This window comes from Helianthus annuus, chromosome 7 (assembly GCF_002127325.2).
Source record: "Helianthus annuus cultivar XRQ/B chromosome 7, HanXRQr2.0-SUNRISE, whole genome shotgun sequence".
NCBI classification, from domain to species: domain Eukaryota; kingdom Viridiplantae; phylum Streptophyta; class Magnoliopsida; order Asterales; family Asteraceae; genus Helianthus; species Helianthus annuus.
Genome location: NC_035439.2, coordinates 79,320,801 through 79,392,889, shown reverse-complemented (window position 1 = coordinate 79,392,889; position 72,089 = coordinate 79,320,801). Strand labels below are relative to the sequence as shown.

The 72,089-nt window shown below is 39.1% G+C and overlaps 2 protein-coding genes across 5 annotated transcripts; both read right to left on the bottom strand.

Annotated features, from left to right (window-relative positions):
• Window positions 1–47,769: 47,769 nt before the first annotated feature.
• LOC110867824 (8-hydroxygeraniol dehydrogenase) lies at window positions 47,770–51,273 on the bottom strand. The gene is made up of 5 exons (XM_022116838.2): window positions 51,110–51,273; window positions 50,896–51,009; window positions 48,477–48,990; window positions 48,236–48,389; window positions 47,770–48,154 (listed from the first exon to the last, which is right to left on the bottom strand). The coding sequence occupies exons 1-5, from the start codon at window positions 51,205–51,207 to the stop codon at window positions 47,952–47,954; spliced, it is 1,083 nt and encodes a 360-aa protein (XP_021972530.1). The 5' UTR covers window positions 51,208–51,273; the 3' UTR covers window positions 47,770–47,951.
• A 1,244-nt stretch (window positions 51,274–52,517) lies between these two features.
• On the bottom strand, window positions 52,518–55,731 carry LOC110866485. Of its 4 annotated transcripts, none has more exons than XM_035975609.1 (8): window positions 54,890–55,731; window positions 54,757–54,822; window positions 54,509–54,667; window positions 54,249–54,398; window positions 54,046–54,136; window positions 53,670–53,934; window positions 53,076–53,404; window positions 52,518–52,983 (listed from the first exon to the last, which is right to left on the bottom strand). In XM_035975609.1, exons 6-8 carry the CDS (start codon window positions 53,782–53,784, stop codon window positions 52,870–52,872), a joined length of 558 nt encoding a protein of 185 aa, XP_035831502.1. In that variant the 5' UTR covers window positions 53,785–53,934; window positions 54,046–54,136; window positions 54,249–54,398; window positions 54,509–54,667; window positions 54,757–54,822; window positions 54,890–55,731; the 3' UTR covers window positions 52,518–52,869. The 4 variants fall into 4 exon arrangements, with proteins under 4 accessions (XP_035831502.1, XP_035831504.1, XP_035831503.1 ...); XM_035975611.1 differs by having other exon boundaries at window positions 54,509–54,698; window positions 54,784–54,822; XM_035975610.1 differs by having other exon boundaries at window positions 54,509–54,822; window positions 54,890–54,927; window positions 55,330–55,693.
• Between the last annotated feature and the right edge of the window lie 16,358 nt (window positions 55,732–72,089).

Sequence of the window (72,089 nt, the reverse complement as noted above, 5' to 3'; positions counted from 1 at the left end):
AACGTGCCATACCGTGCCAGATCTTTAATTCCCTGAAATACATGTAAGTTGAAAAATCAACAATAATGTTGAGCGAGTTCATGCGAAAGTGAGTAAATAAACCTTTGTAGTTATCAAAATCCTGGTATGTAGCAAATAAGGAAAAAAAAAAAAGAGATCACCAATGGCTTGCAAGGCCATTGATATGTGTGAAGTGCAAGTAGGAAGACTCAACCCTTGCGATTTTGCGTCGGGGCACAAAGTCACCCCGAGGTTCGTTATGCTGGACCTGGGGTTGGGCTCGCTACACACAGATAGATCTACCGCTTACGTCCCTCGGTCCTACAATGAGGATTAATGGCCTCCAGTTCCCGCCTACCCACTCACATGATCTAAGTAGCAACCCTCCTTACGCTAACCATACCATGTAATCATAGTAACATGTATTTCACCCCCGCAGTTTAGAAAACTGAAAACAGTTAAGAGAAAAGGGGGACATGAACTCACAGTCGGTGCGTCTCTACCAAGTACTCCAAATCCTGCAGCTGTGCAACGACCTACATGTGCTAAATCTATTATACGGACGGCCGTGCCTTAGCTTTATAGTTTAAGTTTTTGGGAAATAGTTAGACAACTATTCCGTGTTTACTTTTCGTATATACTTGGTAGTTAATCTCCTTCCCAAGGATGGGGGATTTAATACATGTGCGTTCGAATTAGAACATTAAGTCTCACTTAATATATTTTTACTTCTAATTCCAAAATATAAATATTTTTCTCAAAAATATTATATTTCCATTTCACATAATTTTCCCCAAAAATAATACGTCGATAAAATACGTGTTCATGAATATTTCCGTATAATGCGTAAGTTACGTTTTATCATTCGTGTGGTAATAGTAATTACCGGTGTAACTTATATAATTATCGTAGAGGCGTTCGTATTATTTTGGATCTGTTAACGTTCGTAAATATTATTTTTACTCTAAAAATAACATTTATGTATTTTTCACAAAATAATCATAAACAGTGTGGTGAAAATATATTTACTAAATATATTTATTTATCACGTTTAGTTTTTGTGAAAATCCCGCCTCCGAATATTTGTAAATAAAGTCGTGGCGAAATATATTTTGAAAACATGTCAAAAATAATTCTAACACTTGTAGTGTAAATAATTCTAAGTGTTAGGTTTTTAGAAAAATTTCGCCAGAGTTTCCTCTGTAACTGGAGGTGGCCACGCTTTCAAGCGTATCATTTTCTTTTACTAAATCAATTTCAACAACTTCTTTATTCAATCAAACAATTTCCGACACATCAAACTAGTCGACAAGTATGTAAATCGCATAATCACATGAACTTGTAGTTTTTCCGAAACTATAGTGTAAATCCCATTATATTTTGTGGATCTTTATATAAAGTAATTTGATCTTGTAAAAACCTCGTTTTTAGAGTAAATCCATCTTTACAACTTCTCGTCATTTTTACAAAGTTAGTTATTTTGTCGAAACCTTTCATTTCACAAGTGTTTACACACTTGTGGTTTATAAAAATCATGCTTGTTAATGTAAGATCTATTTTTAGAAAACATGATTTTCTTTGACGCTGGGTCCTTTGAAAATACCACTTGCAGATACGTAGATCTGCTAGTTTTAAACACTATTTTACAAGTAAAACATTTTTACACAAGTTCATGTTTCGCGTGTGGTAGAGTTTCACCTTTTAACCCTTGTACCATTCAAAACAAGCTTATGTCAAGATCCATGACCTTAACCAAACCGGGTTAAACGATGATCCGAGCTACCACAACATAGATCGGGTCTAGATAACCACACAAAATTAATACTACAACATTTACACAACTAGTGATCTTTTAACCAACATACTTGCATTTTTAGTAAACTTTAATGCATGATTTTGTAAGATTTCGAGTTTTAACCGTTACAACACATATTAACCACCTTAGATTAGTTCAAGAGAGTGTTTTAAGCATTATACCTCTAGCTCGAGGCTAGGGAAGAATCTATGCGAAAAATGCGTGGATAAAAGCTAGATAGAGAGGTCCTTCGTCTTCCGTTTGCTCCAAGGCTCCTCGTATGTGACCCGTAACACTTGTATATGCTTGGAACTTGAAGATCAAAATCGAAAGGTGGTGGTGGTGTTGCTTGTGTCTTCGGCCGAGAACCAAAGAGAGGGAGAGAGGAGTGTGAGTGGTGAGTGATGGAATGTGAATGATCTAATGTGTTAAGTTGGTTACTTATAGACTTAAGCAAGGTTATGGTCCAAAGGGTTTGATGTTCTCTAGATATGAGACATCAAGTAATATTATAATCAAAATTGGTACAAGTCTTGTTACAAGGGGGACCGAAATCGGTCATGGGGGGGGGGGGGTAAGCTAGTTCGATTCCAACTAGATTAGTTGGTGTTTAGTTAGGTTAACTAAGTTAGATTTAGGGATTAACTTGGTTAGTTGCTTGTAGTGTTTTAATGCGGGTGTTAGGGTGTTCAGGGACCCTAACTGGCTCAGAAAAAGATCAATATTGTTAATGTCAATATTTTTATGTTCCGGGTATAGTCCGGTTGTTCAGTTGGATAGTAATCCGTTAAAGCGCTTAACAAAGCTTTTAAGTGTCGTAAATACCATTTTTAGTGACACAACTTATCCCTGACACTTTGGAAAGTGTCTAGTAATATTTTTCTCATGTTTTGGCACTTTATTAGCTAGCCAGAAGCTGAAATGTTAATTAAAGTGCTGTGTTTTGTGCTCAGTGTATGTTTTAGGCACATCCAGTCATCGTAACTTATTCCTAGAGACGCAGTTCTACAACCGTTGTATCCCTACACTCACTATGGGTGTAGTAAAATATTTCTGGCTCATACAGGCCTTAGAGGCAGTATCTGCCTGATGCTGGCTTTGTCAGCATGTTCAATAGGTTATCCGTTCATAGTGCTACTGTGCTTTTGTGCATCATGTTTGTCACTAGAGTTCAGCATGTAAATAATGTAGTGACTGTATGTAAAGTATGATGCAGGAATATACAAGTATCAGAAATCAAGTAGTAGTTCATCAGTAATTTCAACTAAGCACAGTAATTAAGCAGCAATTAATTATTAATTAAACCGTACGGATACCTGGTTTAGTGAGGGTTGTTACATTCTCCCCCCGTTAGAAAAATTTCGTCCCGAAATTTAAGTTCTGCTTGTAGAAGCAGGGTTCTTGGGAAATAGATGGGGGTATTTTTCTTTCATCCGGTCCTCACGCTCCCAGGTGAATTCAGGACCATGGCGGGCATTCCAACGAACTTTGACGAGCTTGACACTGCTCCGGCGGGTCTTGTTCACTTTCCAATCCGTGACCTCAACGGGTTCTTCAATGAAGTGGAGCGTGTCGTCAACATGAATTTCGTCGGTAGGAATGACAACGGTATCTTGTGTTGGACTTTTCTTCAGATCGGATACATGAAATATATCGTGAACACCATTCAGTTCGTCAGGTAGGTACAACTTGTATGCTACGGTCCCAATTCTTTCCAAAATCCTAAACGGACCAATATATCGCGGATTCAACTTTCCACGCTTCCCAAAGCGTGCCACACCCTTCCAGGGTGATACCTTCAACAAAACCATATCACCAACCTCTAGAGGTTTCCTGCTTCGATCCGCGTAGGCTTTCTGCCGGTCACGAGCCGCACTGATGCGATCTCGTATCTGTGCAATCTTGTCGGTGGTTTCCTGGACTACATCAGGACCAACCAACTGTCTATCACCGGCGTCAGACCAACAGAGCAGTGATCTGCATTTGCGCCCATATAAAGCTTCGAATGGCGCGGCACCAATACTGGTATGGTAGCTGTTGTTGTATGAAAACTCAACCAGAGGCAAATGCTTATCCCAGCTACCGCCCAAATCCATAACACATGCTCTCAGCATGTCCTCCAACGTCTGAATCGTCCGCTCGCTTTGACCGTCGGTCTGCGGGTGAAACGCGGTGCTCATATTCAACTTCGAGCCAAAAGCTTCTTGGAAGGATTGCAATATCCTTGATACGAACCTTCCGTCTCTATCGGAAATGATTGTGAGAGGTACTCCATGGCGTGTAACAATTTCTCTCATGTAAATTTCGGCCAATTTGCTCGTATTATCCTTTTCTCGGATAGGCAAGAAGTGTGCTGATTTCGTCAATCGATCCACTATTACCCAAATAGTGTCATGGCCTTTTGGCGTTCTTGGCAATTTCGTAATAAAATCCATGGAGATTTGTTCCCACTTCCACTTGGGAATTTCCGGTTGTTGCAGAAGTCCTGAAGGCTTCTGGTATTCTGCTTTAACCTTAGCGCAAGTTAAACATTTGCTCACATAAACAGCCACATCGCCTTTCATCCTAGGCCACCAATAATAATCTTTAAGATCCTGGTACATCTTATCCGCTCCAGGGTGGATAGAGTACCGCGACTTGTGAGCTTCATCGAAAATAACCTTCCTTAAACCTCCAAACAAAGGAACCCAAATCCTCTTCTCAAAACACAACGTTCCTTCCTTGTTTGGTACCAATAACTTCTCCATCCCACGGAGATACTCTTCTTCAAGGTTTCTCTCCTTGAGAGCTTCTCTCTGTGCGGCACGAATGCGCAGAAGAAAATCGGTTCGTACAACCATCTCCAAAGCCCTAACCCTTATGGGCTTGATTCTCTCTTTTCGACTTAGGGCATCGACGACCACATTCACCTTCCCTGGATGATACTTAATCTCGCAGTCGTAGTCGTTCAACAGTTCAACCCATCGTCTTTGCCTCATATTCAGCTCCTTCTGGTTGAATATATGCTGCAGGCTCTTGTGATCTGTGAAGATTGTGCATTTCGTACCATAAAGGTAGTGCCTCCAGATCTTTAAAGCAAAAACCACTGCGCCTAACTCTAAATCGTGTGTGGTATAGTTCTTTTCATGTACCTTCAACTGGCGTGACGCGTAGGCAATAACCTTTTGGCGTTGCATCAACACACAACCCAATCCTTGACGCGATGCGTCGCAGTATACCACAAAATCATCTGTACCCTCCGGTAGGGCTAAGATTGGCGCGTTGCAAAGCTTATCTTTCAATACCTGAAACGCTTCTTCCTGTTTGATTCCCCAATCAAACTTCTTGTCTTTCTGCGTGAGGAGCGTCAATGGTTGAGCGATCTTTGAAAAGTTCTCGATGAATCTTTGGTAATAGCCAGCCAAACCCAAGAATTGCCGAATCTCGGTTGGCGTCTTTGGCGTTTCCCAATCTTTGATTGCCTCGTTCTTGGTGGGATCCACGTGGATTCCATCTCCATTTACCACGTGCCCAAGGAATTGCACTTCTCGTAGCCAAAACTCACACTTAGAGAATTTGGCGTACAACTGTTCCTTCTTTAACAGCTCCAAAATGGCTCTTAAATGCTGCTCGTGCTCAGCCTTCGTCTTTGAATAAATCAAAATATCATCGATGAATACAATCACGAACTTATCCAAGTACGGCTTACAAACTCGATTCATCAAATCCATGAACACTGCAGGTGCGTTTGTCAGACCAAACGGCATAACAAGAAACTCGTAGTGCCCATAACGGGTTCTGAAGGCTGTCTTCGGGATACTTTCCTCTTGTATCCTTAGCTTATGGTAACCAGATCGCAAATCGATCTTCGAATAGAAGCTTGAACCTTGAAGTTGGTTGAACAGATCATCAATCCTTGGCAGAGGATACCTATTCTTGATCGTCAGCTTGTTCAACTCTCTGTAGTCAATGCACATACGGAAACTACCGTCCTTTTTCTTGACAAACAAAACTGGAGCTCCCCAAGGCGAGAAGCTTGGTCGGATAAATCCCTTGTCTAACAACTCTTGAAGTTGTGTCGACAGTTCCTGCATCTCAGACGGAGCAAGTCTATATGGTGCCTTAGCCACAGGCGCGGCGCCTAGAACTAAGTCAATGTGAAACTCCACTTGCCTCTGAGGTGGTAATCCAGGCAAGTCCTCTGGGAAGACTTCTGGATATTCCCTCACAACAGGGATGTCTTCGATCTTCGGTTCTTCAGCTTTCTTATTCACAATATGTGCCAGAAAAGCAACACATCCCTTCTGCAAACACTTTCTTGCTTTCAGACAGCTAATAATCCTCAACGGCGTCACACGCTTCTCTCCGTGAACAACAATGGTCTCACCATCTTCGGTCGGGATACGAACGACCTTCTCATGACAAACTATCTCGGCCTTGTTACTCGATAACCGATCCATTCCTACTACCACGTCGAAGCTTCCCAACTGGACTGGTAGTAGATCTAGAGCGAACTCACGCTCTCCCAATTCGATTACGCAACCTCGAATCACCTCATTAGCTTCTACTAACTTCCCATTCACCAATTCGATCGAGTATGGAACATCTAATTTACTAGCGGCTAAACCAAGCATATTCTTAAATTCTAACGACACGAAGCTATAATCGGCGCCAGTATCAAATAAAACGGATGCATAGAGTTGGTTTACAGGGAACGTACCAGTGACAACATTGGGATCCTGGCGCGCTTCCCTTGCTTCTATGTTGAAAACCCTTCCGCGGGCTTGGTTTAATTCCGGGCAATTCCTCTTGTAGTCCCCAAGATCACCACAGTTGAAACATCCGGGTCTCTGCCCAATTCCACCACCGTTTCCAACTTGGTTTGCATTATTGACCCGATTCCCATCACCTCCATTGTTTCCTTGTGGGCGATTCCCAATACCACCACGATTATTTCTATTCCCGAATCCTCCTTGGCCTCCCCGGCCAGCACTAGCCCAACAGGAATCCTTCAAGTGACCAGTCTTTCCACAAGCCTCACATACTTTTGGCCCGCATCGACCAGAGTGATGGCGTTGGCAAGAGTTACACTTGAGATGTGCACCCATATATCCCTTACATTTCCTCCTACCACCAGCTGTACCTGAGCTGGCATACTTGATTCCCCTTTCTTAACCACCACCCCGGTGCCCTGCTTGAAGTTTGAAAACTTCCGCTTGTTCCCTCCAGATGACTCCACATGAGTCTCTTTCTTCTTTGGCTCAGCTTCATCAAACTTGTTCAAACGAATTGCCTCCTCTGTGAGAGCCACGCTCAAATCGATGGCTTCAGTGATAGTCGCAGGTTTGGAGGAGGTCACCATGCTTATGATTTGAGGAGCCAATCCCCAAATGAAACCTTCAATTCTCTTGAACTCAGGAGTGACCATGTAGGGTACCACATGCGATAAGTCATAGAATCTCTGAACATACTCTGCTATCTTTGGGCCTTCCATTTTCAAATGCTAGAACTCGGTCTCTAATCTCTGGATTTCAGCGCGGGAACAGTACTTTTTGCGCATAAGTTCCTTCAGTTCGATCCAGGTCAGCGCGTAGGCAGCAGCTTCACCAAGTGTCTGTACTTGCAAATTCCACCAGGATAGGGCTCCATCCAAAAATAGCCCAGAGATATAGGTGACTTGCTGATCTAGTGCGCATTTGCTCATGCGAAGAACAGATTCTGTTTTCTCAGCCCAACGGACAAAGGTGACAGCACCTCCTGTGCCATCAAAGTTTACGGGCTTACAGTCTAAGAACTGCTTGTAGGTGCACCCTGCACAAACATTATAACATATGATTGGCATTAGCATTCTTGCTAAGGAAATCCATTTAGGTCATGGTATGTCTTAATGACTTAGGGTTACCATGAGGTGGATTGTTGTTGTTGCCGCCGGTGTTGCCAGAGTTGCTTCCACTCATTCCTCCTTGAGAGGCAGCATATTGAGCAATGGCAGCAGCAATGACTTGCTGTAGTTCGGCCTGAGTTGTAGGCATTTGCTGTTGTTGACGTCTTGGCGGCATCTTCTAAAGATGTGTTTACGTCGGTCAGGCCATGGTAAAGCATACGTATATAGTAATAGTAATAGTACATAACATCTCATGTTATCAATATATCACAAATACTAATCACACAACATCCCATGTCACAAATATTATACACACAACATCCCATGTCATAAAAATATAAATAAGCAATCAAGCGAATCAAATATGATGAGAATACTTCGATTGCTATATATCGAGACCACGTAGTAAGTGTATCAGTACATCACTGTGTCATACAATCATCAATCAACTAGGGGCTACATCACCCCTGTCCAAAACTATATCAAGTCAGTGTCAAATACATCAAATACATCGCGGTCCTCTCACCAACGTCTACCCAAACAGTACTGATGAGCTTTATACAGATGGCGGTGGAGGAGGGGGAAAGTGAGTGTAAAACAAACGACGTAACTGGAGCCAGTCCTCCTCCATGGCTCTCTGAGTACGGATGAACGAAGCGACCTGCTGCTCTAAAGCAAAGAGGCGTGCAGCATAATCTGGGGGTACAGGTCGAAATGGCTGCAAAGGAGAGTGTGTCTGACCATGGCACGAACATGGTGGCAGCTGAGCTCTCTCAAGCTCCTGGATACGCTGCGTGTGTGACTCATGCTGAAAAACGAAAGACATCAAAACGTACTCTATAGTGTGTCCCACATGGAACGGATGGTAAGGATCAGTAGGTGGCATGACAGGCGGTGACGGCCAAAGGAATGGCGTACTGGTGGGATCAAAAGGTGCCACGTGAAACGGTGAAACAGATGGTGAAACAGGTGGAAACTGTGGCCTGAAAGGAACAGATGTCGGTATATGCCCAAAGGGATGGGCCGACGAACCCTCTTCAGGTCTCGCTGGAGGTACAAACTGAGGAACCTGAAAAGAGAAATCAACATGTCGTGTATCAGTGTGGTGTGGGGGAATAGGTGGAACATCCTCATTAGTAGGAATCTATCCGTGCTGTGCGTGCTCGTCCGGTGGATCCATGTGTGCCACGAACAGTGCATGCTCGGGCTCTAGTGGAACGCGATCAGGTGGGGGAGCAACAATAGGGTGAACGGGTGCAATGTGATCGACAGGATGGTCAACAGGTATATCAGCAATAAGAGGTGGATCGACATGATCGGCAGCAACAACATGATCACCCTCCAGATGATCATCGACAGGCGGGTCAGCTAGAACAGGCATGTACGGGGTCATGCTCAGGCATAGGGTCTAGAGCAGCTGCCTGCTCAGGAGCCAAGGCAGGCTCAGGGTCATCAAAAGCCATCTAGAAATTGAACTCGGGGTCAATAGGATCGACTGGGTCATCTGGATCCTCCATGGGCTGATCCATCGGTATGAACTCTATATCATGATCCGGGTCGAATCCCGGGAGGAAAGATGGGATCAGAATCCTCTATGTCATCATGGTCAAACGCAAAGCTGGGAATAGGAGCAACAGAGGATGCCTAGTTGGGGTCTGAACCATGCGAAAAGTGTTGTGCGCTCAAAGGGTGGGAAGGTGCGGATGCCACAGACTCAAAGGAGTCTGGGACCGGAGAATGCGCAGGCGAATCCTCGGCGGGAGCATCAGCGATCATCAGAAGATCGCCAGCAGGAAGTAGGGCCGCGTCCTGGATCTCATCCTCGAGAAGATCATCATCCTCTATGGGCTCATCGTCATACAGATCAACATCGCCGTCAGCCTCGGCGTCAAGAAGTAAGTCATACGCAGGATAAACGGCTAAGGGTATAGGTGCCGGAATCTCTACCAACGGTAGGTACTCAACGGGAGGGCCATCTGCAGGCTCATCAGCACCCTCAGGTAGTGCGAAGGGCTGAAAATCGTCCTCGTCAGTGCTGGTGTAGTCAGAAGTGTGCACCTCGTGCTCTGAGGATGGGAGGTCATAAGATACTACAGGTATAGGTCCGGTGGTGTCCGAATCGCATACGCATAAACATGTCGCATGGCACAGGCAATTCATGATGTCAGTAACATAAACACAAATATGCACAATTAATCAGTCATACAATCAAGTAATCACGTAAGTCACCAAGTAAGAAATCACATAATTCTCCTAGTCCCACTAGCCTCCCAGTCTCCTAGACTGACATTCCTAGTCCCACTAGCCAAATTCTTCCCAGTCTCTAAGACTGCTCTATCATCCACCTCGACCTCCTAGATCGAGCCTCGGCCTCCATGACCGAGCCTCAGCCTTCATGACTGAGCCTACTCTTCCTAGTCTCACTAGCCATCTACCTCGATCTCTAAGATCGAGCCTCGGCCTCCAAGACCGAGCCTCAGCCTTCATGACTGAGCCTAAAACAATAAACATCTACCTCGATCTCTAAGATCGAGCCTCGGCCTCCAAGACCGAGCCTTAGCCTCCAAGGCTGAGCCTAAAAATAATAAAATGTGCTCAACATTTGTTTATAAAAAGGTTTTGGATCTGGACTTAAGTGGTATGCAGTAAAAATGTTTTCGTCAGAGCCCTAGTGATCATAGTCTAGACTCGAGAAAGAATCCTAGTTCGCTATGATCAGAGCTCTGATACCAAGTTGTCACACCCTGGCTTTGCGGAAGCGTGGTTAATTTGGTGTGACTTCTTAATACCATAGCTTAATCATAACAAAGCTATATGAATTAAAAACATGCAAGATCATCCATTAAGTATTAAAAACCAAATACAATACCATTGTCTTAACGGGAAAACACCCTAGCAACCATAACATTGTTCAACAAACAAACAAAACATAAACATGGTTTAAGGACTGTGAGTTGTCCAGGAAAGAGTCACATTCCCTAAACCCCGGATGACCTCGGAAACTAGTGCAGCGGGAAAACGTGCCATACCGTGCCAGATCTTTAATTCCCTGAAATACATTTAAGTTGAAAAATCAACAATAATGTTGAGCGAGTTCATGCGAAAGTGAGTAAATAAACCTTTGTAGTTATCAAAATCCTGGTATGTAGCAAATAAGGAAAAAAAGAGATCACCAATGGTTTGCAAGGCCATTGATATGTGTGAAGTGCAAGTAGGAAGACTCAACCCTTGTGATTTTGCGTCGGGGCACAAAGTCACCCCGAGGTCCGTTATGCTGGACCTGGGGTTGGGCTCGCTACACCCAGATAGATCTACCGCTTACGTCCCTCGGTCCTACAATGAGGATTAATGGCCTCCAGTTCCCGCCTACCCACTCACATGATCTAAGTAGCAACCCTCCTTACGCTAACCATACCATGTAAAAAGTACTCGTAATCATAGTAACATGTATTTCACCCCCGCAGTTTAGAAAACTGAAAACAGTTAAGAGAAAAGGGGGACATGAACTCACAGTCGGTGCGTTTCTACCAAGTACTCCAAATCGGGCAGCTGTGCAACGACCTACATGTGCTAAATCTATTAGACGGACGACCGTGCCTTAGGTTTATAGTTTAAGTTTTTGGGAAATAGTTAGACAACTATTCCATGTTTACTTTTCGTATATACTTGGTAGTTAATCTCCTTCCCAAGGATGGGGGATTTAATACATGTGCGTTCGAATTATAACATTAAGTCTCACTTAATATATTTTTACTTCTAATTCCAAAATATAAATATTTTTCTCAAAAATATTATATTTCCATTTCACGTAATTTTCCCCAAAAATAATACGTCGATAAAATACGCGTTCATGAATATTTCCGTATAATTCGTAAGTTACGTTTTATCATTCGTGTGGTAATAGTAATTACCGGTGTAACTTATATAATTATCGTAGAGGCGTTCGTATTATTTTGGATCTGTTAACGTTCGTAAATATTATTTTTACTCTAAAAATAATATTTATGTATTTTTCACAAAATAATCATAAACAGTGTGGTGAAAATATATTTACTAAATATATTTATTTATCACGTTTAGTTTTTGTGAAAATCCCACCTCCGAATATTTGTAGATAAAGTCGTGGCGAAATATATTTTGAAAACATGTCAAAAATAATTCTAACACTTGTAGTGTAAATAATTCTAAGTGTTAGGTTTTTAGAAAAATTTCGCCAGAGTTTCCTCTGTAACTGGAAGTGGCCACGCTATCAAGAGTATCATTTTCTTTTACTAAATCAATTTTGTGACAACTCAAAACTTAGAACCTTTCGTTTTATCTTGATGTAACTTGCTTGAACGTTACGTGACTAGCTAACCTGTTAATTTAATGATATAAGTGAACATTCTATGTGATTAGGTGTTATGATTATGTGTTATGCTTGTATGTATGAGTGTGATTATGTGAACCAAGACACAAGGACATGACTCGAGACCATGCGGTCTCGAGTGAACAGTAACAGTTGGGCCAGTTGGGCCGTTTAATCACACCCGAAACCCATTAGGGTGCACCATGTAGAACTAGTATATATATTACACTCCTAGCCATCTTTGCCATTTTCTTGGGCAAACCATACACACTCTCCTACACACACACTCCCACATTCTCTCACTAAAACCCTAGAGATCAAACTTCACATTTCCTCTCCTTCTTCTCGGATTCGATCGGCATCAACAAGGACTCGGTCAAGCTCATCACCAACACTCGGACACTCCATTTTATTCATCTTCCTTACCATCTCGGTGCCTTTCACAATCGGTTAGTGTTTCTAGACGCTCACTAGGTGTTTATGTGACTAATGATGCTACTTGCCTTGATGAAATACCATGATGATGTTCTTAATGTGTATGATGATGATAATCGGTTAACATGTCTTGAATTCGGATATATTGCATGATGGGTTAATGATATCTTGTATCTAAATGTGATTTAAACCACTTATTGTTGATGTTCATGAAACCGGCTTGCATATGTATTAGATAATGTCATGAATCGGATTAGTGTAGAGCCGAGTTTGAGGTGTTATGTGATGATTGAAACCATTAGATGAGTATGTTTAAGTGTTTTGATTGTTGTTCATGTTATGACCATGATTAATGCTAAAAACCCTAAAATATGATGAACAAGTTTGATGATCAACATGAACATGACTTGAATATATGAAGAACTTGTTGAGTATGATATGAATGTGTTATGAATATTTGAAATCTGATTGTTTGATCCATTTTGATTAATTGTTAGACAACAAAACATGTTATAATGGATAGTACACACTGTTGCATGATATTGGAATTTCATTGGATAGTACAACTGTGCAGAATCAGCAGTTGCTGGGGGGTCGAGACCCCTGATTACGACTCGAGACCAATACATGCATGACCCGAAACCACCTCGGTTGCGACTCGAGACCTTGTAAGCTACACTCGAGACCGCACAGTCTCGACTAGAGACCGCACAGTCTCGACTCGAGACCATATGCATGTACACACTATTTGGACTTCCACACTGCTACGGGCTTGGGTAGTTGGGCCGGACTTATGGGCTTCTTGTGTTACTGTTGAATGCGTATTCTGGGCTTGCGTGCTATTACGGGACCAACTGTTTCGGTCACACTTAGACTTTGGTTATTACATGAATGTTACTGTGGAACTCGTTGCGAACTGTTGTTGAACTGCCATGCTAGATATGTATGCCATGATTGTTACTTGTGTACAATACGTGTAGAACATACGTGCACTACTTGGATACAAACCTGACTCGAATGGTATCTATGTTAGGACGTAGTTGACCACTTACAACTTGATTGACTTTTCTGTGTATCTTCCGAGCAAACCAAGGTGAGTTCACACCCTCTACAAAGCATGGGATTCCCTGGGTTGGGAATGGGGTTAAGGAACGTAGATTCCTCGTCCTCCTTGGGTAGGACAACAATGGTTCAGGAATGTAATTCCTCGTCCTCACAGACAGATAACTCGTACTAGACCAAAACTCTATCACGAAGTCCCTCCTTTTATATCGACTTAATCGTCGGGCCAATGGTGAGCGGGTCATTAGTTAGATAGCGCTATTTAGGTCTGACAAACCTCACACCGTGCCGCAGAGGACGGGCGTGAACTAATGGATCTGGGGCACGTCAATGATGATAGACATTGACAGTTTCAGGGCACATAAACATGACTACAGTCAGCAGTCGATATGGTAACGAGTCTAGTGTATACATGGGGTAGCCCCCACGGCCGAAACGCCAGATAACTAACACGGGGTAGCCCCCACGGCTGGAATGCCAGAGTAACCGGGATAAACAAGTCACGCTTTTAACTATGGGGTAACCCCCACGGCAGGATGCCAGATAAAGGAAACTGTTTTCGAAACAACTTAAAACGAACACCCAACCGTGAACTCACTCAACTTGTAGTTGACTCGTTACTACATGCTTTGCAGGACCATAGGTACTTAGCTGGAGCTTGCACGGGGGAGAGTCGTTGTGGGACATGGATAGCTGCGTGCCATGTTAAACTTGGAAACGATTGAACTTATGTTTTGGTTTTAAATCTTATGCTTCCGCTTGCAACTTAAACTATGTTTTATTTGAACACCAATTGTATTGGTTGGATTTTATAACTACTTATATGCCTGTTCAATATGATTGGTGGCTGGATCCTGGTCAGTCACTCCTCCAAGCGGTAGTACTCCGCAGGTGGATTTTGGGGGTGTGCCAAATTTCAACAACTTCTTTATTCAATCAAACAATTTCCGACACATCAAACTAGTCGACAAGTATGTAAATCGCATAATCACATGAACTTGTAGTTTTTCCGAAACTATAGTGTAAATCCCATTACATTTTGTGGATCTTTATATAAAGTAAGTTGATCTTGTAAAAACCTCGTTTTTAGAGTAAATCCATCTTTACAACTTCTCGTCATTTTTACAAAGTTAGTTATTTTGTCGAAACCTTTCATTTCACAAGTGTTTACACACTTGTGGTTTATAAAAATCATGCTTGTTAATGTAAGATCTATTTTTAGAAAACATGATTTTCTTTGACGCTGGGTCCTTTGAAAATACCACTTGCAGATACGTAGATCTGCTAGTTTTAAACACTATTTTACAAGTAAAACATTTTTACACAAGTTCATGTTTCGCGTGTGGTAGAGTTTCACCTTTTAACCCTTGTACCATTCAAAACAAGCTTATGTCAAGATCCATGACCTTAACCAAACCGGGTTAAACGATGATCCGAGCTACCACAACATAGATCGGGTCTAGATAACCACACAAAATTAATACTACAACATTAACACAACTAGTGATCTTTTAACCAACATACTTGCATTTTTAGTAAACTTTAATGCATGATTTTGTAAGATTTCGAGTTTTAACCGTTACAACACATATTAACCACCTTAGATTAGTTCAAGAGAGTGTTTTAAGCATTATACCTCTAGCTCGAGGCTAGGGAAGAATCTATGCGAAAAATGTGTGGATAAAAGCTAGATAGAGAGGTCCTTCGTCTTCCGTTTGCTCCAAGGCTCCTCGTATGTGACCCGTAACACTTGTATATGCTTGGAACTTGAAGATCAAAATCGAAAGGTGGTGGTGGTGTTGCTTGTGTCTTCGGCCGAGAACCAAAGAGAGGGAGAGAGGAGTGTGAGTGGTGAGTGATGGAATGTGAATGATCTAATGTGTTAAGTTGGTTACTTATAGACTTAAGCAAGGTTATGGTCCAAAGGGTTTGATGTTCTCTAGATATGAGACATCAAGTAATATTATAATCAAAATTCATACAAGTCTTGTTACAAGGGGGACCGAAATCGGTCATGGGGGGGGGGGGTAAGCTAGTTCGATTCCAACTAGATTAGTTGGTGTTTAGTTAGGTTAACTAAGTTAGATTTAGGGATTAACTTGGTTAGTTGCTTGTAGTGTTTTAATGCGGGTGTTAGGGTGTTCAGGGACCCTAACTGGCTCAGAAAAAGATCAATATTGTTAATGTCAATATTTTATGTTCCGGGTATAGTCCGGTTGTTCGGTTGGATAGTAATCCGTTAAAGCGCTTAACAAAGCTTTTAAGTGTCGTAAATACCATTTTTAGTGACACAACTTATCCCTGACACTTTGGAAAGTGTCTAGTAATATTTTTTCTCATGTTTTGGCACTTTATTAGCTAGCCAGAAGCTGAAATGTTAATTAAAGTGCTGTGTTTTGTGCTCAGTGTATGTTTTAGGCACATCCAGTCATCGTAACTTATTCCTAGAGACGCAGTTCTACAACCCTTGTATCCCTACACTCACTATGGGTGTAGTAAAATATTTCTGGCTCATACAGGCCTTAGAGGCAGTATCTGCCTGATGCTGGCTTTGTCAGCATGTTCAATAGGTTATCCGTTCATAGTGCTACTGTGCTTTTGTGCATCATGTTTGTCACTAGAGTTCAGCATGTAAATAATGTAGTGACTGTATGTAAAGTATGATGTAGGAATATACAAGTATCAGAAATCAAGTAGCAGTTCATTAGTAATTTCAAGTAAGCATAGTAATTAAGCAGCAATTAATTATTAATTAAACCGTACGGATACCTGGTTTAGTGAGGGTTGTCACACTTTTGGCTTTCATTATCTGTTCCTCTGGTAGGGTTCAATCCTAATGGGTTTCTTGGGAGAGATTTATTTTTTGATGAGTTTGGAGATGTTGGCCTTGAGAACACTTGCAGACTTTCAGACATTCTTTTGAAGGCCATTTCAATGACATTGTTTGCTGCAGCTATGTCTTCTGCAGTCTCTCTTTCAATTAGCTCTTGCCTCTCAATGTTTGTCATGCCTGTTGAAGTGTTTGGTGATGCAGGTTTAGTTAATACCTTCTTAAAAAGGTTCTGAAACTTTGTTGAGCTCTCTTCTTTTAGACCCATTTTCATGATGGTTTCAATGAAGTACTCAGCTTCCCTTTTCTTTACCTCTTATTCAGACAGTTGTTTTCCTTCTTCTTGGTTTGACACAAGGATAGGATTACCTACTGATTTGAATAGTTTTTGAAGGTTTTCAATCTGCTATTCAAGCTTCATCATTTGTTCATGCTTCTTTGAAGTGCCTGAAACAGTTATCTTCCTTTTCTTCAGCCTTTCATAGGCTTCATCAGTCTGCTGCTTTGACCATTTTGATATGGCTTTGACAGTATCCATTTTTGCATCCACCAGCTCCTGTTTCTTTCTTTTCTACTCAGTAGTTAGGTCAGCAATGAGCTTTCTGTATTTGCTCCAATTTGGAGCATTTTTCTTCTTTTTAGGATCATTCTTGATTCGGTCAATCCTGTCAGCCTCATGCTTTAGAGCAACTATTGGCCATTCTTCAAACTGTTTTTCTTCAGCAGGATAGAATTTCTCTTTCATGATATAGGCTAGATATTCTTTTCTTAACTTATTTCGTTGATCAGCCTTTTCTTTGTTCAGTTCTTGTGCAAACTCTTCCATTTGCTTCACTTTTGAGAGGAAAAATTCCAGTTTTTCAGCAATGGCCTCGTCACTTAGACCTTCACTTTCAACTTTAGCTCTTATTTTAGCTTGCCTTGCCTTGAGCTTGAGATAATCCTCCATATCTTCTAGTGCCATAAAGCCTATGAGCGAGGGGAATCTTCTTTTTGAAGGATCTTCCTCTGTGTAGAATTGTCTCATCTCATTTTTTACAGCTTCTAGTTCCAATGCATATTTTGCAGCATTAGGATCATGTATGTCCTCATCGGCAGAGATTGGTTTTCTTTTTCTGGTGAAGAGCTTTGGTTGTGATGTAGGAATGGTGAGAGCAGTGGTGGATGGTTGACTAACAGTGGTTGAAACAACTGGTGTTCCAACCGCTGTTGTCATTACAACTACTGATGTATCAGCAGATGTCTTCTGCTTTTGAGCAGGGGTTGTGATGGCAGGGGTTTGAGTGGTGATAAGTGACTGACTAACAATAGTTGAAATAACTGGTGTTTCAACCATTGTTGTCATTACAGCTGATGTTGTAACATCTGCTGTCTTCTACTTTTTGGCAGGAGGTGATGATGGGGTGGCTGTTTTTGGTGGTGAATTTTTTGTTGATGATGTGATCGCAAATGATGCTGGAGCAGTGGTTGTGGTGGTGTGTGGTGATGTGGTGTGTGTTGATACAGTAGCTTTGGTTTGGCTATTTTCTGGCTCAATAAAGATGCCATCATCAATTCCTTTCTTTTTCCACTTGATTTTCTCCCCCTTTTGGCATTATCTGGGAAGGGTTCATTCATGAAGAGGACAGTGGGAGGAACTTTTCCAGATGCACTTTGGATATGAGCCTTGATAGCTTTAATATCTGCCTGAGTATCTTTAAATCTTGACTCCACCATTTTTGTCAGCTTTTGTACATGCATAGCATGCTGCTGATCAGCCATCTGCTTTTGTCTTTCCAGCGGTGGTTGAAACATGTTCCATAACTCATTTGCAGCAGGTGCCTGTTGTGCAGGTGCTTGAGCTGGAGCAGCAGTGGATTGGGCTTTCTGAGCTTTTAACAGCTGCTGCACCATATCCTTTATTTCAGCAACTGAGGTTTCCAGGTTTTCAACCCTGCTTGTCAATCCCTGATATTTTGAATCATCACCCGAATTAACAGGATCATCTGAATCCCCACCAGTAGTGGTTGTACCAATGTGTGACTTAGGAACAGAGTCCCAAAAGTCATTCATTGATGCCCCTTGTTCTTGTTACTAGGGACTTCTTTCTTCAACACTAGATAACCTTTTGAGGGTACCAGAGGGCAATGCATACTCACTGGTGGTTATCATAGGTGTTATTGTAGAAATTGCCTTCAAGGGAGTCTTACTAATGAAACAACTGGCCAAATGTAAATCTGTTGATCCAACATTTGTAGTTGCTGCTCCGCTTGAACTACTGACAGGACTTACTTGTAACTCCTGCAGTGTAACCTCCTCAGTTGTTGCTGGGATAGCAGTGATATCAGCATCAGACCCAGTCACCTGTGGGAGTATACTCTCAGTGATAGGTGATTGAGAGGAACTGGTTTGTGTCTGTGTAACATCAACTGCATGCAACAAAGGTATAATGGATGGTGGTAATGTGGGGGGTGAGGGTAAAGGAGTTGAAAGAGACATGTCCTTGGGATCAGGACTGTGGAAGATGGATCCGAGTGGGTCCAGAGCTTCATATTATGGGGTCCCTGTGCTTACAACCTGATCCTTTTGAGAGGATGCAGGAGGAGTTTGAGGCAAGGGTTGAGATCTTTCTTCCATCTGTTGTGAGGAAGTAGCAGCAGTGGTTATTGGTGACTTTTGTGCTGTCACTGGCATTGACTCTGGGATCTCATCTTCCAGAGGTGCCTTTGTTTTGGGTTTGGGGGGCTTTCTGGATGTTTTCTTTTTGTTCTTTTTGGTGGTGGTAGGTGTGGGTTTCAAAACAGTGGGTGTGCTGCTTTGATCACCTGGAGCAGTGGGCTCAGCAGCCGATACCTGAGGAGCAGTTTCATCTGCTAAATTCTACTCAGGTACCTCTGCTTTTGTTTTTATAGGTGCCAACATTCTAGAGAATGTTTCAGGCGTTAAACAGTTTATTTTAAAATGAGCACCTTGTTTGGGCAAATCTGCATCTTCTTTTACAAATTTTTTTTCGAAATAATAGCTTAAAAACCTTGGAAAGAGCAGAAATGCTTTGCTATCAACATTCTTTACTAAATCATCAAAAATCTCCTGGGAATAATTAAAGTTTTCATTATTTAAAATTGCATATCCCAGGCATTGAATTTTTGATGGTATTTCATTAAAAGAAGTTGTTTTATTAGAGACACACATCAATAGAGTGTGAAATAAAAACCTTGGTGCAGAAGGGAAGAAACCTTTTTGTAAGGTATCCCTTTTTGGTTGCTCTGCATAACCCCTATTCATGAAATCCTTTTTCAACTCAGTTTTCGAAAAAGAGGTTTTACCTTCCAGATCATTGAGTTTGAAGACTTCAGAAATAGATTATGGAGAGATTTGAATCTTTTTACCCTGTATCGAGGAGTTGATGGCTGTGACAGTGTCTCCTTGTTTTTCAAGGGTAGCCTTGTTCCAGAACTCTCTCTGGGTTTGTAAGTAGATGGGAGCGTCTGCTGTTATCAAAGTTTTGTACTTTGATGCAGATAAGGTGTTGATGATGGAGTCGAAGGTGTTGTTAGATGTGGGTTTTGTGAGAATACCCAAGTAGTTGTGAGGAGCTTTGTATGGTATTTCGTTTGGTTCAGCAGCCATTTGAGTGGCGTCTTTAGGAGCGGAAGAAGAAGATGATTTTGATTTTGACTTCGACTTTGATTTCGCCATTTTGATGAGGAAGATCGAAGAATGTTTTTGTGAAGAAGAGTGGAAACTGCTTTGAGAAGAGGATTTTTGGAATTCAATTCGACAGTGTGAGCCCCTGTTTGGGTTTAATCAGAGTTTTATTTTAGGGAAAAAGTGAGTGCTGATGTGGCAGCGGTTATAATGATCGGACGGCTAAAACCAGACCACGTGCCAACCCCTGATGAAAGAGTAAATAATGGAAGACAGTTGTTTTGAGTGCCACTGATGAAACGAACATCAGTAGTTACAAAGGTAATAAATGAAGCAGTGGGTGATTTTTACCATCAGTGGATGCTTTTACTGCATCAGTGGATAGTATATCAGTGGATGAAACACTGATTTTGAACAATAGTGTTTATCAAGGAAATGAGAGAACAGGGGTTGACTTTCAGCAGTGGACAGACTTTAGAGATCAGATGTTTGAGACACAACAGCAGTTTTTAAGGGAAGACAGTGGTAGATCACCCAATGAGAGACCATTTATCATAACAACTATTAGTGCAGCAATGGTTGAGGTTTTTACAATTAATTTAAGCATCTGCTTGTTCAGATGTGGAGATTGATTTTGTTTTGTGTAAAACACAGTATCATATCCACCATCTGCTGAGCTCCAGAAATGCTATGCTTAACAAAATACATTTTAGATGTAGATTATCAATTTTAAATTGTCAGCAGTTTTTCTTAGGAAATTATGTTCTAGGTTTGCCACATGTTCACTATTTCCTGATAGTGGTTTAGCATCCCAGACTTTTCTACTAAGGTTACTTATTTTGTGTCTAGTTATTTGAACTAGAACATGAGTATCTCAGTAGTTCAAAAACAATTTTGCAATCAATTTTTGATCTGTGGTAAACAAACTTGAGTTTGATATGACTTTGACATATGTACCATTTCCTTTTGATTTTATTTTTAGGGATAGTAACTTCACACAAAAATAAGGAAATTACATCCTGACCGGTGAGAAAACTTTTACTATCAAAAATGAGTAAAAGTACAAAATATATTATTCAGAAAAAAATGAAATAATATATCCGGTTTTATTTGAGAAAAACATCTTAAAAATAGTTAAAGGATGTTTTGAAAATAACATCAAAAGGATCTGATAGCTTTTCAAGTAAGTTCACAATCATATCATCTTCAAGTTTTATGATCACTGTTTGGGATCTTTTTCTTATTAGTTGATTACAAAATCCTCTTCTAAGTTCAATCACTGGGATACTAATTTTACCTGAACTTTTCCTGAATTAATGAATGCACACGGTTGCATGATGACCATTGTTTCTCAACTTTGGACTCTTAAGTGTTTTGGATTTATACTCTTTTATTTTGACTTCAAAAGTTTTGAGATAAACACACTTTTGAGTTTTTGTAATTTTTCTTCTTCCCTTTTTACCCTTCCCATTCATAAGTAACAAAATACTTACTGGGAGGTTTTCAATGAAAGAATACTTTATCCAAAATCATTTTCAGCAATGTTTTGAGAGATCTGGCCACATTTGTACATGTTTTATTACCAATTCTCACATTACGTATGATTTGGACTGTTTAGACCCCAGTTTTTGTTAATGTGTTTTGACAGTGTTGATTTGGTTCTTTTCAGGATTCTCAACCTGCCTTTTAACACATAAGATTTCATGACTAAAATTTTATTTCCCTCTTTCTAAGTTAGCAAAACACAAATGTTTATTATGAACCTAGGTTTTGTTAATCTGAGGTTCATATTTTAGCATAAAACATGATAAAATCATCACAAATTCCATAACAACAGTTGAAATCAATTTTGAATGAAGATAGTCATACATAGTTGCCAGACATGTCAGATCTGAGAACTATGAGTGATTTGAGCATGACATCACTTGTTATTTGAAATTTGTGAATCTTATGACATCTTGGTTGTTTTACAGAGTATCTGGTTCATCATTTTGAACATGATTTCTCGTTGCTCTGTTTTTCAACTAAATACAATCAACCTTAGTATCAATGAATTTTGAGCTGAACTGTTATGTCAAATTGACTGTTAGATCGAATTTGACTGTCCAAGCTCTCATACCAATTGTTAGGATCGAAGGTTGTCATGATTGTGCTTATTTGTATAAATTTGACAAATCAATGAATATAAAATAAGATTAAGTGCAGCGGAAATGAAAAACAAACTTTGTAAACACAATCAAGAGAGAAAATAGTTTGATAAACAAATGCTTCTCATTAAGTTGAATGATTCAATTACAAAGCAAATGATTACAAGCATGCTTACAGAACTAAGCTCCCCCTCAGCCTGATACTCCAAGGTTGGTTGCACAAGATGAAAGGATTAGACTGGAGGAGAAGAAACCACTCAGTCAATCAAATGTAATAGTACATGGTACTGCTCCATTTATAGGCAAACCAAACCATTGAGGCATCTCAGCTGACGTCACCATGATAGTGACATATAACAACCTAACAACCTATAACCACTGTTCTATACAAACTACTGATGTTTAACAACTGATTATAAGTACAATACAAAACAAGAGACAACTACTGCTTCACGTTCCGCTGTTGTAGCCTGAGCACTGATGTTGAGCATCAGTGCTTTCTTCAAAGGTGATCAGTCTTTTGAATGGCAGTGCTTGTGTCTTCAACAGTACTTAGGAAACAGCAGTAGATAGAGCAACAGTGTTTGTCTTCAGCAGTCTTTATAGTTTCATCAGTGTTTGGTTCATCAGTTGTTATAGTGAGCAGTACTTAAGATCTTTCAGCTGTTAGATTACCACTGTCAAGGGGAAAGACAAGTGTAAACAGCTGCTTATTTTGAGTCCACAGTTGTGATCTGGTTTTGGCTTTCATTATCTGTTCCTCTGGTAGGGTTCAATCCCAACAGACAGCCTTACCAATCTCAGGGTCCGTCCTTCCAGCTAAATTACCATCATCAAGGTTCCGGGCGCAATTCCCAGCCTCACGCCTCTCAGAGTAACTCTAAGCTAGAGGAGATGATGGCACAGCTGTTAGGAAACTTCAATTGTGCTAATCAGATAACTGAGAACCGCTACCAACAACATGAGGAACGATTCATGGCCCAAGAAGGGGAGATGCGGAGTCAGAAAGCTTCTATACAGACCATTGAGAATCAGGTGGGACAGTTGGCTAAAATGTTGTCTGAGAGAGACCCCCGGGTGGTCTTCCAGGAAACACAGAGCCGAATCCAAAAGGGCGTGTCAATGCCCCGCACGTTTAACAAGTGTGGGAAAAATGAGTCTAGCTATCGACTCGCTGACAAATTTAGCGAGCTGTTTTCACATGCTAAGGGTATTGTTGTAAATATTTAATTTCTCGCATTTATTTCCTTGTTCGTTAACTTTTCCTATTTTTAGTAGGTTTGAACAAGATTGATTCATGTCTTAGGAAGTTTTGAAGAAAGTTTAAAGTTAAAACATGTAAAAACCTTGCAAAAAGGGTGAAATCTATTGAGAAAAAGGAGTTGAAGAGCATATTGTTACTTCTGTCTGCAGAATGTACAGATGAATGATGATCGTGCACCTGATCCGCACGACCGTACACTTCATAATCACATCTGACCAAGAATAACGTGCATAAGGTGGTCGTCGGACACGCACTACCGTGCACAGCGGCACCACGTTGCGAACCACAGTGCACAGGTTTATGCACACTACCGTGCACGACTTTTTAGCAACAGTAATTTTTCAAGGAATAAAAACTAAAAAAAATTAATAATAATAATAATAATAATAATAATAATAATAATAAAATAAAACCCTTCAAAATTACTAACACTGGTCGCCCACCCGTTCTTGGCTCTCCCACTCCTAAAAACAACCAATTTTTGCAAGAATTTAATCAAATCTTCAATAAAGGTAGGATTCCTTACTTGTTTTTAGTGTTTGTTTATTTTTGTTTAATAATGGATTTGTTTTACTCATCTAACGGTTTGATCAATAGTAATGTTTGCTGTTTTAGTTAAGTGACGTACTTGGCAGGTTTGTAAGGAATGCACACAGAGTTGAGAAGACTTGTATTCAAAATCTATTTCATACAAGTCTACTCCAACTCTGAGGGAGTACCTCTATCCTTTTTCACATTATTAGTTTAGCTCTTCATAATCGCTTAACTAGTACGTGTTTCACATTGGGGATAATGTGAAGTTCAAGTGTGGGGTGGGGTTAAGGTTAACTTTGTTTGTCCTTGAGTGTCCTCGTTTTTGTATATATTTATAAAAAAAAACCTTTAAAATACAAAAATGGTCAGTTGTGTTCTTTAGAAACCATCAGATTTGATCAAAACCAACAAGCCAAATCGATTTTTGAAAAAGATAACTAAAAGCGTGACGAAATAAAAGAAAGACTTGCATGTTTATCTTTATATTTAAACCCATTACTTCCGTTTACGTGAGCATATTTTTGAGCCTTTACTGCTTTCTTCAATGATTCTTTGTTTTTGCGGAAAATGAGTGAGCCAGGTGTTTTATGCAATTTAGAACTTGTCATTAGTATACTTTTCAAGATCATGAATATGTGAAAATGGCATGAATATGATAGAGGCAATTAGGATACCCTTCTTGTGTTAGCCTTTTTCTTTGTTTATATCCCGCACCCAATATTATCCATTAGTTCGCCATGTTGAGCCTATTTTCCGTGTTTTTCCAATTATACCCAACTACTTAGCCTACTTAACCAAATTTAGCCTTTTTATTTTTAAACCTTTGTGTTAAAACTCGACTAAAGTTATTATCCAACTAGCTTGTTTGTAATTATTTCGTTGTAAAAAAAAACAGAACAAAGACGACCAAGTTAGAGCAATTTTAAGCGCTAAATAGTACAAGATATGTTGTGTAGCTCGAAAAGTGTCTTTAAGCGTTATTTATGTATAGTTGTTGATTTATTTACGCTAGTTACAAATAACCGCCGAGTTTTAACCATTTAGCCACCTTTAAATATCCATTCCACACCCTTAACCATAGCCTAACGTTTCAACCCATCAAAGACCTCTTGATTTATGTTTTTCACATATTAATTGGTGGAGATTAGATCTTTTGACAAGCTTATGATATTGCATGATTCATTGACTAGGCATCGAGTGTTTTACATACACATTATATGTATGATTCAGAAATTTAACCGAGTGTGTGTGAACATCATGAGAAATGTAAAGATTTCCATGCTAAGTCAATCAAACGTAGAATCATTGCTTTATGGTTATCCTTTAATACATCCAACAAAGCTTGTTTGTTTTAAATCTTTGATGATGACTTTTTGAAAACAAATTTGACCACCACACAAATTAGTAACCTTGTAAATATTCAGATTTGATTCCTTGTTTTATTTTAAGTTTGCTTGAGGACAAGCAAAGTTCAAGTGTGGGGATGTTTGATATACGTTAATTTAAACATGTTTTTATACCCCAAAACACTTCCGTTTTAAGCGTTTTTGACTGAAACCGCAACGTTTAGGTACGAAATTCGGTACTTTTATATTTTCAGGTCTTAAACGGAGCACAAAATAAAAATATGATGAAAACGGACAAATTCTGATGCATTTCTGATGAAACGGGCAAAATTCTGATGACTGCCAAGTGTGGCACGGCCGTGCCATCTGACGGCACTACCTTGCCGATCGATCGATCTCGGAATCACAACCAGTGCGACTGCCAGTGCCGATCTGTTCCAGGGCCGCAGCACCGTGCGACGCGCCGCATGACCGTTCCGCCGACAAACCAAGGTTTCTGATCAAATTTTATGATGACATCGCACCACCGTCCGACCAACGACATGACCGTGCCGATCTTATGACCCAGGCAACTTGTCCACTAGTCCACTTGTCTGACCTAGGATCGGAGAAATTACGTCACCCGACAAGACCTGACTGCACGGCTGTGCGACCCGATGGCACGGCCGTGCTAAACTGAAAATTGCCTATAAATAGCAGCATTCGCTACTGATCAAAATGTTGGGTTTTTCTCCATGTTTCTGGGCGATTTCTGGGTTCCGAAGCAGTCCTGATCAGACCACTTTGAAGCTTAAAGACCGAATGGAAGCATAACCGATCCAACCCATCAATTCCTTGCTTGTTTATGGTTCGATTCCTTGTTCTTGAACATGTATTCTGATCATTTTGCAAGTTATGAGCTGATGTTAGTTTATGTTTAATGTAGTTTATATAATAGTAGTTATAAACTTGTTTCTTGAATAATCTTTATGTTGTAATCTTGTTTGTATGAAACTTTAGTACTTTTTCATGTTTGAATCTTCATGATTATATATTGAACGTTTCATTGATGTTGAGTTCCTGATTATGTTTGATTATCTTGGATAATGAATCTGTGGTTAGTGGGATGGTAACTATTTCTTGATTAATCACTTGTTTGTAAACTTGTTTACACCATGAGACTCGAGAGGGGTATTGGTTTTATCTAAGATATATCTTATTTTGATTAGGAATACTTTCTTGCACGTAAGGGTTCTAACGAATTATATGGTGTTGATTACATGTTCTTGCATGCGGGTTATGATCCTTGTTTAGTAGTTTTGGTCTGAAATTGCTGACATGGTAGATTTGTGTTCAAGACTTGTAAAGGTGAAATATGTTGTCATATGATCTACTTAAATGCTTATCCTCGTGGCTGTATTGTGACCATCGGTATTGCTTTCTTTGATAAGTGAGATTAGAAAACTCCTAGCGGATGAGTAATCTATCTTTAAAGGTTCACATGAATGAATATCAATAGCTCGCTAAAGAATGAGTTTAGGTGGTTAACATGTGTTTATCGTGTTAACTTTCCGAAGACTCATCATGTTAGAAAACTCCTAGTGGATGACTAACTGTCTTGAAATTGGAAAATTGATTAAGTGCTTTTGTGACATATCTGATAGATAGCATGTTTAGGTTGTTTGTGAAACAAGATAGTAGTATATTTATGTTTTAGATATAACTTAGATAACTTAGTTAAACAACCATTCACCTTTCCTTATATCTGGTAATCTAATGAAAAAGATTTAGTACTTAATAACGCCCGTGTCCCATGGATCGATATCTGGCTCTTACCAATACTTTACTTCATATATGACGGGATACACTTGTCCTTTGTTGTGTGTGTTTTAATGTTAAGGTATAAACCATTTCTATAAATTTAAAACACATTTCGCTGGGCGCGTGAACATACTGTAAATAGACATATATAACCGCCCACGTCAGCCAACAAAACAAGTGAACCATCATTGCCAAAATAGCCATTAGCAACCCATGTTGAGCACTTCGTTGGGTCGATGATAGATATTGGGCGTGTCCCAAATCCACAGCAAGCAAGCAACACCCCTATAGGAAGATTCCACTCACTTGAACTAGCAATTGCGGGCTGGCTGTGCTGCCGGAACGTTACCTTAAAGCAAGCATCCTTGTGTCATCATCGGTCTAGACTATAGCTAACATGGTTGTTGGTAAGCTTGATGGACTTTACCTATAGGCACGCTTGCCTGAATACCTATGGGGCCATGCAGGAACTACGTCAGGTCGATGATAGATATTGGGCGTGTCCCAAATCCACAGCAAGCAACGCCCTTATAGGCAAATTCCACGCGTTTGAACTAGCAAATTGCGGGCTGGCTATGTTGCAGGAATGTTACCTTAAAGCAAGCATCCTTGTGCCATCATCGGTCCAGATGATACCCAACATGGTTGGTAAACAAAATATGTCCAACCTTTCCATGCAGGTATGTTCTTTTTATTTTATTTCTACGAACACTTTTAATGTTATGTAATAAATATTTTGTTTATATTTTTTATAGGCTCCAGGCACGTGCTATATGCGGCACAGCCCGTCACCCTCTACTAGGCGTGGGCCGTACTTTTCGGAGGAGGAGCTCGCTGAGTCTGACGAGGATTGATGAGGATAATGGTTTATATTATTTTTATATGATGCAGTATTGTACGAACAATTGAATTTAATTTTCTGTATTTATAATATTTGTTTAATTTGGATATGTTTAGTTTGTTTGGATTGTTTAATTTCACTACGTCTTTTATAAAATTTATAACAAAAAACCGACATGATTTTCTAACAAAAAAACCAACTTCATTAATTTAAAAAAATAAAGTTAAAAAGATACTAAGAACAATATGCTACTCTTGATTTTCTTTTTCTCGAGGGAACGTATAACCCTATACGATTCCCATGGTCTCTTGAAATTTTTTTTCCTCCGGACCTGTGATCTGGCTGTCACCCACCTCAGCCCAACAGAGAGGTGAACGACATTTCCGTCCGTACAATGCTTTGAACGGAGCTGCCTGGATGCTGGTATGGTAGCTATTGTTATAAGAGAACTCTATCAACGACTAGTGTTTCTCCCAACCCTTGCCAAAATCAATCACGCACGCTCACAGCATGTCTTCAAGTGTCTGGATGTTTCGTTCACTTTGACCATCCATCTGCGGGTGATAGGCAGTACTCATGTCGAGACGTGAGCCGAACGATTTGTGCATCGACTACCACAAATCTGAAATAAAACGCGGGTCACGATCAGAAATAGTAGAGGTTGGCACCCCGTGCTTAGAAACCACTTCCTTCAGATAGACAGCAGCAAGTTGTGAGAACTTATCATTTTTCTTGATCGCAAGGAAATGTGCTAATTTCATGAGACGGTCGACGACCACCCAAATGGTATCGTTCCCGTTTTGAGTTCTTGGCAAACCTGTGACGAAATCCATTGCAATTTGCTCCCATTTCCACATGGGTATTTCGGGTTGCTGAAGCAGGCATGAGGGTTTTTGATACTTTACCTTGACTTTTGCGCAAGTCAAACACTTACTCACATAAGCCGCGATGTGGGCCTTCATCTTCGGCCACCAGTAGAATACTTTGAGGTCCTGATACATTTTATCTGATCCCGGAGGAACAGAGTATCGAGACTTTGCCCCACAAGCTCTCTAAGATTACCAAACAAAGGGACCCACGTTCCATGAAATAGAGAATACCATCAGATCTCTCTACAAGTCGTTTTTCCATGCTCCGCAAGTACTCTACTTCAATGTTTTCCTCCTTCAACGCTTCAGTTTGTGTAGAACGGATCTGGTCAGGTAGGTTAGAATGGATGGTGAGCTGCAAGGCGCGGACACGTTTGGGTTTCGTTTCCTTTCGACTAAGAGCATCAGCTACTACGTTAGCCTTTCCTGGATGATACTTGATTGCACAGTCCTAGTCATTTAAGAGTTCTACCCAACGACGCTGTCGCATATTTAATTCCTTCTGATCAAAAATATGCTGAAGGCTCTTGTGGTCAGTATAAATAGTGCATTTAGTACCGTATAAATAATGCCTCCAGATTTTGAGCGCAAATACCACGGCCCCAACCCCAGGTCGTGAGTCGTGTGATTCTTCTCATGAACCTTCAACTACCGAGAAGCGTAAGCTATCACCTTTTCGCGTTGCATTAACACACAACCGAGACCTTGAATAGAAGCATCACAATATACCACAAAATCCTCAGTACCTTCGGGTAACGACAGGATCGGTGCACTGCAGAGTTTATGTTTCAACAACTTGAAAGCATCTTCTTGTTTCATTCCCCGTGAGTATGCAACGCCTTTCTGTGTTAGTGCAGTGAGAGGTTGAGTGATCTTCGAGAAGTCTTTAATAAATCTGCGATAATATCCAGCGAGACCAAGAAATTGTCGCACCTCTGAAGGATTCTTCGGTGCCGTCCAATTTCTGATAGCATCAATCTTTGAAGGATCCACGTGTATTCCTGATTCGTTCACAATGTGGCCAAGGAAGTGTACCTCTCGAATCCAGAAGTCACACTTAGAGAATTTCGCGTAAAGTTGCTCCTTCCTCAGAAGTTCCAAGATAAGACGCAGGTGTCGCTCGTGATCTTCCTTGCTCTTTGAATAGATCAGGATGTCGTCGATAAACACGATGACGAAATCGTCGAGATACGGTTTGCACATGCGGTTCATGAGGTCCATGAAGACCGCTGGTGCATTCGTCAATCCAAACGGCATAACCAAAAACTCATAATGGCCATACCACATTCGAAAAGCCGTTTTAGGGGCATCCTCCTCTCGGACTCTCATCTGATGGTAACCCGATCTTAAATCGATCTTCGAGTAAAAACTTGACCCTTGCAACTGGTCAAACAGATCGTCGATGCGTGGTAAAGGATAGTGGTTCTTGACAGTCACCTTGTTGAGTTCCCGATAATCAATACACATACGAAAGGACCCGTCTTTCTTCTTCACAAAGAGAACTGGGGCTCCCCAAGGTGAAGAACTAGGTCAGATAAAACCTCTATCCAACAGTTCTTGAAGTTGATTAGATAACTCTTGAAACTTCCCAAGTGCAAGACGATAAGGAGCTCGAGAAATTGGGGCCGCTCCTGGTGTTAGATCAATCTGAAATTCCACTTGACGGTGAGGAGGTAAACCAGGAAGTTCCTCAGGAAACACATCCGAAAATTCACGAACAACTGGCAGGTCTTCGATCTTCCTCTCTTCAGGCTGAGGATCAGTAACAAGTGCTAAGATAGCAGGATACCCCTTTCGTAGACACTTTTGAGCTTTCATAGCTGAGATGATACCAACCATCGCACCACTGTGATGCCCTTGAACCGATAGAGACTCTCCACTAGGGAGTGGTATAGGCACGATTTTCTCTTTACAGAGAATTTCAGCTTGATGCTTAGACAACCAATCCATACCCACCACTACGTCAAAACTACCGAGGGTAACGGGAAGGAGGTCAATGTCAAACGCTTGACCCACAAGATCGAGTTTACATCCCATTAAAATGTGTATAGCTTCAATTGTCTTACCATCAGCTAATTCTACTACATGCTTAGCTTCTAAAGGTGTTGGAGTTAACCCTAATCGTCGACTGAACTTTAAGGACACATAACTCCAATCGGCACCAGAATCAAATAACACAGAAGCAAAGAGATTGTTCACAGAAAACGTACCAGTCATGACATTATCGTCGTTCCTAGCATCACCAGCTCCAATCGTAAATACCCTTCCACGAGCACCATTGCCCCATTGTTGCCATTATTGTTATTCCCAGCATTGTGATTGTTATTCTGACGGTTGTTGTTATCATTGGCGTTCTGATTCAGCTGAGGGCAATCCCGTTTAATGTGACCCTCGTCCCCACACTGGAAACACCCCTTCCTATTGCCTTGGTTCTGATGGGGCTGCTGCCTCTGTTGTTGCTGATGCTGTTGTTGTTGCTGTTGATTCTGCTGCTGCTGTTGCTTTGGGAACGGAGCTCTACAGTCTTTTGCCATATGGCCCACCTTATCACACCTATGGCAAGCTCGGACACACGGTCCGTGATGATGATAACCACACTTGTTACTTTGGCTTCCTACCAACATAGGAGCCTTGGCTCGGATTGCTGCTCTGACCCTGGTTAACTGAGGACGATTGACTGAAACTACGATTATTGCTGTTGTCAGGCCTTTTCTGCGATTGGCTTGCACTGGTCGCTTTGTCAGCATCGTTCCATTTACGCTTGTTATCACTAGCAGGTGTGGTAGCTGTAGCAGTAGGGGTAGTAGCAGAAACACGAGGCGGTAGCAATCCACGTTCGACCTCTTGGTGGGTAATCTTGTGTGCTAAACGGATAATCTAAGGCAGGTTGTTAAGATTTGCAGCAGTGACCAAACTCTTTATTGAGGGTGCTAGGCCCTTGATGTAAAGTTCAATTCTTTGGGGTGGAGGTCGAGATAAGTTAGGGCACATGTTTGCTAGCTCATGTGACTTCTTCGTGTACGCTTCAATTTCGGACCCTTCCATCTTCAAATTGTAGTACTCGTTCTCGAGCTTCTGAATCTCGTCACGATGATAGTACTGCTCCCGCATCAACTCCTTGAAATCATCCCAAGTAGTTGCATTAGCCATCTCGATGCCCAACATTTGTACCTGGGCATTCCACCAAGTTAAGGCATCATCCTCCAAAGTGCCTGTGGCGTACTTCACCCGGTCCCTCACTGGACAGTTACACATAGCGAACACTGACTCAGCCTTCTCAAACCAACGTAGTAACCCCACAGCCCCTTCAGTCCCACTGAATGTCTGTGGCTTACAATCCCTGAACGTCTTGAACGTGCAAGCAGGAGGATAATTTTGATTCTGATTTGCTTACTGACCTAACAGACGAAAGAAGAAAAAAATACAGCACATGGGTAAGAGTTGTGTACGCGACACAAGAATAAAGAGTATTTGGCACATTTCGTACCAGCTTGATAGGCTGCCAAAGCCTCAGCCACATGTGTGCTAATCAAGTTTGTGAACTCGGCCTGAGTCATCGCAATGTGACCACGTTAAGAGTCGAAATTGAGTAGGAGTGAAGCATCACGATGACTTCTACAGACTACCAGGTTTACACCAGACAACAGAGCGGAACCCCCTTCACACTCGTTAAGCCTCGCTGGGACTCACATGCACCCCACATTATTGTTATGTGTGCACCTAATAACAATGCAATTTGCATGTTTATCTCAGCTCATCCCAACTCGTGCTAAAAGGTTCCTAAAATTTGAATAGCAGGACAAAAGACGTCACGGAACATAAATCATGAAAGTCTAGAGGAAGGTCGCATTGTGACTCTATCAACCACGTAACATAGGCAAGTAACACATGAATTCAGTCTGTAGTGCTAAGTGTGCAATCACACGCAATATCATACATAAGTGTACACTAGATATGTTATACAATAAGTAAACGAGAGACGAACCTTGCAATCTGGAGCCGAGTGTCATGGTCGATTTCAAAAGTTGTTCGATTATAGTCTGGTTTTACAAAAGCGTTTTAAAAGCTAGTTCACTATAACCAGTGGCTCTGATACCAAATTGTCACACCCCCAAAATACCACATGCGGAAAAACCGCGGGACGTGTGACGTACCAGGATCCAGCCACCAATCACATTGAACCACAACGTAGTATTAAGTAAAAGTTTCCATTTAATTCATAAAGTAATTCCAAAACACAACTTAAAACAAATACGTTTAGCGGAAGCATAATGTATATCTTAATCAACTGTTTCAAAACAAGTGTACGAAACCAAAGAACATGTATCCAAGAGACTCGACCCATGACCACTCCAGCATTCCCAGATAGCAAGTTCCATAACCATGACTCTAACGACCTGCAAGCATGCAAACAAGTGTGTGAGACGACGCTGGTGAGTTCAAAGTTTGTTAACACGTTTCGTTACAATATATGAGTTTAAAACAATTCAGAGATTCGATGTTGTTAATAACTCGATTACCGCAGATGGCTCCAGATTATTTGCCCTTCCCCAATGCTCTATCAAACATTGGTCAAGTGGTTAAGGTAATTAGTTCACGACCGTCCTCCCCGGTACGGTGTGAGGGTGCCAAACCTAATAGCGCTATCAACTAATAACCCCGTTGCCTCCCCGGCAACCAATTCGGTATATGATGGGACTTAATGATAGATATGAGTGTATTAACCAACATCCCTGGTTTAACATTCCAATCAAACCCATTTACCCGACCTTCCTCCCCGGAATGTTTACCCGATGTCCTTCCCCGGGACGCATGCTTGGAAAAAGAGCAGTGAACTCACCTTGGTTTGCTTGGTTTATTAGGTTACCCGTTCCAAGTTAGTCAACCAACCCTACCGTGATTACCATTGAAATCAGTTTCATAAACTATTGTGTTACATATATTCACAGTGTGCATTCAAGAGTGATCATGGTATAACGCATAACAATTATTGACAGGCAGCAACTAGGACTTAATCATAAACATTCATCATCTCACACATTCTGTTGTGGGGTACCCTCCTGACGAAGATCTTCTCGGCGAACTACCCTCATGGCGAAGAACCATAGTTCGCCAAGGAGAGAATTCGTCAATGGGCAGTCGACGAAGAATCAAACCTTCGTCGCTGATCATCCAAAGGCAGTTATAATCTCCTTAATTCGTGCAGTAACAGTTTCTAACATGTTAATAGTTTCCATATCAGATCAAACACCACTCATCGAAATCATTCATCCTAATTATTAAGCTTAATCATGACACATCTCAAATTATGCAATGCCCAAACACCAACATATTATTTAGTCCTAATACTAGTTCATCGAACAGAATTAGCAAATCACATAATGAATGTAAACGTACACAGATCATCGAACCTCTATCATACATGTTCTAATTCCTCAGATTGAGTATCAAGACATCAGAACCCCCTTTTAACGACTAACCCTACTCATAGTCTCACTGTTCCAAATCTAATCAGTTTGTTATTGCAAGGCATTCATCAAAACCTTGTTATCATGCAACCCTAAAAATTAACATCATTCATATCGAATTACCAACTAAGCATTAGATCATGCATTGGTTCTCCTTCACCACGATAAACAAATCAAGCACACATGAACAGGAATCACATGGAGGTTTATTCAAATCATGAAAGTATTACTAACCACACGATAGTTGTGCACAAGGAAAGATCGATTGAGGACTCCCAACCAAGGAGAATGGCTGCCGTCTAACAGAGAGAGAGAGAGCAGTAGGGTTTTGTGTTTACGGTTATGATTATGAGAGGTTATACAATCTGAAAGGTATGGGCACAAGTGGACCTGGGCCGAGGGTCTTGACGAAGGACCTTCTTCGCCGTGTAGGGTGATGACGAAGGTCCTAAGCTTCGTCGAGTATAGCTGATGTGTGTAAAATGCAACATATAAATCACATCAATTAAGGCATAAAACTAACCCTTTTTAAGTACTAATGTTGGAAAAAGAGTGTTTTTGTCTTCCTTTTGTATTTTCAGGATGAAATGAGCTCAAATTCACAAAAGAAGCAAAAAGACAACTAATTCTAGCATAAAAACAAGAAAAGGAATAAAAGTAGACTGCCCGGACCCTCAACAGCATCCTCCAGAGCAAAGAAGAGAAAGCAGAAGTCTGAACACGCCCCGTGCTCAGCCAGCACGGGGCCGTGCCCAAGAAGCAGCATAAAAGACAAACTTATAGAAGCTTCCATTGCCCACCACGGGGCCGTGTCCAGCGGGCACGGGGGCGTGGTGAAAGTACAGCAGGCGCATTAATTGTAATTACGAATTACAATTAATGAGGAGAGAGAGTGTCAGACGGGCACGGGGGCGTGTCCAGTGGACACGGGGCCGTGCCCAGCCTTCTGTTCAGCCTATAAATAGGAGTGCTTGGTTTCATTTCAACTCATCCCTTGGCACACCACCTCTCTCACACTTCATCCACCACCCACCACCACCATAACACCATCATCCACCACCATCATCCATTGTCCATCGTAGAGTGTGTGAGTCGTCTCGGGATCCAAGATTGATCGTAAGAGTTCTTGACAATCAAGGCCATGTTTGCCTAAGTCTCTTACATCACTTGGTGAAGACAAGTGTTTAGTATAATACTTTTTATTTTCAATCTTTTGCACTTTTTATTTGGTTTTGTATTAATGACTTTAATAACTAGTTGCTTATGTTGAAGGTGATCTTTCCTTATCGTTTATCCGTGGTGTCTTGGCATTATTTTACTGTCTATATAAAATAAAATATTTTCACCATTCATATCTCCACGGTCTATATGGAGGTATGTTGGCTACCTGGTCGGGGGTTAAGGGAACGGTTTGGTAAGGGTCTTGCCCTTGTTCAGCGTTTAGAGGTCCTGCTTGGGACCTGGGTCAAATTTAGTAGGATCTCCTTCAATGCCCATAGGTATTGGATGGCGGGGATCCAAACTCTTTGACCCCCTCATAAGTTAACTACTATTAATACTATAACCCGGTTATTTAGGACTGTATCCCTGCTGACTCAGACTACTTAGCCGAGGGTAACGTCACCGCCGAAAGCGGGGCCTACCACAATTTGCATTAATAACTTAATTCATTATCTTTCAATAATCCGACCCTTTAGGATTGTATCCTTGCTGACTCAAACTACTGGGTTGAGGGTAACGTCGCCTTCAAAAGAGGGGCCTACTACAATAACTAAGATAATCTCTTAAACAAGTGCAAAAGTGCGAAAATAATCAAAGGTTATACTAATACATGTGTCGGATCCAAGTGATTCATCTTGTCTATCTGTTTTTATTTTATTTTATTTTTCAGCATTTAGTTAGTTTTTATTTTCTTAGTTTAAAAAAAACATTTTTCTTACTTTTTGATTTGATTAGACGTTGAGGATAAACCGGTATTAAAAGCTCTTGTGTCCTTGGACGACCTCGGTATCTTACCAACACTATACTACGTCCACGATGGGTGCACTTGCCCATATGTGTGTTTAGTGTTAGTGAATATCGTGTTTTATAAATTTAAAACTTGGCTAAAAGTGTAAAAAGGGTTTAAATATACATCAAAAATATATTACACTACACACGCATCAAGTTTTTTGCGCCGCTGCCGGGGACACAAGGATTTTAAGAAAGTTAGGAATCAACGGCCTAATCATATTTTTATTTTTCTTTTTAATTTTTAGGATTTTTCTTATTTTTTCAGCTTCTGCAGAGCTCAGCACGGGGCCGTGCCTGCTGAACACGCCCCCGTGCTCAATCATTGGAACTGGCAATCCTGTTTTAAGTCAGACAGTAAGCTGAACACGGGGCCGTGTCCACTCAACACGCCCCCGTGCCCAAGATTCTCTTACTGAAAACAGAACCGTTAGATCCCGGCGGTTGGTAATTTCTGACACAAACATGGGTGATAGTAATTCTTTTTACTGTCGGCACTCTTATGGTATGTGGTGTCGATTATGTGGAGGCGAACATGAAGAATTAAAATGTTATTTTCTAAATTATAGGCCCCACTATATAGACCCACCGATTCCTTATGACCTTAAGAGGGGCGAAAGTAAAAATAAGCACTATCTCTCCCTCGAATGCGCCCAGCCAGATATTCTAGGGGAAATGCTCCTTGACGAGTTATTTCAACTAGAAGAACTAATTCTAAATTGGTCAAAAGAACTTAGGAAGGATTTTATTGATCCGCCCCAAGATGATGACCATGAGGAAATGTTGGAACCGCATTCCGACAACCTCGTTGCTCCCGAAAATACCTTCATACCTAGAAAAGACTTGGACGATAGTCGTCCCTGTGCCGATTGTGCCGTGAAGGACTCCCCATCGACTTCGTTCGATGCATACATAGACCTGAGCGATTCGGCATACACCTTCTTTAACGAGAGCCCGGAAAAGGGTTGGACTTGTCCACCTAGAATGAAAATAGGAATTACCCTCACCGATAACCTCTTGCGTTCTCGCCTTAGTATAGGACAATTAAGGTATCTTAGGCACTTTGGGGTTGTTCCACCAAATCAAGAACCACCCGATATAAATAAGCTCCTTAGGAGCAACAAACTCCATAAAACAGCCTCCAGAACACGGGGCCGTGTCCGGTCAACACGACCCCGTGCTCACTCAGAAGATTCTCTGCTGATTCTGTCAGAATACGGACAAAATGTGTCAGGATTTTCTCTGCACACGGGGTCGTGCCCAGCGGACACGGGGCCGTGTCCAGTGTGCTGTCGTTTTCTTTAAATGCAGCCTGATTCCTGCTCATTTTTGACCACTTCACTAAACAGAGATTCTTGGGATCTTCACATATACCATCCTAGGTAAGTGCTAAAAGAAGGTTCCCAAGGACCATCTTGTCTTTTCCACTTTTGTTCATTTCTCCTTCTTTCAAAATTTTTCAAACATCTCCTCCATGGAAGCTTGGAAACCCCATGACTCCAATCTTCTATGTGAAGTTTGTAAGATTATTGGCTGCGGATTCTTGTTTAAAGTTAGTTCCATAACTTTGTTTTAAATTATCTAAGCTTAAACCACAGTTAAAAGATGTTAAAATAATTTAAAACCCAAGAATCGTTAAGACAAAAATCCTGCAGACGACTGAACACGGGGCCATGCTCAGTGCGCACGGGGCCGTGTTCGAGGTACTGTTCTGCAAAAGTTTAGTTATCTTCGGTTTCTTTCACAGAAAATGGCCAGCAGGAATAGCGGATCATCATCACGAAATAACCGAAATGGAAGAAGGTCGTCCACAGCAGAAGATTCCCTAGTAAACTACGTTTACGCCTTGAGGGAAGCCATAGACGAAATGACGGGAGTAGAAGAAGCATTAGTGGACCGTATTAATCATCTGACGGTAGGATTGGAGGGCTGTCTTCGAGAAGTAAACCTCCTGCACCAGAGGTTAAACCTTCTCGCTTCCCTGCCTTTGGTTCCCGTAATAACCCAAAGAGCGTGGAATGTAGTGCCCGGGGTCATCATTCCGGCCGAATGGCACGCCATGCATCAAGTGCCTCAGCAAAGGGTGGTGCAAGGAGTCCCGGTGAATGTTCCTCCTCAAGCCACTGAAGAGAATGAAGCTGCTTTCTACCTCCCAAGGGAGATAGAAGAGTGGCTTTGAACAACAACCGAGGAGCCGTCGGCTAAAGGGTGTTACTACATCGGGAAGCTATTTCCGAAATTTTCCTAAATAAGTAGAACCTTTATGATAACCTCATGTATCCCCTAGTTATTTAGCTAACTATATGTAATTCTCTATGTTTGCAATGATATGATGGTTTCTAAGGTTTGATGGTTATTAATAAATAAAACACACTCATGGTGGTAATGGATGAAAAAGGGAACGAGAAAAAATGACCCCATGCACAAAGAACAGAGCAACCCGACACAAATCTCCATCACAGAAGGCTCAACACGGGCCGTGCCCAACCAACACGGCCCCGTGCTGAGCCACCTGCAGAAAAACGCCCAGTTCAGGTAACTGGACACGGGCCGTGTTCAGCGGACACGCCCCCGTGTCCAGGCTTCTGTCTTATGTCTTTAATTTCTGTTACTGGCACCTGACCACGGGGCCGTGCCCGGTCACCACGGGGCCGTGTCCAGGATGCCAGTAACATAAATCTTTGCTTTTTAACCCACTTTTACACATTCTAATCAACCGAAAATCTTATTTTTTGGACACATTGAGGACAATGTGTAATTTAAGTGTGGGGGGATGCTAAAACCTTGAATTTTGCAAATCCTAATTACAAGCCTTACACAAAACTCTATTGGAACCGCTAAACACCCCAAATTTTTTTCAAAAACTTTTCGTTTTTTTTACTTGTCTTGGTTTAATTTGGGAATAACAAGTTCTAAAAAGGTTATATTTTTACAAATTTACAACCGATAGCGTCGTGATAACAAATAACCAACATAAGAAAATTACGAAACGGCATAACAAGTCTGGTTAAAAATTCGATTATATATACTTGATCGCATTAAAAACCCATTCCCACAAAAGTGAGTTTTGAGCCTTTATTGAGAATACAAATATACATCTTTAGACTAAATGCTCATTTTTCGTTTCTTGTGTGAATAGCCGCTTGGTTCTTACAACTCTAGAACTTGCCATGAGGATACATTCCCGGTCCTTACCAACTTAAACCCAAGTAAGTAAGTGATGGAGGCATTAGGACTAACCATATTTTTCTTTCTACACCATTATTTTTCATTTTTTTACCACCTACCCAAAATCCCCCTAGTTAGCCCCTTTGAGCCTAAACCTTTCATTTCATTACCCACCAAAAACCCTTTTTTTTATTTTTCACCCTTTATTTTAGTAACAAGCTCGGTTTTTCGTAAGCTCGCTATTTTATGTGACTTATCAAAAAAATATATATATATATATGATGAAGTCAAAAACAAACAAAAGCTATATAAAACCTTGATTGGAGAAATATTTCAAAATAAAGAGTCACTAAAAACAAGGTGTGTCACGAAAACCGACGCTTTTTACGATTTTCGCCCTTTTACTAACCACTAACCCAACCACCCACCTTTAACCCAAGCCTAACCCTTCACCCAAAAAGTCCTCTTGATATTTACAAAGGTAAAAAGTTAAAAAGGAGGAGGATTGATTGCTTGGAAAACCTATGGAAGGCGTAAGTTCCATGTCGCTCTCGAGTGATTCACTAAAAAAAATACACCTTCGGCCGAGTGTTGAGTGATCTCCCATGAGGTATGTGAACTTGTATATAAATGGAATTTTAATAAGGCATGCTATGCCCGAATAAGTAATTTATCCTGTGAAACGTTCTAAATAAATCATAACGAATAGGATTGTAAATAAATAAAAATAAAACTTACAAAGATCTTGGATTCCCGACACTCTGTGACAAGCCAAAAACTTTCTCTTCTACATATTCCATTTGGGAGTGTAAGCCACATTTAAAGAGTTTTGCTTGAGGACAAGCAAAAGTTCAAGTGTGGGGGTATTTGATGTGTGTAAAATGCAACATATAAATCACATCAATTAAGGCATAAAACTAACCCTTTTTAAGTACTAATGTTGAAAAAAGAGTGTTTTTGTCTTCCTTTTGTATTTTCAGGATGAAATGAGCTCAAATTCACAAAAGAAGCAAAAAGACAACTAATTCTAGCATAAAAACAAGAAAAGGAATAAAAGTAGACTGCCCGGACCCTCAACAACATCCTCCAGAGCAAAGAAGAGAAAGCAGAAGTCTGAACACGCCCCGTGCTCAGCCAGCACGGGGCCGTGCCCAAGAAGCAGCATAAAAGACAAACTTATAGAAGCTTCCATTGCCCACCACGGGGCCGTGTCCAGCGGGCACGGGGGCGTGGTGAAAGTACAGCAGGCGCATTAATTGTAATTGCGAATTACAATTAATGAGGAGAGAGAGTGTCAGACGGGCACGGGGGCGTGTCTAGTGGACACGGGGCCGTGCCCAGCCTTCTGTTCAGCCTATAAATAGGAGTGCTTGGTTTCATTTCAACTCATCCCTTGGCACACCACCTCTCTCACACTTCATCCACCACCCACCACCACCATAACACCATCATCCACCACCATCATCCATTGTCCATCGTAGAGTGTGTGAGTCGTCTCGGGATCCAAGATTGATCGTAAGAGTTCTTGACAATCAAGGCCATGTTTGCCTAAGTCTCTTACATCACTTGGTGAAGACAAGTGTTTAGTATAATACTTTTTATTTTCAATCTTTTGCACTTTTTATTTGGTTTTGTATTAATAACTTTAATAACTAGTTGCTTATGTTGAAGGTGATCTTTCCTTATCGTTTGTCCGTGGTGTCTTGGCATTATTTTACTGTCTATATAAAATAAAAGATTTTCACCATTCATATCTCCACGGTCTATATGGAGGTATGTTGGCTACCTGGTCGGGGGTTAAGGGAACGGTTTGGTAAGGGTCTTGCCCTTGTTCAGCGTTTAGAGGTCCTTCTTCGGACCTGGGTCAAATTTAGTAGGATCTCCTTCAATGCCCATAGGTATTGGATGGCGGGGATCCAAACTCTTTGACCCCCTCATAAGTTAACTACTATTAATACTATAACCCGGCTATTTAGGACTGTATCCCTGCTGACTCAGACTACTTAGCCGAGGGTAACGTCACCGCCGAAAGCGGGGCCTACCACAATTTGCATTAATAACTTAATTCATTATCTTTCAATAAGCCGACCCTTTAGGATTGTATCCTTGCTGACTCAAACTACTGGGTTGAGGGTAACGTCGCCTTCAAAAGAGGGGCCTACTACAATAACTAAGATAATCTCTTAAACAAGTGCAAAAGTGCGAAAATAATCAAAGGTTATACTAATACACGTGTCGGATCCAAGTGATTCATCTTGTCTATCTGTTTTTATTTTATTTTATTTTTTAGCATTTAGTTAGTTTTTATTTTCTTAGTTTAAAAAAACATTTTTCTCACTTTTTGATTTGATTAGACGTTGAGGATAAACCGGTATTAAAAGCTCTTGTGTCCTTGGACGACCTCGGTATCTTACCAACACTATACTACGTCCACGATGGGTGCACTTGCCCATATGTGTGTTTAGTGTTAGTGAATATCGTGTTTTATAAATTTAAAACTTGGCTAAAACAAACTAAATATATGATGAAGTCAAAAACAAACAAAAGCTATATAAAAGCTTGTTTGGAGAAATACTTCAAAATAAAGAGTCACTAAAAACAAGGTGTGTCACGAAAACCGACGCTTTTTACGATTTTCGCCCTTTTACTAACCACTAACCCAACCACCCACCTTTAACCCAAGCCTAACCCTTCACCCAAAAAGTCCTCTTGTTATTTACAAAGGTAAAAAGTTAAAAAGGAGGAGGATTGATTGTTTGGCAAACCTATGGAAGGCGTAAGTTCCATGCCGCTCTCGAGTGATTCACTAAAAAAAATACACCTTCGGCCAAGTGTTGAGTGATCTCCCGTGAGGTATGTGAACTTGTATATAAATGGAATTTTAATAAGGCATGCTATGCCCGAATAAGTAATTTATCCTGTGAAACGTTCTAAATAAATCATAACGAATAGGATTATAAATAAATAAAAATAAAACTTACAAAGATCTTGGATTCCCGACACTCTATGACAAGCCAAAAACTTTCTCTTCTACCTATTCCATTTGGGAGTGTAAGCCACATTTAAAGAGTTTTGCTTGAGGACAAGCAAAAGTTCAAGTGTGGGGGTATTTGATGTGTGTAAAATGCAACATATAAATCACATCAATTAAGGCATAAAACTAACCCTTTTTAAGTACTAATGTTGGAAAAAGAGTGGTTTTGTCTTCCTTTTGTATTTTCAGGATGAAATGAGCTCAAATTCACAAAAGAAGCAAAAAGACAACTAATTCTAGCATAAAAACAAGAAAAGGAATAAAAGTAGACTGCCCGGACCCTCAACAGCATCCTCCAGAGCAAAGAAGAGAAAGCAGAAGTCTGAACACGCCCCGTGCTCAGCCAGCACGGGGCCGTGCCCAAGAAGCAGCATAAAAGACAAACTTATAGAAGCTTCCATTGCCCACCACGGGGCCGTGTCCAGCGGGCACGGGGGCGTGGTGAAAGTACAGCAGGCGCATTAATTGTAATTGCGAATTACAATTAATGAGGAGAGAGAGTGTCAGACGGGCACGGGGGCGTGTCCAGTGGACACGGGGCCGTGCCCAGCCTTCTGTTCAGCCTATAAATAGGAGTGCTTGGTTTCATTTCAACTCATCCCTTGGCACACCACCTCTCTCACACTTCATCCACCACCCACCACCACCATAACACCATCATCCACCACCATCATCCATTGTCCATCGTAGAGTGTGTGAGTCGTCTCGGGATCCAAGATTGATCGTAAGAGTTCTTGACAATCAAGGCCATGTTTGCCTAAGTCTCTTACATCACTTGGTGAAGACAAGTGTTTAGTATAATACTTTTTATTTTCAATCTTTTGCACTTTTTATTTGGTTTTGTATTAATAACTTTAATAACTAGTTGCTTATGTTGAAGGTGATCTTTCCTTATCGTTTGTCCGTGGTGTCTTGGCATTATTTTACTGTCTATATAAAATAAAAGATTTTCACCATTCATATCTCCACGGTCTATATGGAGGTATGTTGGCTACCTGGTCAGGGGTTAAGGGAACGGTTTGGTAAGGGTCTTGCCCTTGTTCAGCGTTTAGAGGTCCTGCTTCGGACCTGGGTCAAATTTAGTAGGATCTCCTTCAATGCCCATAGGTATTGGATGGTGGGGATCCAAACTCTTTGACCCCCTCATAAGTTAACTACTATTAATACTATAACCCGTTATTTAGGACTGTATCCTTGCTGACTCAGACTACTTAGCCGAGGGTAACGTCACCGCCGAAAGCGGGGCCTACCACAATTTGCATTAATAACTTAATTCATTATCTTTCAATAATCCGACCCTTTAGGATTGTATCCTTGCTGACTCAAACTACTGGGTTAAGGGTAACGTCGCCTTCAAAAGAGGGGCCTACTACAATAACTAAGATAATCTCTTAAACAAGTGCAAAAATGCGAAAATAATCAAAGGTTATACTAATACACGTGTCGGATCCAAGTGATTCATCTTGTCTATCTGTTTTTATTTTATTTTATTTTTCAGCATTTAGTTAGTTTTTATTTTCTTAGTTTAAAAAAACATTTTTCTCACCTTTTGATTTGATTAGACGTTGAGGATAAACCGGTATTAAAAGCTCTTGTGTCCTTGGATGACCTCGGTATCTTACCAACACTATACTACGTCCACGATGGGTGCACTTGCCCATATGTGTGTTTAGTGTTAGTGAATATCGTGTTTTATAAATTTAAAACTTGGCTAAAAGTGTAAAAAGGGTTTAAATATACATCAAAAATATATTACACTACACACGCATCAAGTTTTTGGCGCCGCTGCCGGGGACACAGGGATTTTAAGAAAGTTAGGAATCAACGGCCTAGTCATATTTTTATTTTTCTTTTTAATTTTTAGGATTTTTCTTAGTTTTTCAGCTTCTGCAGAGCTCAGCACGGGGCCGTGCCTGCTGAACACGCCCCCGTGCTCAATCATTGGAACTGGCAATCCTGTTTTAAGTCAGACAGTAAGCTAAACACGGGGCCGTGTCCACTCAACACGCCCCCGTGCCCAAGATTCTCTTACTGAAAACAGAACCGTTAGATCCCGGCGGTTGGTAATTTCTGACACAAACATGGGTGATAGTAATTCTTTTTACTTTCGGCACTCTTATGGTATGTGGTGTCGATTATGTGGAGGCGAACATGAAGAATTAAAATGTTATTTTCTAAATTATAGGCCCCACTATATAGACCCACCGATTCCTTATAACCTTCAGAGGGGCGAAAGTAAAAATAAGCACTATCTCTCCCTCGAATGCGCCCAGCCAGATATTCTAGGGGAAATACTCCTTGACGAGTTATTTCAACTAGAAGAACTAATTCTAAATTGGTCAAAAGAACTTAGGAAGGATTTTATTGATCCGCCCCAAGATGATGACCATGAGGAAATGTTGGAACCGCATTCCGACAACCTCGTTGCTCCCGAAAATACCTTCATACCTAGAAAAGACTTGGACGATAGTCGTCCTGTGCCGATTGTGCCGTGAAGGACTCCCCATCGACTTCGTTCGATGCATACATAGACCTGAGCGATTCGGCATACACCTTCTTTAACGAGAGCCCGGAAAAGGGTTGGACTTGTCCACCTAGAATGAAAATAGGAATTACCCTCACCGATAACCTCTTGCGTTCTCGCCTTAGTATAGTACAATTAAGGTATCTTAGGCACTTTGGGGTTGAGGGTAACGTCGCCTTCAAAAGAGGGGCCTACTACAATAACTAAGATAATCTCTTAAATAAGTGCAAAAGTGCGAAAATAATCAAAGGTTATACTAATACACGTGTCGGATCCAAGTGATTCATCTTGTCTATCTGTTTTTATTTTATTTTATTTTTCAGCATTTAGTTAGTTTTTATTTTCTTAGTTTAAAAAAAACATTTTTCTCACTTTTTGATTTGATTAGACGTTGAGGATAAACCGGTATTAAAAGCTCTTGTGTCCTTGGACGACCTCGGTATCTTACCAACACTATACTACGTCCACGATGGGTGCACTTGCCCATATGTGTGTTTAGTGTTAGTGAATATCGTGTTTTATAAATTTAAAACTTGGCTAAAAGTGTAAAAAGGGTTTAAATATACATCAAAAATATATTACACTACACACGCATCAATAGCAATGACGAAGAATCTATACTTCGTCGAGTTTGATGTTGACGAAGAACTACGTTCGTCGAGGTGAGTTTATGACGAAGAACCTTAGTTATGAAACATGCACAATACAACCACACAATCAATACAGTAATCATTTATCAAACATGCAACATTAATCACTTATCAAACATGCAACATTAATCAGTTGTCAAAACAGAGTTGTGAAACAAGAAAATGCGCAGAGGCAAGACCTTGAAAGCTCGGGTTGTCACACAATCATTCTAAGAGAAGTACGAACGCTAAACGAGGGCAGAACAAGGATCCCTAAGGACCCATGCCTACATAAGGTTCTATATCCAAGGTACCAAGTAATGCTCAAGTGGGCCACAACATCAACGCATGCATTAACGATGTGGTGCAAAGAAACAGCTTCATGGTTCATCTTATGCCACCGAGATGACACAAGACGAAAGCAACTTTGATCGATCGAGAAAATTCCGTAACGTAGGTAGGCAACACAGGAAACCCACAATATGCTTAGGCTATACAAGCCTAGGAAAACATCTGAAGAGGTAAGTCAGGTGGTAGTTGTTGCGCAAGCAAAGAGCAAACCACCCGTAACAAACAAAACACCACTCATGCACCTTTACGGTGGACGTTTCCGAAAACCACCTGGCAAGTGGCACCCACCGCAGGCCAAGAGGCACGACAGGCAACCAAATGCACAAAGCGATTCCCAAAACACACCGGGCGATGCGAAAGTCGACGGCTATAAAGGCTACAAATTGTTCTCACTTATTCGATGACTCCTACTCAGTTTTCGATAGCCATGATAATTGCGATCCAAAAGTCATAATCAGGTTGGCATCGAGGATTGGGGTTCAATGACATAGTATACACACTGACGAAGCTAAGCCGTCTGGTGAATGATATTGGGTTCCAGCTCTCAGCTTCCCCTATAAGTTTATTGGATCCCAAGCATCATGACATCCAAACGTTTATCAAAATCCAACCAAACAAGTGAACCATCAGTGCCAAAATAGCCATTAGCAACCCATGTTGAGCACTTCGTTGGGTCGATGATAGATATTGGGCGTGTGCCAAATCCACAGCAAGCAAGCAACACCCCTATAGGCAGATTCCACCCGCTTAAACTAGCAATTCCGGGCTGGCTGTGCTGCCGGAACGTTACCTTAAAGCAAGCATCCTTGTGTCATCATTGGTCCAGACTATAGCTAACATGGTTGTTGGTAAGCTTGATGGACTTTACCCATAGGCACGCTTGCCTGAATACCTATGGGGCCATGCAGGAACTACGTCAGGTCGATGATAGATATTGGGCGTGTCCCAAATCCACAGCAAGCAACGCCCTTATAGGCAAATTCCACCCGTTTGAACTAGCAATTACGGGCTGGCTATGTTGCAGGAACGTTACCTTAAAGCAAGCATCCTTGTGCCATCATCGGTCCAGATGATACCCAACATGGTTGGTAAACAAAATATGTCCAACCTTTCCATGCATGTATGTTCTTTTTATTTTATTTCTACGAACAATTTTAATGTTATGTAATAAATATTTTGTTTATATTTTTTATAGGCTCCAGGCACGTGCTATATGCGGCACAGCCCGTCACCCTCTACTAGGCGTGGCCCGTACTTTACAGAGGAGGAGCTCGCTGAGTCTGACGAGGATTAATGAGGATAATGGTTTATATTATTTTTATATGATGCAGTATTGTACGAACAATTGAATTTAATTTTCAGTATTTATAATATTTGTTTAATTTGGATATGTTTAATTTGTTTGGATTGTTTAATTTCACTACGTCTTTTATAAAATGTATAACAAAAAAAACAAACATGATTTTCTAACAAAAAAACAAACTTAATTAATTTAAAAAAATAAAGTTAAAAAAGATACTAAGAACAATATGCTACTCTTGAAACTTTTTTTTTTCTCGAGGGAACGTATAACCCTATACGATTCCCATGGTCTCTTAAATTTTTTTTTCTTTCAGGGACCGTATGACCCTATATGATTCCCCTAACCCCATAATCATTGGCTGACCACCGTCTGAAAAGTTTGTACTTCAAGTACACATATAGGAAGCGTATAGCTCAATATGTTGGGACCCAGAGGAATCGTATTGCCCAATACGATTTCTATAGGGTTTTAACGATGTGCAAATAAAATGTGAGGATGTGTGGATAACCAAAGAAAAAATGCACATGGGGGAGTCCTGAATTAAAGATTAAGCACCATAACATAATGCACACCCCTTAGCCACAACTGTACTTCATATAACACAAGTCACAAGCAAACTTTATTCAGAAAGAGAAAATTAACAAACTATTGTTTAACTTGCTCGAGTTATAAAACAATCGAGACAATATCAAACCAACTTCACCTATGGAGCTTTGAGCGACTTGGCCACATCAATGACAAATCGGTATCTAACATCCGATTTCAACAAGCGGTCCATGGCAGTGTTTACATAATCTATGGGAATTAGCTCAATATCTGCAGTCACACCATGTTCTGCGGCAAAATCAAGCATTTCTTGAGTCTCTTTTATCCCTCCGATCGCACTACCAGCAACGATCTTCCTCCCTGTAAACCCCATTTAGTTAAACAAAATTATGCTAGCTCATTATCTCAAACAAATATCGTATGACATGAAAGAACACCAACCCATGATTATAGAAAATGCAGCAAGCTCAAGTGGCTTCTCTGGCGCACCCACAAGAACAAGCTTCCCATGTGGTTTAAGCATACTAAGTAATGGTCCAAGCGGGTGAGTCGCAGAGACAGTGTCGATTATTCCATCCAATGAACTCGCAGCAGACTGATTACAACAATATACCAATTAATAAATCCTTAATAATAACAAATCAACAAATAAAAAAAATATTAAAGGAAATTGATATCCAACCTGCATCTGCTCAGGGTCTTTGCTGACTATGAAATGATCAGCTTTAAGTCCTTCAAGTGCCTCTTGCTTCTTAGCCGGGGTGGTACTGAAAACGGTAACTTCGGCCCCAAAAGCCTTGGCAAACTTGACAGCAACATGACCAAGCCCACCAAGACCAACCACACCCACCTTCACACCAGGCTTGTCTAGTCCAAAGTGTCTCAGCGGGCTGTAAGTTGTGATGCCAGCACATAACAACGGTGCTCCGGAATCAAGTGGCAAATTCTCCGGCCAAGTAAGAACAAAATGCTCATCGGCCACCATGTGATCTGAGTACCCACCATATGTAAGCGTGCCATCATGGTAGGGGACGCTGTAAGTTAGAATCTGTTTCGGACAGTAGTTTTCAAGATCACTGGCACAACTTTGACATGATCTGCAGGATCCCACCAAGCATCCAACTCCCACATAGCCGCCAACTTTGAATTTCTCGACTTTGCTGCCCACTTCGGTCACCACACCCACGATCTCATGCCTACATTAATCAATCGATTGGATTGATCATAACACTTTGTGTTAGCATTACAAAAAGAGCATATTTTCGGTTGTAATTTAAGATCAATTGTACACTAAATTGTACATGAACAATAAAGAGGCCACCATTGAATATTGATGAGAATAAACTGAAAGATATTGATGAAAGAAAACTAAACACTTCAAGCATAGATCAGGATTTCGTGGGTCAAAGCATTCATGGGGTTGACTATCTAATTCAGTCAACATTGCAATTTACATGTACCAACAAAATTAGTCAGAATCTGAAGTTTTTCCCAAGCAATGACAAACATGTGTTTTACAAGTCGAGTAGAAACTCATATTTCTCCGAAACACAAGTTTCGGATGCCTTATATACAATGCTCTTGAAGCATAATTTGTGAAAATATGTAATTTTGCAAGTTTAGATAGGAAATATAAAATTCCCTAGTGGTGTAAACGAGCTGAGTATAGCCCAAGCTCGACTAGGCTCAAGCTGGTCAAGCCCATTTAACGAGCTCGGCTTAGGGGCTGTTTGTTTACCTCTTAACGATGTTCTTAATGGTTCAGATCTCTTACTGGTTCAGCGCTTAATAGTTCAGACTGTTTGTTTCACGAGCAGTTGTCTGAATGGTTCAGACATTTGCCTCTGAATGGTTAAGCATTATACAGAGTCTAAATGGTTAGACCTCTAATCTGAATTGGTCAGACATTTGCCTCTCAACGATTTAGCATTATACATGTTCTTATTGGTTCAGACCTCTTACTGGCTCAACACTTAATGGTTCAGACCTCTTACTGGTTCATCACTTAACCATTCAGATGTTGCCAAACAGCCCCTTAGTATGAACTATATTTCTAAAGCTCAAGCCTGGCTCGTGAGTAGTTTTTCAAGGATGAACTCGGTTTGGGCTCGACTCGTTTGTTATTTATTATAAGGGGAATATTGGATTTTAATAATCCCAACTATTCGTCGTTGGTCGCCAACAGTCCCAACTTAAAAAATAATCACTGACAGTCCCAACTATTGACATATTGGCCACCAATGGACCCTGACTAGCAGAACCCTAACACCGTTAGTCTCCGGTCGCCAGAAAACCGTTTTTGGCCAAAAAAGGGTTCTTAAGGTCCGATCTAAGGTTGCAAAGAGATTTGGGACGAAAATTTTGAGTTTTCCAGCCAAAAAGTTGAGTTTTTCGGCGAAAAACGAGATTTCCGGCGACTTCAATAATTGGGGTGTTTACCAGAAAAGGGTTCCTAAAGGCCCGTAATAAGGTTACAAAGACGTTTGGGAAGAAAATGTTGAGTTTTCCGGCCAAAAACGTTTTTCCAGTGACCGGAGACTAACGGCGTTAGGGTTCTGTTAGTTAGGATCAATTGGAGGCCAATATGTTAATAGTTGGGAATGCCAATATGTCATATGTTAATAGTTGGGAATGCCAATATGTCAATGACTGCGAACGGCGAATAGTTGGAATTATTAAAATCCAAAATTCCTATTATAATTGTATTAACTTATGTATATACATTTATATAAATTTTATGCATAGCATTATATATTATTTCGTTATATTTATGATAATTTTATACATATAATAATAGTAATATTTATTATACAAATATATATAATATAATTAAATAGAATTTATATAGATAATGGGCTCGCTTAGGCTCCGGTTCGAGCTCCATAAGTGAAGCCTGGTCTAGTCTTTTTAAGAAGCTTATTTTAAGACGTAAGCTTATTTAAGTTTGGCTCCATTCAAATATTCAACAAGCCGATCTCGAGTAGCTAATAAACGGCTTGGTTCATTTACACCACTAAATTTCCAGCCCAATCTTAACTTGTAAAATTACTAAATTAGTTACGAAAAGGAAACCCAAACAGAGAGAAGTCGGTAACACATACCCAGGAACAACAGGATAAGTAGTGAACCCCCATTCATTCTTGGCAAAGTGAAGATCAGAGTGGCAAATTCCACAATACAAAACTTTAAACCTCACATCTTTATCACCAGTAGCCCTGAAAATCATCATAAAAAACCATTTTAAAACCATAGTTCCAACGTAGCAACTAACTAGTACAATGAATTTGTTAGTTATGAATGAACACTGTGCATCACCTTCTAGAGAAAGTGAATGGAGAAAGAACACCGGAAGTGTCTCGAGAAGCATAACCATAGGCCTTGATCGGATGCTCATTTTCATGTGATTTTGCCATTGAAGAAGCTTTTGAAAGAGGTGACAAATGGTTGGTGTTAATGTGTTATGCCATAAGTGTTTGTTGGTGGTATAAATAAATAGAGTGAAGTGGAATCAAAAATAGGAAAATGACAAAGGCAGTGACGTCAAAGAAGGTACCGGTAGAGAAATCAATTCTCTTAAAAGGAAAAGTCGGTGAGTGCTTTTCATGACATTAATGTGCTTGCTTTTTTAAGCTATTATAAAAAATGAACCGTTTTGTTTTTCCACAAATCATATAAATTCTTAACTTTTAAAAAATATAGTTTTAACCCCTACGCTATTACTTCATCTTACAATCTGCTAAACATCTATTTTTATATACATTTCAGTATAAATTTGAATTGGTCTACGTTTCTCTTAAAGTAAAAAGTCGGTGAGTGCTTTTCATGACATGAATGTCCTTATTTTTTAAGCTTTTACAAAAATGAACCGTTTTGTTTTTCCACTGATCATACAAATCCTTAACTTATGAAAAATATAGTTTTAACCCCTACGTTATTACTTCATTTTACAATCCGCTAAACAACTTTTTTTATATACGTTTCAGTATAAATTCGAGTTGGTCTACGTTTCGACATAAACATTTTAACAGGAATCAAGTCAGGTCAAATATAATACGTTTTCGTTAAATAAAACATTTTATGTACATATTATTATGTACGTGACGGTATAAATTCGAGCTGATCTACATTTCAACGTAAATATTTTTGTAAAACGAGTCAGGTCAAATATAATACGTTTTTATACTTATTTTATGTACGTTTCGTAAATTTTGTTCTCAACCGAGTGAAGTCAGATTGTGATTTCTTTTTTTCCTTCATTTTTTTAAAAACTCTAACTAATCGATATTGATTACACGTGTTTGTTTTTCCTTTATATCTTTGATGTTTTCTATGTATGTGTCAGGTCACATATAATACATTACTAGTGGGAATGCCCGCGCGTCGCAGCGGGTGTCCCGAATGATTTCATATTCAATTTGTTCTTTCAGTTATATACGTATAACTGAAAATGAGGCACTATGAATTATATATTAAGATTAAGAGATGCCGACTTTGCTAAAGATGAAAAATAAACTACTTTATTTGGCGAGCGTCAATGTCTCGTATCCCGACTTTGATAAAGATGATGCCGCTAATTCATGTCGGCTATTGATCAAAATGCTGATGCTAATACACGCGTCGCCGCTAATGCTCTTGAGTCTTGCCGGAGAATTTGCAGGGAAGATCCTCGGAGATTATACAAGCCATTTTCAAATTACATAACTTTTCGAACTAAGAATCTGTATATCAAAAACTCAAACAATGGATTCTCATATCCGCTAATAACTTGTTGGAACTAATAAATTTGAAGATTACATAACTTCTCATTCAAATCTCATATCAAAAATGGATTCTACGTAAAATTACACTATTCATTTTCTAAATAATAAAACAAAACTGGTCGGAGCTTGAGCTTGAGCTTGTTGACATTACGACATTACGGTGGTGCTTGATAGAGCTTGTCGGCGGTAACGGAGGTTGTCGTTGGTAAGGTACGGAGCTTGAGCTTGTCCCCTTTGAAGGATAGTGGTCGTTATTGGTGTAACCGGTATTACTATCAAAATCGCTAAATTTAAAATACCACATAACCCAAAGCATCATGTTAACCAAACAGGGTTATAACTCATTAGAATCAAGGCATTCTCCTTCATTCCAACATCAGTAACTATTGGACAGTGGGCCTTCATTTTAAGTCTTCCTTCATCAATATTCTGAAAAAAATAAATATTTAGAAAGATTACTGTGACCATAGTTTAAATCGATAACTAAAATAAGCCCACGAAAAAAAAAACAGAAAACAAACCTTTGTAACATGAGTCATAGCATCAAGAATCTCATGGCAGTTACTTTGGCTCAAGTAAACCGCCATTCTTTTTCTCAAGTCATCCAAGCTACAAACATCTCCAAGTGAAACCTTCAAATGGGAATACATGGAACCAGAGAATTTATTTTCCTTTTTACCTTTATCAACCCATAAAATATCCTTCCTACGCTTGGGCCCATGCCACTCTCGGTCAATGTCCACTCCACCATGAGACACACTATCCCTCTTTGCACCCAGAAACACCCCATCTGATGACACATCAGACGATTCTTCGCTAATAAATGTCGATACCTCAACTCCCACAATACCTAAAAGTTTACTTAATAAGTCACATAAAACCTAATGACAAAGAAATCAAAGTTTTAGGGATGCAATATTGAATAATCATAATTAGCTAATAACTTGCAAATAATAGGTGTTACATGTGTTACTGATGGAGATGATTTTTCGGGAACTCGAGGTTAAAGTAAGCGACAGATAAACTAAGTTATGTAAGTAACTTTATGATAAGATAATCTATGAATATACAACTAATCAAATCTTTTTCACATAAATCTAAAGAAAATGATTCACCTTTAAGGAGTCCACATCTGTATTCCAATACCGACCCAAGGCTGCGAGAACCTCCATCACCATCACCGCCAGCGAGTTCCATCTCTATCTCCTCCTTATGCCGCTGCTCGATCATTTTCCGCTTGCAATGTCTCTGCCAAGCGGCCTGAATGAAACACACCGCCCATGTCCGCCACTGCTGCGAGTAGAATCTGAAGGTGTGTTGCACCTGTCGGCTGTGCAGCCGCTCGAACTGGCCAATTGGATTATTTATCTTGTCCACGATCTTGTCATAGTTCATGAAAACGGGTCAAGTAACGAATATTAGCTAAAAGGAATTAAGTAGAACGTGTCAAACAAGTCAAAGTAAGCCAAAGATGCTTTTTTATTTTCTTACCAATCACAGAGTCTAGAATAAACTGTTTTTGCCAATGCATCACGACTCAAGGCTGCAGCCGCTGGATCCAGTGGTTTTGTAATATTTCCGTCTGGAGTTATCGTTTAGACATCGGTTATTTACCCAGATGGTAATTCAATACGTTTACTTTTGAGTGAGTTTACTTTTTCAAACTGGTCAACCCGTTTCATCATATTTGTTACCTGCTCATCTTGGTTGATTCCCACAACATCCATAGCATTTCGTGTTTCCAAATACTCTCTTCCATCGTCTATATTCGCTACTTCATAGCAATTAGTCTGATTCAAATAATGAAACGTTCTCGGGTCTCCTAATTTGAACCTCTTGACATCCTAAAAAATAAAAATCGTATCTATACGTAAAAACCAGAGTCCACTCGAGACAATATTTTCAATAACCGAATTCACAAGCATTTCCAAAAAAAAAAAAGAAAAGAAGTCACCTCGGGGGGTGCTGCACAGAGCATGTAAAAACAATGGTAGTTCTTTTCAGGATCCGACACTGCCAAACTCGTGATCTCTCTAGAAAGTAAGTTCTAATCGCAACTCCGGATATCTTCCCTTGCTTGTCGAATTGGATCTCTACAAATTTACCATAACGACTGGTACAAACACAAAGTCGTGTGAACTTTCCTGTAAATTAACTTTTAATTTACTAAACAAATGTATGTAAATGTGTTATTAAGCGGACTTTTAACGTGGAATTGCTGTTCTTCACCGTTTTCGCATTCCCAAAGGCTTCCAGAACTGGATTTGACTGTTAAATAATATCATTAGTATCTATAAATTTTATAAAATAATCATTAATATTTTTTATCACTCACCTCTAGAACTTGTTGTTCAACTGTTCTTCCTTCTGTACCTAATCGACCTCCCATGAACGCAAGATACAAAGAACAACAAATAAAATTCCAACTTAAGCACACAGTCATCACTATCTTTATTACCCACAAAACAAAAACACAATAAAAACCAATAATCACTACCAGATTGGCACTCCCCCTTTTCAAGATTTGCAAACCAAACACCCCAATATTCCGATCAAAACAATAACTTTCATCCAACCCAACTAAAGATATGAATCATCAACTCAAACCCATATGATAACACAAGAACAACACATCATGATTAGTAAAGATATGTGAAAAAAACTCATAAAGAATCAAACTCAAATTCCAATTCAAGATTCAAGTTAAGATAATTGTAGAAAGAAAATTATAACATACAATTGTTGAAATTGTAGTCATGTTGAAGTGTTTCTTACCCTAGGGTTGCTGCTTGGATGACTATTGCAGTTTTTATCGATACCATTGTGGTATTAAAGACATCGGAGTGATAGTCTGAAACTGCATTGCACCTCCGCCGATTTCCAATGAAATAGCGACTCCAACCGCCATCGGTGACAGTATATCAACGAATCTGGATATAAACCCTGCAAACTTTTTCCCTAAATCAGTGTTGTTGAAACTTTGTGTCGCTTCGGCATTCAAAATTAGTGAGATGCGTCTTGTGTGTTTCAACCATGATGAACTTAAGATGAAATTGAAACACACGATGCTTCATCTTGCAACCTGGAGACTCCCATCATTATTCGCATTCAATCTGCCTTTCTATCTTCACGTCTCAATTGCAAGAGGATTCATTTATAATTGGATATTAGGGTTCATGGGTGAAATCCCTAGCCTGCCCCTGAAGCGTCTTAAAAGGCTGATGAACTTCTACTTCTACAGGCTTGCAGTCGCTTGTACATACTTCTTAAAAATGTGTACCCCTGGTCAAATTACAATATTGTACATCACTTCTCCTTTTTATAGTATTATAGATAATAGTACGACATAAATTCAGTTTACTTTACGTTTTAATCCAATCGCAATGCGTGTTTTCATTCGGTTAACACATCACATAACACTTGGACTAATCCATTCGATGTTGGTGATGAACCCACGCTGCAATACGCGTGGGCATTATTACTAGTAAGATCTTAAAAGAGAAAGTCGGTGGCTTTTGCCACCGACCAATTTCTCCGTTTTTGTCTTATATATATATACTAGGTTATAACCCCGTGTATTACACGGGTTGAGAAAATAAAATATCAAATAGTTAATAACGAAGATTTAACAATTATAAAACGATATTTTAAGACACTTTTCTGATATCCGAACAAAATTTTGTTTTATGTTTGATCAAAACTTGTGATGTTTGTCAAGTTTATAAATATAAAAACATTTGAACCATCGATTAGAAGACAAACTGTATCATCGACTTTCTCACAACGTGAACCCAAGTTATTTAAATAACAGTGGTCTTAATTTATTAGTTCTAAAAATGTTGTTGAAATGTTTAGATTAGGCATATAACAATTAGCCAATTAGATAAACTTATAGCTACAAAATAATATTTAAATTAATTAGATAAGTATAAATTATTGGTAATTATTAAGTTATATAACTTTGAAATTTAAACATGTAGACTTGAGTTGCATCTTAAAAAGATGGTTGTTTTTGGATAAATTTATTAGTATGATAAATGTAGTTGCTATTCTTCTTGTATTTTAAATATATTAAATAAATAAAATATTTGTTAAGCAAGAAAATCGTTCCCTCCCCCCTCGTTATGAAAATGCTCGATATTTGTTTCAATTATTAAGATATAATTTCTAATCTAGTAATTAATATAAAGAAGAAAATCGTTCCCTCCACCCTCGTTATGAAAATGCTCGATATTTGTTTTAATTATTAAGATATAAATTCTAACCTAGTAATTAATATAAATAAATAATAAGATAATTTATGGAACTTTATCCGTAATTTCTTAACATTTGAGCCCCCAACGTCTTTTTTTCTAACCCTTTTAGCCCCTAACACTAACCCCATCCATTAAATGTTATGAGCTAAAAGGGTTAGAAAAAAGACGTTAGGGGCTAAAAAGATTAGAAAAAAATACGTTAGGGCTCGGATGTTAAAAATTCTTTTTAGGCTAAAAAAGTAAAAGTGCTATAACCACAGAGGCCAAAATCGTAATTTACTCTATTAGTTAAATAAATAATATTATAAATGAGAAGGAGATTAAACTAAATAATAATTATCCATAAAAAATTAAACTAAAAAATATTTAGTAGGAAAATTATCTATAATTAATTAGAAAAGATTAAACTAAAATAATACTTATCTATAAAACATGGCATAATATAATGACAAGTGTCCCCAAAATGGTTTCTTTTATTATATAGTATAGATATAGAGAAGGTTATCTAAAACTTTCACAAGTATTGAGGTCTGGCTTGGTGGTCCGCCCTGCATCTGATCTACACGCTGCTCGAGTTAGATTTCTACTACACCCGGTTCATTTGCTTATATCATATGTTCCTTTTTCATTAGCTACCTATTTTTTGGGTTAGGCCCAAATTTCTACATTTGTTCCTTTTCATTCGATGTCACATAGTTATACTTTGGTTCTTTTTGTTCAATGTTACATAGTTATATTTTGCCAAAACTTTCCTTTTAATTATTATAATTTATATACAAAGCTTATCATAGGTAACCGGCGCAACGAGCTTGGGGTAAAATTTCAACCCTTGATTATGTTTTTTTGTATGTTTCTTATGTATGAGTCAGGTCGTACATATAAAGGCGCTATGATTGTACAATATGAATTCAATTATTTTACATTTCTTATGTATGAGTCAGGTCGTACATATAAAGGCGCTATGATTGTACAATATAAATTCAATTACTTTACATTTTGATCCAACTGTAATGCTATTGCGTGAAACTAGATACGTCAAAACGCACATTCTCATATGGTTAACACATAACATAACGTTTGGACTAATTCATTCAATGTTTGCAATATACCCGTGCGGCAACGCGCGCGGGTCTAAGTACTAGTTAGTTATGATATAGGAAGTGGCGTTAAGACCATACGGTGGGGCGTGGAAAAAGGGCGTAAAAGCCCTTTCATGCCAGGAACACCATCCGACTAGTCTTAAAATGGTCTTGTAGGGTAATTATCAAAATTACACTAACTAGTACAATGAACTTGTTATTTATGAATGAACAGTGTGCATTACCTTCTAGAGAAAGTGAGAGGAGAGAACACGGGAAGTGTCTCGAGAAGCATAACCATAGGCCTTGATGGGATGTTCATATTCGTGTGATTTTGCCATTGTAGAAGCTTTTGAAAGAGGAGATAAATGGTTGGTGTTATGCCATAAGGGCGTTAGGGGTGGCATTCGGTAAAGCCACTTTACCGAAGTGGTAAAGTGTGGCAAACCAATGCTATCCAAGTTTACCGATCAAGCACACTCTCATTCGGTGAGTGCATGCTGACGTGGGGAAGAGAGGAAGGAGAGAAAGAGGGTAGTGTGGGTTGGGGTCCATTCCAATCTCAACCAATCATACATTTTTTCCTTTTTTTAAGTTTACCACTTCACCAAATGTTTAAACCATTGCCAACGCTTTTCACTGATTGACGTGGCACACTCTCATTGGTTGATTTTTTTAGTTTGCCACTCTCAAGAGTTTAATCTCTTGTAACACCCTAAATGTATCTTGGTGGTATAAATAAATAGAGAGAAGTGGAATCAATAATAGAAAAATGACAAATTGTGTTAAACTAGTTATGACATAGGCGGTGATGTTAACATCATACCGTGTGGGCGTGGAAAAAGGGCGTGAAAGCCCTTTCACGCCAGGAACACTACCTGGCGTATGGCATGGAGGGCGGCGACGCGGCGTTTGGTGGGGCTTGAGAATTTTCACTGGCATGGGGACAAATGTGTGGGTGAGGTGGAGGCATTTGATTAGTTGGTGCAGTTTATGTTTGTTTTGATTGTTTGATATTTATTAATTTTTAATTTTTTTATTCTCTTACACGCCACTTTCTCGCCACGTGTTGCTCCATGCTCTCCCATCAAACCCCTTCATACCGTGTAGTTTAAATGAATATCCTTGATAGGTGACTTAATATATTTAGAGTAAACTGCCATTTTGGTCCCTGTGGTTTGGGCACTTTTGCCATTTTAGTCCAAATCTCAAACTTTTTACATCTGGGTCCCTGTGGTTTGCATTTTGTTGCCATTTTAGTCCAAAATCCAAAACCCCCCTTTTTTAATTGTTGAAAGCTGCCTATTTTATTCTGTAGTACATGGGCATTTTGGTCATTTTTTAAATTTCATTTTTTTTTGCAATAAAACCCAGATCAAACATCATCATCATCATCAAAACCCAGTACAAACATCATTTTTTTGCAATAAAACCCAGATCAAACATCATCTTGGACGGAGAAATTAATCCCAGATCTCCCGTTTCTCTCTCTCTATATAGCACCACCACCGCCACCTCCTCCCTCTCTCTCTCTCTCTCTTCTCTCTCTCTCTATAGCACCACCAAATATAAAAACCCCTAAATATAAAAACCCCATGATCATCATCATCTTCAACTCACTCTTGATAATGAATTTAACAAAATAAACAAACACAAAAGTGTAAAGAGTCTGGATTTAAAAAAAAATCACATTTTTAAGAGAAAATAAATTAAATGCAAGGAGACTGGCTCAGATCTGTAATTGGGGGATGGGGACAAAGAAGAAACGAGTTACGCCATGGCTGCAGAATACACAGTTGCTTGGTGAGAGAATGTCAAATTCTTCTTCACTATGTCATCTGGATTTTGCCCCGTCAAGATGCGGGTCGGATCTTCAATGTCCCTTTAATTTTGCTCAGGATACTACTCTGATCATCATAGCCTTGAAACAAAATAAATAATAATGCCACTGCCAGAACAACAACGACAACAATAACCACCACCATCACCACCACCGCCATAGAAGCGATGACTTTGATCACCATCACCACCACCACCACCGCCATAGAAGCTATAACCACCACCAGACCCCCTTGATCTGTCACCTCCTCAAACCCCTAAACACCCACAGACCCCCTTGATCTGTCACTCTCGATATCAGCTCTGGCACCCCCTGTTCTCTCTCTCTCATTCAGTTCCGGCGAAGACAAAGGCAGCGCCGCCTCAGGCGGCGACGGTTGTTCCGCGTACTCAAAACCCCCAATCTAGAGAGAGAAACCTCTCAAAAATGTCAAAACCTAGAGAGAGAAGTACCACTTTCTTCGTCGATGTTTTGTTGTTGTTGTTCATCGAATGAATATCGATCTGAATCAAAAACAAAAGTTGTGGTGTTGGATTTCCTGGATCGAGCAGTGTTATTGAGAGAGAGAAGAGAGAGAGTCAGATTTTGTTTAGAGAGAGAGAGAGAGTGTGCAAGACTTTATAGAGATTTATGTACTTTTTAGGTTTTTTTTATTTGAACAAAATGCCCCTGCACTACAGGACAAAATAGGCAGCTTTCAACAGTTAAAAAATGGGGTTTTTGGATTTTGGACTAAAATGGCAACAAAATGCAAACCACAGGGACCTAGATGTAAAAAGTTTGAGATTTGGACTAAAATGGCAAAAGTGCCCAAACCACATGGACCAAAATGGCAGTTTACTGTTCATGTTACGGTTACAGCTACAATCGTAAATTGTAAACAAGTAAACTCATTCTCACAGAACACTCGTTAGAAGTTTGAATAGAAGTACTTATGCTAATTTGATAAAGGAGTTCAACCTTAAAGCAAGCTCAAACAAGTTTGCGAGACTAAACAAATGTATTATTTAGATAATTTTATTTAATATATTAAATATTATATTTATAGGAGAAATTTATTGTACAAATAAACTTTTTTTTTACGTACAAAACATACGAATTGCATAAAAAGAAAAAAGTAGACGGTGATATTTTTGTAATTATCAGTAACTATCAAAGTTACTCTATAAATGTACCTATAGAGTAATTTTGATCTTTTGTAGAATAATTTTGTAAAATGGTTTTGTAGAGTAATTTTGTTCTGGTAGGGTAATTATCAAAATTACTCTACAAATGATACTGTAGAGTAATTCTGATCTTTTGTAGAGTAATTTTATAAAATGTTCATATAGATTAATTTTGGTCTTCTAGGGTAATTATTAAAATTACACCTAACCCCCCCCCCAACCCCCAAAACCTAAAAAAAACCTAACCCCCCCTCCACCCCCACCCCCACCCCCAAAAACCTAAAAAAAAACCTACCCCCCCCCCCCACTCAAACTAAAAGCTAAAAACGAAAACATAAAGCTAAACTCCATAACTAAATGCTAACAAAATTACTCTACAAGATCAAAATTACTCTACAGGATCATTTTACAAAATTACTCTACAAAAGATCAAAATTACTCTACGAGAGTAACTTTGATAGTTACTTATAATTACAAAAATGACACCGTACTTTTTTATCTTTTCCTTCAGTTCGTATGTTTTGTACGTTTAATTAATTTATATTTGATCTTTATCCTATATTTGTATAAAAAATTTGTTATATATAAAATAACGATAAAAGTAACTAAATATAGCACAACAAAATTTTAAGGTCTGGTATTAATACGGCCAGCCAAAAACTATTTAAATAATCGACTGCAGAAACAAACTAATGAACACTTTGGGTGGTGTTAGAGCATTTATATTCATTCCATTAAATTCTGTGTGTAGAGTTTTTATAATATAAAGAGTATAAAAAGTGATTGTAAGTGAAGCAGAGATAAAATATTATTGTTATATTTGAGGGACACTTTTCACCTCTATAATTTTTTAATATATTTTGAAAGTGATTGTGATTGAAGAAGAGAGAAAATGTAATGATAAAGGTATAAAAATATTATTTAATTGAAAAGGGAGAGAAAGTGTAGTGTTTTTTAATGTAATTTAGGATGAAAATATGGTAGTATAGATGTGAATGCTCTTAGTGTTTCAAATCGAACCAGAACACTTCTTAATATTCATAAGGTGAGTTCATTAATATAGTAAAAATAAAATTATGATTTTTTTAATGGCAACGTTTACTCTATTCTACTATTCCAATAAATTCTAAATTAATCGCTCATGCTTAAGTTTGAAACTAAGACCTCACCTCTAAGAAACATATGACTCTACCAAGTGAGCTAGTCTCACGTATGAAATAATTTTCAATGTTTAATGATATTTTTATGTATTTAATATAAACGGGTTTGAATACGTATTTTATTAATAGTAAAAATGTGGAATGTAGATAGTTTTTTTTTTTTTTAAACGATGACTTTCTTGTATTAGACAATCGCACTTTTCAAATTGGAGAGCCTTGTTTTCCCACTTTGGCCAGACTATGTTGTCTTAACTGGGCCCACGCTAGCTTCAGAGTTTGGCTTAGGCTTTCCCCCGGGAAACTATACCGTCGGCTACCACTTGACAGTCGTTGTGCCACCACAAGAGCAGAACTCTCTGGCGTAACACACGGTGGGACGAAAACCTGGGTGGGCTCAGGATAGAGCCTGACACCTCTGCAAGAAGCTAGGCTCTATCTGTCATTGTCTTATCCACCAAAGTGACACAAGTGAGGATTAAACTTGAGTCTCCATTGGAGAACCCAAGTCACCCTACCACTAGGCCACAAATTTAGAGAGTTAGTATTATAAACTTTTTTTTATCTTCTTTTAAATTTTATGTTGTTTTATTATTATAACTAATTTGAGCATGTATTGTTTTTAAATATAACTTTTAAAATAATTATATTTTATAAAACCCAAAGTATATCGTTCCGACATGCCTCCTTTTATCTATGTCTCTACGTAAAAGAAAATTAAACCATGTTGTTAGTAATGATGTAAAAGTAATCGAAGCAAAAACATATATGGTATCAAAGCTACATTATATATGTCATCATCGTCACACCATCATATGGTTTATGATGATGATCAACATGGGATTATCACCATTATCATCATAAATATGATCATCGTTCTCATCATCAAACCAACATATGGGTATCATTATCATGGGTCATCATCATATTTGGTTATGATCTTCATCACACCATGGTATTGGTTATCATCATCATTTGATTTGATTAGGTTATCATCATCATCATATTGGTTTCATCGCCATCGTCTAAGTTATCATCATATGATGATCATCATCATCATTGACCAACATCATCCTCATCTTATCACCGTCATTATCATATGTCATATGGGTTATCATCATCTTACATCACATGTGTTATCACCATCAATTATCATTATCATCATAACCCATATTTGTACAAGTAAATAATAATTTCTATTTTTTTAAAACTAAACGTTTCTCTAAATTATTATTTTTACTATTAATTAATTGTTTCTCTAAATGATTAAAAACGCACTCGTCTCACTCCATCACTCTCGTTCACTTGTTCATCGTTGCAAATAAAAACCCTAAGTCAAGATCCCCATGGAATCGTCCACATCGGCCAGTAGTAGAAGCACTTGATCTCCTGGTTATCATGACAACGTTTATTGCACTTTTGGTCAACAAGCGATTATAAGAACATCACGGACCCAAGAAATCTAGATCAGAAGTTCTACACTTATGCATCTGAGGTAAGTGAAATTGAAGTTGGAATTTCTACCCCCTTTTCATGAGCTAATGTATATACTCTACATACTTGAAATATGGATAATCAAAATGTCGCTATTTTAAGTGGTTAGATCCTTTGTCGTGCGACAATAAGGGTGTACGGGGCACCCTTCGGGGACCCCTTCGGTGACCGGTTTTACCGCTCGGCAAGAACACCGCCGATCATGCGGTGAGGTAGAGAGAGGAGAGTGGCCGGTGGCGGCTCACCGAAGAGAGAGGGAGGAGAGAGAGAAGGGCGGTCCAATCACAGCTTTCCTTTTTTTTTTTTTAAAAAAAAAAAAAAAAAACCAATTCACCTAAGAGGGGAGTGGCGCCATCAAATTGGGGTGTTAGGGAAGTTTAAGAGGGGACTTGACGTGGCACACGGGGATTGGTTTGGCGTAAGAGAGGGGACTCACCTATTAGGTGAGCACCCCCTTCACCCTAATAACATCATTTCTAGCTTGTTGATTGTAAAAAAATGAATTTAAGAATCAACTTGCACGAAGTGAAGGATTCACTCTATGTTTGAATTTTAAAAAAAATAAAAAATTGAAGGTTAGACTCTTTATGAGCTGGTTATTTTTTATAATGTTTTTAGGGCTTGTAATAGTTGTTACTTGTAATAATAATGTTTATAATATTTTAGGGCTTGTAAAAAAAAGTTATTGTTTAATTTCTACCAATTTATATTTTCTTGCTTTAACATTTTAGGGCTTGTTGCTTTAACATTTTAGGGCTTATAAGTTGTAACATTATAAAGTATAACAATAACATGCAAAATGCTATAAAGTTACCAAAGTATCCAATAATAAACCACGTTAGGGCTGGCATATCGTGTATACCCGTACACGATAAGACACGACACGATAAGACACCATACACGAAATCCCATACACGAACACGACACGATAACACTTATCATGTCGTTTTTTTCAAACACGAACACGAACACAAACACGACACGATATACACGAAAATTACCTGTTAATACCTGTTAACACCTGTTAACACGATTGTTCGATTGTTATACACGAAAATTACCTGTTAATATCTTTTAACACGAACAAAAATACGAACATGACATGCTATCTGAGAGTTACAGAGAGAGTTTAGGGTTTAATTTTATTTTGAGTTAAATAAGGAATGAAAATAGAAAGGAATTAAGGAACTCACATGCACATGGCTGATGAGTTTTATTTAATTTAATTTCTTATCATGTACTAACGTGTATTAACAGGTAAACAAGTATTTAACCTGTTTATACACGAAAATTAACAGTAATCTCGCGTCTACCTGTTTGGTACACGATACCTGTTAACTTCGTGTAGGTTCGTATCGTGTATTCGTGTATTCGTGTAAACTTGCCAGCCCTAAACCACGTACAATATATCGAAAACAACACCACCATCTCTATATAGCCACCACCAAAAACTAACAAAAAAACCACACAACCACAAAATCCCCCTCCCCCAATTGCATCCCTCAGTACCGATGAAACCTGTAAGCCAGAGTCCTGGTTAGGTCAATCTGATTCTTAAGAACTTTAACCTCAACTTGAGGAGTGAATCCAGAGTGGCTCTGTTGGTATGTAGTTTCTCCTAGAGAAAAATGCTATAATGGTATCGTTGCTCGGTAAGGGGAGTTTGGGCTATATAATCATCCAGCAGTTGCCCATTTTCCTGTCTGATTCTCCTAACCTTGTTTATATCCCTCTTAATTTATGTTAGGACCTTTAATTGTAAAGAGGCAAAGTAATCAGCTATTTTCTTTTCCATTTTTTTGTATTTCATTTTTTGGGTTGTAATCTCTTCAATTGGTACCGGTACCAAATATACCGATTTCTACCGGTATCGGTGTTTTACTCGTAAATACAAGTACCGTACCGGTACCGAAAAATGGGAAATCGAGTACTGGTACCGGTACTGAATATACCCGATACCAAATGCTCATCCCTAGATCATACATGTGGTCAAACCACAGATCTAGATTCCACAAACATTTCACCCCTTGGGCCAATTCCACCACTCCCTTTTTAAACCACTATTGACCATGATACAAATAGAGGTTTCACCAGAAAATTTCTGATCATGTCCCTCACCACAAAATTCCATCATTCCATACACTGGAAACAATTTGTTCCCCAGATCATATCCACAAGAACAAGTATTAGGAGACATTAATGCAGGAGTGCTCACAAGAAGCCAAACCTTAAATGTCTGCCTCTTTGCTGGTTTTTTGTCACCAACCCAACTTGTCAAATACCAAGAGGCATTAAGAGACAACATTTGGGTAGAAGCCATGTAGGAAGAGCTCCTTCAATTTAAAAACAAGAAGTGTGGGAACTTGTTCCATTACCAAAGGATACAAGTCCAATTGGTACAAAATGGGTCTTGCAAAACAAAACTGATGAAAGGGGCAATTATATCAAAAACAAAGCCAGCCTTGTGGTTCAAGGTTACAAACAAGAAGAAGGAATAAACTATGATGAAACCTTTACTCCAGTAGCAAGGTTGGAGGCAATAAGACTCTTCTTGGCCTTTACTGTCAACCACAACATCAAGGTGTATCAGATGAATACAAAGTGTGTCTTTCTCTATGGAAAAATCCAAGAAGATGTCTATGTGTGTTGACCACTAGGATTTGAAGACACATTCCATCCTGATTATGTCTACAAGCTAAACAAAGCTTTTTGTGGACTAAAACAAGCACCCAGAGCCTAGTATGATACTCCATCCACTTTTTTCATCCACTGGAAAAGGATCCAAAAGATACTTTGTCTCTGAACTTTGAATTACAATTCAAAGGTCAAATCAGAGTGAAGTTGATGAGGAATAAAAGTTGATCCAATAAACATTTGTTTTAGCATCATATGTTCTGGGGGGAGATTGTTGGGCCTACAAAAGAACAAATGATATTCAAAAGCCAAAATATGACATATCTGATCAAGAAATAAACAATAGATGAAGCATTCTCCTCCCAAAGATAGTGAATCTTGAACACTAATCAGAACATCTGATTGAAGATATGCTAACATCTGTTCTAGCCTTCGAAACCACTGTTTAAAAAGAACCAAGAACTAATCAAGACCAAGGTGTTGTTGAAGCAAAGATCTATTCAAGAAGACCAAACATTTGTTCAGGCCAAACATATGTTCGATATGAAGTAATAACGGTTTGAAGATTAGAGGTTTCATCTATGTAACATTATTTTGTTTGTAACAGAGTTTTAGTATATTAGATTAGATGTTGGATTCCCACAAATGTTAGATGTTTGCTAACATCTGTGGAATCTATTTTGTTAGGAATCTTCGATGTCAGTAACAGGTTGACGTCAGCTGATTTCAAACAGACCTTTTTTACTGAGTATAAATAGATCTCACATGTTAGAGATCTATTTATCATTTCACACATATTCTCTTTTGTACGAACAGATCTGTGAGTGATCAGGCTGATGGGAAGATTGTATAATCATCATATTGTAATTTGTAATCAACTGATTTCAATAGAAAACAATTGCTGATATATCTTCCTGCTTGTGTGTTTGCATTTATTTGTCTTCTAATTGATAAAGTTGTTTGTTCTTATATTTGCTTAAAAACCACAAGTATCAAACTCAGATCCTAATAGAAACATGGAGGCGGGATGAAAGAGATTGTTCAAAGACAACATAACACTAAATTTGAGACAATAGATTAAAATTCAAATTTCATTTCATCAAATTCAACCATTACATTGTCTCAAAGAAAATACAATAATTTTTAGTTACAAGACTAAAATGTAAAAAAATGCATAAATAAAGTTTGGTGAGTTTCTAAATCCACCCTAAGTAGATTTTTTGCATCATCAATTATTTCCAGCAACATGTATAAAATATCCGTCAACACAAATAATGTCGGTGAGCATACTAGTTTTTCTATATAGCATATGTATGAAAAGTCTCAAATCCATATCTTAATTGTATACTAAGTCACATAATCATACTAGCATGCAATAGCTTCATATCAAACCAAAGTATCCACTATCGTAATCTTATCACCTAAATGAATAAGACCGTTAAGATTGAATACTTTACAATGACCAACAAACTGGGCGGTGTGCTACTCCTATATCGCTATACATGTCAAGGGCGAATTTTTAAATTTAATGATAGATAGCATGGCATAAGATTGTCCTAGTATGTATAAACAAGTAGCATAACAAGTAAGCATGTTTAAGGATTGAGTGCTTGCATAAGATTGAGTGTATGTGTGATTGTGAATTTAATACGGATACATGTTTCAACCCAAATAGTGGTTAAAGCGTAAAATGGGTCAAGTATAAACTCACGGTTTTCGTAGGTATTTTCCACATATACGAGCCTACGGTTTTAGGAGGAGATGGAGTCACCAAAGTTACCCTAAAAAGGATAAACAAAGGTGTACAAGTTTAATGATTTGGAGATTGGAAAGTAAATGAATTTTATAAGTATGAAATTACATAAAAAAATATCTTGCTTAAAAACTTGGACACTAATTTTAGTTGTTTTTTTTTTTCATGGGTACTAAGCCACCCATTAGAAGTCCAAAGCAAAGAATCTAAACTAAGATATTTCCCACCTTGTCACATAATATTCAACCATGAGTTTGGTTAATATCATGGTTAGGTTTTGGAGAATTATATCATATATATTAGATGTATATTTAGTCATGTATATAGTCATATATATAGGCATGCGTTTGTTAAGTATATTGTCAAGCATTAAAGGTAGGGTAATCCACTAACCTCAAGAGTTCACCAATGCACAAAATCATCACATGGATGATTCGGATGGTTATGAATACAAGTATGAAGAACATAATCAAATCATCCAATTCACCAAGTAACCAAGTGCGTTTAACTAGACAAGTGCTTCTAACATGGTTATGGTTGGAGACTTGTTGTAGTTTGTTCACTTTATTTGCTTGGAAGCTACTTGGTGACTTAGGTTGTATGAAATGTAAACATATTATCTCAATATTTATGAAACAAAACTTCAATCCAAACCTATCCAACATAGGGATTTGTTGGCAAATTGAAGATGTTCCAAAGTTATGGAAAGATGAACATGTTTAAAAGTTCTTAACAAAAATCAAGAAAAATCCAAACTTTGGACCTCAAAATGGTAATGTACCATCTTTTTTTACCTTGGTAAACATGTGCTAACACTCCTAGAGGTTATCCAAGGAAGGAGAAGCAAGAAAAAAGAAGAAAGTTGCATAAACAAACTTAAACTCACTGATTTGGAACTTGTATGAACCTGTCTAATGTTGAGAAATGTGAAGATTAAAGAGTGTTAATACATAATATCTAATGTCTACGTCTTAGTCAGAGTCCGTTTAGTTTATATTTCTTTTTTAAAGTTAAGTTTGAAATGTAATGCCTCTTCATATCGTAGACTTTTGTTGACCATTATTGGTTGAATTGTTGACTTTGTGCTCCTAGGTGTTGTGCACGACCATGCCCATAGCCTGGCACGACCGTGTCTATCTGGGAACTTGCTGATTTCCTTGGAATCCTGGACTTTTGCCTTCTTTATGCTCATTTTTCACTTCTTCTCAGCCCGAGACCTTAGAACCCTGCATTTCTCAAATAGGAGCGATTTAGACAGTATTTTCAACTATAAAGTCATAAAAGTACAAAGAATTAGGGGATAACCATGTACTAAAATATGTATAATTGATGGTATATCACTGGGCTTCTCCATGGGCTCCTCCAACACCAGGATCTTTTGGCCCAAACTTTACTAAACCTTGTGATGCAGCCCAATAGGCCCACTTCACATAAGTTAATCCTCTGGAGTCTACAAAACTTGAAGCTGCCTTCTCTACCATGACAATGAAAACATATTCAAGTCATGTACCATGGATACTGGCGAAACATCACATCTTGCATCCGAATCAGGTATGATCACTACCTCGTGTAAGACTTCTATTACATCTATTTTAGATGGAAATGTCAATCGAATACCGGTTCATGGATCGGGTCATACCACCTTATCAAATACCAATAAACCTATCCAACTTAAACACATTCTCCATAGACTATATGTCATCGAAAATCTGGTTAACATGTGTAAAATCACCGTTGATAACTATGTATTTGTGGATTTTGACCTTTTTTATATTTTCTGTGAAGGACCTGAATACTAGGAAGCTCCTGAGTCGACATAATAGTTCAGATCCCTTATACGCACTTACCGCTCCCGCCTCTGGTACTGCTTTCGCTTTTCACACATCGTCATCAACATCGTGGATCATCGCTAAGGACATCCAGGATCTCACCTCATGGATTTTCTTAGTTCAAAACATTTTATTTCTTGCACTAAATTAAGTACTTCCTTTGTTTGCCATTCATGTTAGATTTATAGGAATAAACGTTTATCGTTCTCGTTATCTACTTCTTATACGGTTTCACTGTTTGATATCATTCATTGTGACTTATGGACGTCCCCATTATTGAGCAAACATGGTTCCAACTATTATATGATCCTCATTGATGATTTCACCAATTTTACTTTGGTATACCCACTGAAATTCAAATTTGAAACTTTTCTTAAATTTACCCAATTTTTTAAACGCGTCACTGCAATTGACAATTACCCTTATGGTATAAAAGTTTAAGGTAACTATGATAACTTGATTCGACTCGGTAAGCAAGAATTGAAAGGGAAACTAAAGCGGTATTCTGACAAAGTACCTAACCCTAGCAATCTAACAATCTACACCTATTGATAATCTCGCACCTCACGGATATTAAGATTAGTTGAACACCTATACCTACTTGACTCACGAATATAACTTCTATGGATACTGCGTCTAGCAAACCATAAACTAATAAAAAAACACAAAGTAGATGATCTAACATAAACCTAGACTTTCAACAAGGAACATGTGAAGTAATAAACATTTAATCAAGCAAGAATATATACGCGAATACACCGAATCAAATAAATCAAGTTTTATACTTTAATAATTATCCATAAACATTCAAAACCAATAAAAATCCAATCTTTAACATGTAATCATCTTTCCTAGGTAGAGTTTAAGGTTTCTAGCCAAGAATCATAATCAAGAAAAGTAGCAAGTTCATAAAATAAAGCAAAACATGTCTAAACGTACCAAAAACACCAAGTTAAAGATAAATATCAAACTAACTCTTTTCTAGAGTGAAAATCACGAATCCACAATGTCAAAATTGATCCCAACACCTTCTTTCCACTCAAAATCACCCCTGGAACCTCTAAAATTCGTCTGGGATAAGTCTGGGTATGATTAGGATTATTTATAGGCTTTTCTAAAACATTAAAATAACGAGGTTGTTTGGATTACTTGGGTTTTGTGAACTAACGCGAACATACACTTATAGACACTACATGTGATAGGTAGTGGTTAACCATACACCAACTCTTTGGCTTTTGCATACTCGGATTTTCTTTGCAAATTGTGAGTTCACTACTTTTCTAAAAGCATACATCCCTGGTTTGGGACTACTTATATTCCTAGGAGGAATACTTTTACTTTGAATACCTTAGTTTAATTTCATGTCTATAGTGGACTAAACGACCTCTATCTTGAAAGTCCCTACATTTATACCAGGGTGGCAAACGAGATATTACTTGATAGCGCTATTTGGTTTGACAAACCTCACACCGTGCTAGGAGCCGGGAGTAGAATTTTGACTCTAACTTCGTATCAATGCTGATAGACATTGATGCGGGGCATAAATTTACTTAGTCAGTTTTTGGTACTTCACGTTTAGTTGCTTAACCATGGGTAAGCTACCCCCAACATGTCCTTATAACTTTTATATTTTGATTTACTCTTGTTGAACTAAACTTGCGAAATCGCCAAATTTATGTTGATACACTTAAGTATGCTTTTGCAGGACGCTAGATACAGCACGCTTAGGATATGCATTGGAGTCTCATGAATAAAAGTTTTAGACATTTTCATTTCTATGCTTTTCTAAATTTCACATGAGTTTTTGGTTACGTGTTTTGCACAAGACATATTACTTTTACTTAACTTCCACTTCCGCATTTACTTTGATAACTCATGGTTAAACTTTATTTTTATTATTTAAAAATTGAATAAATGAATTCTAGCATTTAAATTCATTTGGTGTAACTAATGTCTATGTGGATCCTGGTTTGTCATGCGCATCGCGATAAAACCCCACAGTGGAATTTGAGGGTGTGACAAACATAACCAGTTTAGCACCTTCGCTTGTGTGGAGAAACTGTGCTACATACATCATGAAAAGACAAGTGTCAAATGAAATAAATAAATAAAACGTTATAGAAACATGAAATGACATAACAATCGCCCAAATTTCTTGGTTTTGTGTGGCTGTTGGATAAGGAACACGCTAATAACATGGTAGGGGTTGTTCATCGAATAACGAATTTTCAAATTATTTGAATTGAATTTTTCAGGAAAAAAATTATTTTTGTTGAAATCTGTATTTGATTTGAATTCGATGAAAAACTTCTAATTCGATTTGAATC

What these genes read in the sequence shown, in the direction of transcription:
- LOC110867824 (XM_022116838.2), bottom strand. Translation starts at nt 51,207, where the DNA reads ATGGCAAAATCACATGAAAATGAGCATCCGATCAAGGCCTATGGTTAT. An exon ending in CCATTCACTTTCTCTAGAAG is followed by an intron (nt 51,010 to 51,109) that starts GTGATGCACAGT and finishes GATGATTTTCAG; the next exon opens with GGCTACTGGTGATAAAGATG. An exon ending in AAGACCCTGAGCAGATGCAG is followed by an intron (nt 48,390 to 48,476) that starts GTTGGATATCAA and finishes TGTTGTAATCAG; the next exon opens with TCTGCTGCGAGTTCATTGGA.
- LOC110866485 (XM_035975609.1), bottom strand. Translation starts at nt 53,784, where the DNA reads ATGATCGAGCAGCGGCATAAGGAGGAGATAGAGATGGAACTCGCTGGC. An exon ending in CAGATGTGGACTCCTTAAAG is followed by an intron (nt 53,405 to 53,669) that starts GTGAATCATTTT and finishes GTAAACTTTTAG; the next exon opens with GTATTGTGGGAGTTGAGGTA. An exon ending in CTATGACTCATGTTACAAAG is followed by an intron (nt 52,984 to 53,075) that starts GTTTGTTTTCTG and finishes TATTTTTTTCAG; the next exon opens with AATATTGATGAAGGAAGACT.